The 72,089-nt window shown below is 34.9% G+C and overlaps 1 protein-coding gene across 1 annotated transcript; it reads left to right on the forward strand.

The window, feature by feature from the left end:
• The first annotated feature begins 18,696 nt into the window (after positions 1 to 18,696).
• Positions 18,697 to 44,687, forward strand: LOC117339607 (homeobox protein Nkx-6.2-like). The gene is made up of 3 exons (XM_033901296.1): positions 18,697 to 19,677; positions 24,052 to 24,224; positions 41,155 to 44,687. The coding sequence occupies exons 1-3, from the start codon at positions 19,239 to 19,241 to the stop codon at positions 41,338 to 41,340; spliced, it is 798 nt and encodes a 265-aa protein (XP_033757187.1). The 5' UTR covers positions 18,697 to 19,238; the 3' UTR covers positions 41,341 to 44,687.
• The last annotated feature ends 27,402 nt before the right edge of the window (positions 44,688 to 72,089 follow it).

A 72,089-nucleotide genomic window follows, 5' to 3' on the forward strand; every position in this document is an offset into this window, starting at 1 on the left:
TCTTAACAATCTAGCGGAAACAGTGATTTTTTGGCTCAAAGCCTCATCGATTATGGCTTTGTTAGCGTTCCGCTATTTTCTTCCGTTCCTCATTTTGATATGATCGGGGAAATGATTAGATTACGCCCATGATCGAATGATGTATTTACAGTGGGAATATTATCAACCGTGTTTGGTGACTTTTTAATTTTCTTGATGAAGAAAGTTCATCGCATCAAAGTTTGACTGGCTTTAATTCATCAGACGTGTTCTTTACCGTGGCGCTATGAGTCCATGATTAATGATTCCAAACAAACATTATGAAGGTACCCTTTCTACAAGAAAATGATCGCACTAATTCTTCCTTGGTAGAAATTCTGATTTCTTTCAGCATGATTTGACAATCGAATAAAATATGAACGGACGATTTGTTTCAGTGTTATTTCCTACACATACAACCGCAACGCAACTATTTCAAATGACTTTCGTATTGAATGCGAAATGAAATTAATCAGTGGTTTTACTGGAAGTTTCCGCTTGATCTCCGCTCCAGCCAATCGTATATGATAGAGGTTCTCCTTTAGCCATTTGACCGCTCGGTGTAATTCATAGCTTTGTGGAGCTAAATGATAACAATGTATATACAAGAAAAGAATACTCAAATTCTTTGTTGGGTCAAACGTCATCTTGCCTGGTCAATGTATCATAGTTTGTTAAAGAGGTTTTGTTTGGAGAGCAATCAAACATTTCTATGTTTAATTACTGTGTTTCCATTGCCATGTATTGTCATTGACGGAGTGCGCAAAAGACAACACTGCATTCGCATAATTTAATGCACATTGAGATTTTGAAACAGTAGAGCCAAATATGAATTACACTGCATCCATCAACTATTTCATCCTTCATGGACGTCAGTGATGCCTAGTGCCTAAAGTGCTGATTGATACCTAGGAGAGGGGGGGAGTGACCTCAAAAAAGAACAAAAGAAATATGTAAATCTGAGTACTGAGATGAACAAATTGTATCGGAGTACAACTTTAATTACTCACTTATTTCATTCATGAGATATATATATATTTAGTCATACAGTCATATCCAAATGATTAATCTATTGCAAGAATTAGGATTGAAATGTATCATGATTTAATATTAGTAAAATATTGATATCCAAATGAATAATCTTGTAATAAAATATATCCTTCCTGTAAACTTATTCAAGAAAAGTATAATAACAATCATAAAACCTTATCGTTGTTTTTTTATTAACCATACTGTATAGAATTGACCTCGTTATACTGTCACCTATTGTAGTAGATCAATAACGCAGAGCTAATTTTTTGACACTTTCCCAGTCAGAACTACTAGTTCGGGAGATTTAAATTTCGCGCTACACTGTATTTTCTTAACTCTGCAATAATCAGCTGAGCGCTTACAACATTTGTGTGCATATTTACACAATGTTTGCGAGATGTCTATATTCATGCTATATTCAATGACTGCGAAAATAGCAAAAGTAAATTCTCCGAGAAATTCCTAACTGGACAGTTTTTAAATCTAACAAATCGTGTGTTGTCTTTGAAAACTGCGCCAATACTGCCTTGGGCGCCATCGAGGCAATACATATTTGATGCAAAGATTTGACATTTTGACTGGTAATAAATTCGTATTCGTACGAAACTTGAACAAATTAAATGTAGAAATAGGTGATTATAATACTGACTTAAGAATGTATTGTACGTGTTAAACATATGCATTGGCATACAACCAAATATCATTTTACTTAAACCAGCTTAACACGTTGGCTAGTGTCATGGGTCACAGGAATAAGAGGCTTTATCAATAGAAATTAAATTAAATTCATTTTATTTCCGAATGTAGCAACATAAAAACACAAGGACGTCAACACCTGACCAAGATCAAGCCAGATATGATACCTCCACGTATTTGCCAGTGGTTTGTTAACTAATTCGACATGTCCAGGAAGCAATATTCTTCAGTGTAAGATAGCGTTTGTAATGTAGTTAACTTGACGAAGCCATCCAATTTCCGTCTCTATTTGGTGACCCTGTAATTGTCGTGAAGACTATTCAATGGAATCGGCTTCTTTACAATATATACATTATGAAAATAAAAATCGAAAACAGCAAATTTGTCTTTCAATTTTGTTTTCAATGATCAAAAAGATAAAACATAAGGCTTAATGTGTCAAGTTGAAAATATCAAACCGAACCTATGTAGGCGAAAAACGTAATTTCAACTCAAAATTGATCATCGAAGTAATATCATATGAAAATATGTTTGCAAAAAATTACATAGAGAATAAGACCACGAGTTTCGGTAGAGTAACCGTTTTCTGTTACACTGAAACACATGCCAAGCAAATCTAGGTTAAATTCAGGTTAAGTCACATCCTCCAAATGAAAACAAGGAAGTTGAAACAGAACAACCAGGCTTGTTAACGACCATCCAAAACGATTATTTTCATATCGAAATTTCCCTATGAAATCTTGAGATGGCTAGCGTAAAACTTTCACATGGACCTGCATCTCCCGAAGCCTTGTGTTTTCCATCAGATGAAGGTTTCTGTCACGGCAACCTTTACAATGAAAATAAGACATTGAGTTTCAAATTTACTTGGTATGTAAACACAGTACTTAGTGAGTGCAGGGATGTTTCCATCTAGAAATGGTAAATTTAACAATTGGGATATATTTAAATAATCAACAATATCAGACAGCTGATTTTCGAACATTATTGATATTATAAAACATTCAGGTAAACAAACAAATTGAGCCTGCAAGGATTATCAGTGCGTTAATTGTTAGGTCTTCAAATAAATGACCAAGGCGATATCTCGATAGGGAATATTGAAAGTAAATACTTTTCACAATAATGTAAAATTGACCTATCAAGCTCAGTATGGCTTGTGTATGACCATTTTTCTTTATGTAAACGTATCCGTTAGTTATTGATATAATAAATCAGACATTGTGAGGGAAACGAAAAGTGGAAACCAGTAGTAGATTTTACACAATGCGTTTACTGGTGCCTTTAAAGTGACATACGCACTGATTGAAACATGAAATAGGGCGATTGTACATTTAATTAGATATTTTGGTAGAGAAATTCTTGTTTATTTGGATAATACACAATATAAATAGGATATATGGCCGTAAATAGGTCACATGATATTACAATGTGTATCGGGCGATGAAATCCTGAGCAAATATTGGCTGCATTGAGTACTAGATATAAAGTTGTACCTCTTTAGGTGATTGTCAGATATAGCCAGCGACACTTTATTACTACTATAGTATAATACCTTAATAAACCTGAGGACATTAATATGGTCAGGCGGACAATAAAATACAATTGTTTCCTATAAAATCTCTTGATCAGATTAATTTTGGATAATAATTTCCCTTTTTATCGAAAATATCGATTAAATAATTATGTGGGATATCAATAATCGAAGCACGTGTTAGGGTTTTTAACATTAATAACAATACTAGAATAAAATGAAACTATTTAAACTTAAGAGTACATAATCATTGTTCCTAACCAAACCGAATAAAAACCTACTGCCTTAGTGAATAGACAAATACTGTTCTAACCACCAATTTATGTTTTGACAAGTTACAATTTTGATATTTCTGAATTTCGTTTCTTCTTTTTTTCTGAATTAACTAAAGACATTACTTCAGGGTCGACATGACTTTGGGGACAGGATATATCAGAACAGCTTCCACTTGTACTCCATTACACTTCCATAGACTTATGGTGACGTATCCGTATGTGTAATGTTTTATTTGTTTTTATGTCCTTGTGCGTTCATCTTAAGGTAAAAGAGTTCCTATGGACATTATGACAGAAAAAATAGAGAATACGGATGTGTAAGTGAAATTGTAATTCTATCTCAAAATCAATAAAACACTGGCAAAACATGAATAAATAAATGTTTACATGGAGACATTTGAAAACCTACGAGCAGAATAGCATCAATTGTTACGATGGGGTAGATGTCTTCTGTTTTATAGAAGAAAACATTTAAGTAAAAGAGTAGACTGCTCATGTCTCTTAAGTATCCCTGCTTACAGAGGTCACATTCAATATACGTGTAAAAAAACTAAATATTACCTAGATTACTTCAAAGAGAGAAACGCTTCCAAAGATGCTTCCAAAGAGGTTTTCAAGATACACATTTTTCACAGAGTAGCTTCAAATACTTGTATTTCCTGAATTTATCTTGTAATCATAGCCTTTTGATTAAAAGAGTAAAATGTCAACCTCTGACTCCGGCCTGAATCGATATTTGGTTTGCAGGTTGATAAGAAGTTTTAATATAAGTATGAGTTTGGCCTAGCAGGGTTGTTTTCAACTTGTTTCTGTGTTTCAAAAACCCTAAGAAATATCTAAAACGATTTACTATTCAAAGCGCCTAATATCAACTGTCATGACACTGTTCGTGCCATACAGAGGAACAAATATTTCAAAGATGACTGAAAAAGAGAGAAACGCTTCTAAAGATGGAGGAAAGATGCATGTTTGCCAAATTCATATGTGAAATGTTGTTTGAAAAGAGGATATTATCCAACTTCATTCAAAGCGAGAGATAAAGTTGGTTACAATCATGATTCATATCTTAACTTTGTCAATAACAATAGAAAACTAAGACTAAACACGATGTATCCTCCTTCTGTATAGCTACGAGTACGTAGTAGAGGAGAACTATTTGACAAGCTGTAAAATCGTGGATTTTGTTCTGCACAATAGAAGGGATCGTAGTCTGTGTTTTGTTTTCTCTCTATCCTAACTTTTGTTATTTTGTAAGGCTTATAATTGTAGTTGCTGGACCTGGCTTTGCGACTGGTGTATTTGTAATATGAATGGGTGCGTTTCGTGCTAGGAGCAGCCGACTTTTTATAGTGTATTAGCTTTATAATGACAAAATCGCATAATTTTATTTTGGTCTACATAATTGAATACATATTCATCTCTGGTAAACTTTGGGGCTTGAGTTAACCTTTTATCCACCGATTTACTTACGTAAAGGTATATTTTGCTCATGGGGAAGAAAGCAACGATAGCTTACAGCAAACACTTTAATTTATCCTATGGTAATACTATAGGCTTTACGTTGATATTAGAAATTCCAAACCCTACACCGTTGCTGCTTCTTAAACTTTTTTTTATCTAATTTCAGTTCTTAGACGTGAAATATAGTACACATTAAAAGGGTTGTTTGGTTGCGCAGTGGTAACACACTTGCCTTTCACCAAGGCGGCCGGGGTTCAATTACCGAATCGGACGTGAAAAAGTATGGAGTTACCTGTCCGGCCATGTTTTTATTTCAGGTACGCCGCGCTACTATCTTGGCTAACAAATTTACAAATTGTTTTGCAATTGTTGTAAAATAAATCCAGCTTATATTATTGAATTATTTTAACCTTATTCATTAGTCCCATATATTTTTTTTCTTGATTCGTGGCGTTTGTGTAATGCCTATTATATACACATTCGTTTAGAAGAAATTTTTCCAGGTTTCCTCTCTGGGTTCCATTCCTATGATCTCTAGCATATTGTTTCTTATAGTTTTATATTAAATTATTCACCAAATGCTGAATATATTAATAATGCATTTATGTCATATTGATATGCACTAGTGTGTCTTTTTTACAGTCCTTTGTACCAGATAATTCGTTAATAGTATATATATATATTTATATTATATACCTTTACTAAAAGGCAAACATTTCATAATACTGCATGCGAAAGGTAATTATCAATATCGCTTTCAGTTCATATGCTATTCATAAACCAAAAGAGACATTGAAAAATAAAAATAAAATATGATAGTTTTATTAATATCTTACCAAAAAGAAGCTCATGAGGGATTATGTCTGTTGAACAACCACAAACATGGCCGTGTAAGTATTGAACATTGACACTTCACAGTAAACATGTATTTAGTTGTACGTCAAGAAGTTGACGGTCTATCATTTCTACGAAAACTTCCTGGTAGACTAAGCGCTCATCGTAAGATTTTTTAATTCCAACTCCAAAATGCATTTCAGTATATAGACGACAACAGTGTTGTTAAATTGATACTAAACATCAAAAAAGTGAAAAATTGTTTATTAAATGCAACATTCTGATAAACTCATGATAAACTGTTATTATTTCCATACATTGTACTAAGGTCCCTATAAATATATCTTACCTTGACGAAATATGGTCTGCCGTCAGCTGTTAAGATCGGTTTGCTAATTTCATTCCTGTTTCTGTGGTGTAGTAGTCTACTTGTGCAAAACATCTTACTTTAAAAGTGTGTATGTATACATATGTAAACATGTAAACTTAAATCGTAATTCCAACTCGAGTGAAAACAAAATATTTATTTACATGGAGTCTCAAAAACAATGTGAATTAAATTATATCTATATTTAATGGTGTTTTCGCCATTTGTTTCTTTGTTTTTTGTTTCTTTGTTTTTTTTTTTTTTTTTTTTTTTTTGCTGTTGTTGTTTTAGTTTACCATCAACTTTTACGTTAATCACATTCTTTTTTGCCTTAATCATACTTTTAAATACAAAATTACTCAATACACCTGCATGAAAGATACACCAAGTGCATTTAACCTATCTATATGTACATATACAAGCGATGAAAGCGCTAAAGACGAGTTGTCGAGTTTTTCTTCGCATGATATACATATATAGAAATAACATACATAATATACATGCCCGGTTAGAGCACGATTCATGAAGATTTCTTCCTTCGTCGTTTGTGTTACTACATTTGTATGTAATATATATAAAATATCTATATCATATGCACTATGTGTTGGTGATACGAAGGTAAAGCTTTGAATTTCCTGTCGTAGTTGTACTGTGATGAATATCTATAAATAACATACAAATAAAAATAAGAATATTAGACATAAATATATAAATAATTTACATATATATAATGTATATATATATTTATCCCTGTATTACTGTATCTCCCTTTTTAACATTTTCTCATTTTGTACACGCATAAATTATTTGATTTAAAAGCATATTTCATTGCCCTTTTAAGGTGACTTGGCACAATTTGTACAACTTATTCAAGACCCATATCCTACAATATTACGTTGGTATATATATACAGAAATTAAAATTGCATCCATATTTCGATTATACATATTTTTACATTATGTAGACGATCTTTTCCGACGCCGACGGCAGAAGTTAGTGTAACATATTTATATACAACATATATTTACTTGGAAATAGTGCATAACACAATCTCTGTGAAACTAAAAGATATAAGATACAGTGCATTTTTACTCAATACATCCTACATTCACAGATGTTATAATTCGTATTTTGTTAATGTAAACAAACACCGACACCGTAAGAAGTTTTTAATAATGAAGCATAATGTTATGTATTCCATATCAATCTCTCCAATCATTTGTACATTCACAGCGTTTAGTGAATTACATGTGTTAAATAAGGAATGTGTTGCCCTAATTTCCTACTTGTGCCAACGATATGGAAATGATTTGATTGGTTTAATAAAAAACGGACAAGGGGAAGTATGCTCATGACGTGCTGCTAATTATGTTCGTTCATCAACTTGATGTACTTGATCACAGTATTATATGTCTAATGTGGTTTAATGGTTGATTACGTTGATTTAATTCCGTCCACATTCAGAATTTATCGAAGGCCTGATATACCGGACATCTGGGAAGATAACTCTCTTTGTATTGTATTGACTAGTAAACAATGCCACGCGCCTTGGATGTTTGTGATATGTGTAAGCGGCCCTACGGAGTGGCGAATGGCTGCGGAACTGGGCGGCGGTTCTTCATGACATCCCCGGATAAATGATTACGGTGTCATTTTTATTAACAAAGATAGCAACAATTCCAACGGACATTAAGAATAATGATCACAATGTCAACAAGATTGTTTGTCCGCCGTCGTCTGTCGACACTTCTGGTATGTCAGGCGACCGTCATCCGCCGTGTCATTCTCATTCCGGACGGGGGAGGAGGAATGGAAGGCCAGCAGTCTCTTTATAACTGCGCCCCAATTAATTATATTTTTACACACTACAATGTTTTCCTATTTATTCCATGGGACAAAGGACCCAAGAGAATCCATATCCAATCAAATTCTAAAATTAAATGTGTACCAAAGTCAAACAAAATTTCCATATTTGTACGATATAACATTGTGTCAATAAAGTTTTGGATGATTTTAAGATACACATAATACGGTTTTAAGGGACTTTTTAAAAATCAATATATGAAATGATTTACTCTATGGCCCCTACTATGGGAAACCATTGTTTCAATTGTTAAGGGAAAAAAATATCCAGGAAATGTGAAAGTCATTCATGCATTTTTTCTTAATACATTCTTACGTTTTATTTGCTAGGCAAAATCACAAATCACTAATTAGGCGTTACGTTATTTTACGATCGGGGAGATCAGATGAACGGGTATATGATATTATTTTTATTATATGCATATATCGTCATGTTTTAATGCATGTTATAATATCTGGAAAATATTAGCCATGATAATTTCCAATTATATAAAATCTTCTTCCTGAATACCTGAGATGCTGGTAATTTCTAAAATACTTTAACTCATGAAGTGTGAATGCTGGACGTAATATTGTGTATATGTTGTAAATTATAAACTTGATCCAATTAGATATTGACCTTTATTTCAGCTCTCTGTTCTTTGTATTGTGGTAGATTTAATACAAAATAATCCATAATTTATGTAACAAATGTTGGGAAAACCTGAAACGTTACAGAAAGACAAAGGTGAACCAAAAAGGATTGGAGACGTCGTGACACCACGTTAGACAACCCGAAACCCTTTTTATTCTCTTTTTATATATCTTTTTCTGATGTTATCACAGTGTAAAATGTCCATTACATGTAAACTAACTATAAGGCCAAAGAACGGACCACCAGGTAAGTAATACTTAAGCTAGTCATCAATAATGTAAAAATCATTAAATAATAATAAGTTGAACAGTTTATATAGCTATACATCAAATAGTATGTTTTGCTTGACAAAACTTCTGATTGAATTCTTGGTTTAACATATTTTCTTTAACTGTAGAAAACCAGATATAAATCATCTACATGTGTAGCTGAATTTGCGTATTACGTCACGGGAAATACCGAAATCAAAACGTAACATTGCGTATTTCGTCACTGAATGCGTGAGGTTTTTGTATAGACATAAGACGAAGTCTATGAATAGCTTCTAGTTAGCCGCTGTGACCACCAGCGTTTAATCATTACGACCAAAGAAGTGATTTTTATTGCCATTCACGATAGCTTCAATTTACCCGACATTGTACCCCAACTGGCAAAATAATGACCCGTACCACTTCTAGCTTTCCGATTAATGATGGACCATTCTATTGGGTGCAATTCCGGCCGGGGCCGCGTTACAATGGAAAACTCATAAAGAGTCCATAGAAGTAGGCTGTAATGTGAAAGTTCTCACCGTAAAAGAGGAGGCTCTTGGAGTTCGGGAAGCTATCAATTTGTCGCACGGCCGATTGAGTCTGGTCGAATTGGTAGCGTTATCGCTGCTATAACACGAGATCGTATTAGTGAGTGAACTCAGAGCGATTCCTCTGTGCAATGAATATGGCCTTTCATGATAAAACCGTCGTCGCTATTTGTAACCCTTAACGTGAAATAGTGGGGGGAAATAGAATTGTATAGACGTTGAAGATCATCAGATATCCATCTAATATCGCCAGCCAAAGGATTAGGCAGCTCGTCATTTAAATATTTCTAATAGTACGTATTTGAATATTTATTTGACAAAATAGGACAAATATATTTCAAAAGAGTTATTTGTTTTGCCTTCCAAAAGTGACAGAGAATTCTATTTTCAATGGATTATGATAAATTTAGCGGAAAATGATGTTATAGATTGTCGTGAGGCAATTGTGATCGAGATCTGATTTCCATACGATTGGTAACATAAGATTAAGGCATTATGGGAGAATGACATCCAAGTTTTTACTGTGTGATTTGCCAAAATGCAGATACATGAATAGCCAAATGATGTTATACCAAGCGGTAGCATTGGTAGAATTTTCGATAGTAGTGCAAGATATATATTTTTCAAAAAAAGTATCGGTAGAAGCGAAAATGTTAACATGTTTTTATTCGGTTTATCAATGATATATTTACGATCTTGTCCAACTATGTAAATTAGAAAATTTAATTCTGATGAGTTATTTTGATATTAAATATATTTCAAATTATAAAAAATTTGAAATGTAAATATCCGATTGAATGGTTTAGTTATATCATGGTATTTGCAACAGCTTGTGTCACTTTCACTGTAAAACAATGAAATAAATAAAACGCTTTAATGGAGGTTACTGAATCATTTTCAAAATAAAAGTACAAAATGGCAAAAACAGGATCAATTTGAAAGTACTGTATGGTCGGTAATGTTCGGAGATGATTAAATTTCGCTGTGTTCGCGGTCATTAAATGTAGCTCTAAAATAAATACCAATCGGATATCTGTATATCAGCAATAATTGATATAAATGCAGAATGTTTACATTCCCCGTGAAATTTAACAACTATGTAGTATTGATATTTCAAAACTAATACAATGCCTGATCATATCAAACGGTATGTGGGGCATTCTTCAGTTTTTCGTGTATTTTTTTCTTCTTTTTTTTTCTTATTATATCATTAACATGTCAATAACTCAGTTACATCTAGAATTAGATCACTGTTCTTTGTCTTGAAGTTCGTAAAAATTATACATTACAAATTATAGTGTCCGTACTACATTTTATTTACTTTAATTTAATTGATAACTCAAATATGTGTTGAAGCAGTATTAACAAGTTACACTGAACTCGTTCGACACATTCCGTGATACATTGATACCAGTTTAGGATTCTATTTATCGCATAATTATTTATACCAAAAAAAAGGAGAGCTCTCAAATTCATGCTAGTGTAAGACACACGATTTTCGACTAGGTACGTTTTCTTTCAATAATGCGACAAGCTATTCATGCAGTCACTCTTGTCTTACATATGACGCGGACGTATACATATTGAGCTCTGCGATAAATATATTCCCAAACAACATAAATTTGCACGTCCGATATTGATATTAATTTGGTAGTTTGGTCTTTTTTTTTAAGTTTTAAAGAGATATGATGGCTTATGACATTTAAATCGTTTTCTTCTGCAGTACTTTCCATACAGTCTCTTGATTTCTTGCCAAATACGGAGGACATTATTTTACTAAAAACCATAACAGTTTTAAGGAACAATCCATCTGCACATGGAAGCAAAATTTGGGACAATTTGTCTTATGAATCGAAAGCGTCCGCATCTATTACTTCTCCCAGGAATCTCAATGCAATACCCACTGTCATCAGTCTTTTTGTGATAGTTCATCGTATGTAAGGAAAACTACTAGTAATAAGCTGGAATTGTACCACGTAATGAAAATGGAATCTGAATTACATCCCCTTTTATCAAATCCAACATCAATTACAACCTAGACAGGTAGATGATGACAAATTTTAAAACAACTGAATACCTTTAAGTGATGAGTGACAAAATGTTGAGTAAGATTGTAAGTTGAATGTTAATATTTGATTTTGTGATACTTCGATTAAAGACACACAATTGTTTCATACTGTATTTCAATTACTTAACTTACATTTCCTTAATTTATTTTTTAATCATAGCCTTTTGGTTTCGGTCGATACGTATCTTATCGACACGAGTAAACTGTCAACCTCTGACTCCGTCCTCTGACGATATTTTATTTTTCAGGTTGATAAGACGTTTTAAAGTAAGATTGAGTTTTGCCTAGCAAAGTTTTGCCTTCTCAACATGAACTTGTTTTTCAAAAACCCTAAGAAACGTCTAAAAGATTTTCTATTTCAAGCACCAAAGTACAGCTAATTGCAAGGAACAACTGATGATGAATTCCAATAAATCAACAAGCAGTCAATGGGTAAGTTTTACTAAAGCACACATAAACAACATTTATCAGAACAGCATATATTTAATATCATTTTCATCTCCTTGAAAATTACACAATGTATCGTACATTAAATGATTACACAAAAGACAAGATATTAAAATCTTTGAATACAAATTGAGGGTAAGACATAACACAGTCAAACATTAATAATACTGCACCATACTACTATTTCGTCATTCAAGACTCATCAGTGATGCTAAGAGCCTAAATGTTGATATCTTGGAGGGGACTTAGGAAACCTTTAAAAAGGCTGAAAGAAATGTCAAAGTCTCAATTGGAAGGTTCGATTAATTTGATTATGAATAGATAATACGCATGACAAAAGATAAAGATTTTATGGTCAACACCATGATCTTATTTGGAAATATTATATTTTCTAATGCGATATGAATTCTGACGTGGTTGAAGCTTGCTAAAATGCCTAGTGGTTTTGTTGTCACCACCCTACCTCTCCAATGAGGTTATACCTTATAACCCGGATTTGGCCTAGATTTGTATGGCGGGTGTCGCCGTGACCTAGATTTGTATGGCGAGTGTCGTCGATGGGGCAGAAGACGCTTACTCTTTCGGAACATCTAGTCTTATTCTCCTTGTATTTTTTTTTCTCCATACCAATCTGTATTTTTTGTTGATATTTTGCCCTATTGAATTATAGTTTCGTTATTATATCGGTTTTCTTTGTTCTTTATTGTCCGATATGAAATTATTTAGCACAAAAAGACACGTATCGGAAAAAGTGTTATTAGAGATTGGTCTCGTTATCTTATTATCATGCAAAGTATACGTGAGGAATGATTAATGTATAAGGAGAGTACAAGGTGTTCAGGAAGGTTATGTGTTTTATCTACGACACTGTCATACAAACTTAGGTGAAATCCAGACTGTGACAAGTGGTAGAAAGGAATCAATTAGGCATACGAGCATCAACCACGTCACACGAAAATAATATTCTCCATTAAGATCGCCGCAAAATGAAATATATCTACAGAAACACTTAAGTTTCACTAATGGGTTTTTTTTCAATACCATTTTACAAGTGTACCATTCAACTGAATATATGTTAACCATTTAAATCCATTGATATTAAGTAAAATACATAACTAGGAATAAGGCTAAGATCGGACAAATATGTGAACGCTAAATAATACGATCTCATGTTTCTGCATTTAAGTGTTCATTTGCCACATAGATGAAGATTGTGATCTGCTCTTCATATGCCTACAATTTTTTCGGTAGTCATGTAAAAATGTCTTTAAACAACTCCCAATGATTAAATTCTATACTATTACCAAGTAGAATGAATATTTTGGAATTTTTACCTGCGAACGAAATATATGTTACTCATGAAGAATCATGATTTGTTTTATAAATTCTTTTTTTTATAAAGACACAACCCTTTCCCGGAAATCCATTTTGACGGCAATGTCCATCACTTGTTAATTTTCGCGCTAAGACTCTTATTTCTCAGTTTAGTTGGGAAATTATAGAATAATAGTCTAATTTCAAGACTGGTGTAAATTTACATGGACGCCTTTATTAATGACAGGTGTTTTTCAATGACGTCAAAATTCATAAACACCTGCTATGGTGTGGCATTCTAACATTGATAATGATAGTGGGAAGAAAAAAAGTGGTAATAACAAACTATGAAATTGGAGGTATTGTGAAATATTGACTTATTAACACGCCTCGTTTTATATCACTTTTTCGTTTGTTTGGGTTTTTTTTATTTTATTTTTGTTTTATTTTTTATTTTTATTTATTTTTTTTTTTTATACCGAATTTAATTATGTTGCAGATTAATCTGATGATAAATATAAATAAATTTAATAGCCTTTCTGAAACAGTATTGCAACAAACTAAGAGTTGTGTATAATACATTTGTGGCTAAATCTTAGCCTTGATCAATAATACTTTAATTGTTATAAAGGATAGTTAAAAAGACTCACAAGAGAGTAGCCTCTTCTTATTAAATACATTGTAATAAAGATACAAAATATGCAAAGTAAATAATCGAAAACTGCTGTTTTGTCCTTCTAAGACTCGTCAATGATGATATTGAGGTTAGAAGTTGTGATACCCAGAAGAGAGTGGAAGAAAAAATGTGTCTAAACAAAGGTTTAAAAAATGATACAGAGAGGGAGGTATGAGTTGTGGGCTTTTCTGTAACTTAAATTGACATTGGTACATATTCAGGACATATTTGGTCCCGTTTATAAAACGCTGACTATCACATCGATTTGATTTACAATTATGAAGGTGTGACAGCCGGTCCAATCTCAATACAGAATAAAAACACCTGTCATGTATAAACAAACTATTATTAAACAAACTTAATAAAAATCACACAACTTACAAAATTAGATAAAACGTCAATGTTTTCCTTTTTCCGGCGACCGGTAGTTTGATAAGAATGTGATAAAGAATTACATGAACTTCTAAAATTGATGAGGCGTTGTGAATATTTATCTCGTGTCCGTCAGAGCGGGTACAATAGGTCGAGAGGCACTTTACTGCTTGATGCCTCGGCACAATGTGTCGGGTTTGGTAAATGTGAAGTTAAAGCGAGCATGCTGGAAAGGGTGAGACCCACAAACACAAAATCATTACGTTACCATGGAAACTACACTAACACATATAGAAATGTTCTATTATAATGTAGAACGGTTGGCAATATGTATTCTGGAAATCATACTGCCATCAATTATAGGAATCTGACAGGTTTATAAGGAATAGCGTGAGAATCTTTAACGTCGCCTAAACTCCAGTCAATGGCAAAATGGTGATATTGGAAATTTAAGATTATTTTTATGAACAAGAAGATTAAAACATATTAGAAAGAATAAATCATATCACTGTCAAATCGTACTAAAATAGACAAACATGTGGTGCTTTAAAGGCGAAAACAGGAATATTTTATTAGGGTTTTATACACAGTTTCAGTACTATTTTCTTTTGTGTGGCCAATATTCCGTCTATAGAATGGCTGTCCAATATTCGTCGATGTTTAAAGAAGGTCATAGCCATCCTTCAAACGTGTAGTGTGTCGATAGTAAATATTATCTGTTATAAAAACTTTGATAAATAAATCTGATAACAAATACTTAAGATACAGTTAAGTTGTATTATTTTACAAAATAATAATGAAAATATTGCTTTGCAAGAAAATTATTGAAATCTGCACAGAACTTTCCGGGACACTTCTGACAATGGAGATTGAATTATAACATCATTTTAGCTACTTATTTCGTCTTAAACATATTTTTTAAACTTCCAATAATTTAAGCTAGATGAAAGCCCTCACCACAACAAATACACATCGATATTGTGACAATACATCTATATGCATGTATACACATTATTTTGTCAAAATAAGAAAATAATGAATATCAACATTAATAATTACTTTCTAATAGTTTATATCTTTCATCGTTCAGTATACAAAATTATTTTTTCGCTGCAAAACATAAACCTGAAGTTAATAGGAATTTTGATAATAAGAAATAATTTCTTCAATTGAATATCTTTTCTGATATATTCCTGCCAGACAATCATAAAGTGTACACTGTGAGATAATATCAGACATGTTAAGATGTTTATAACAAACAAGTAACAAACTAAGTATAAATTTCTTTCATTTTGAAGTTTGGCGCTGTATGATTCATCTTTTTCGTGTTCTATTCTATAATTTACACTACAAAGAATTGATAATTGTATAATTTGTTCATCATTCAAAATGTGTATTGTATAACTTGTAATAATTCAGCATATTTCGAGAAAATGTCGGTGTAGTTTGTAATTTATTTTTGTATAAATTTGTATCGATTAATATTTCAAACTTGCATAAACTTTTTAAACTTAAGTGTGTCTTACTTCTATCGTGAACACTAGCCATTGTGTTACTCGTAGCCGCTATATTTGTATTACTCATATTTCATATCGTGAATTTTGTATTTTGTATATCATTATGTATCACTCCTTATGTACAATTTGTTATTGGTATTTTGAATAATTTACATTGATGTATATTTTGTATCATGTGATTTTGTATTATGTATAATCTATATTATGTATAATTTGTTTTATGTATAATCTATCTTTTGTACAATTTCTATTATGTATAATTTGTATTTTGTATAATTTCCATTATACAGATTTTTGTTACATCATCTGGTTTGAGCTATGTTAATTTTGTGTTATATATTAGACATAGTTGTATATTTTGTATTATAATATATAGTAACTTCTATAAGCTTAACAAAGAGCAGCAGTACAACCGATATATCAATATCATAAACAAGATATATATTAACCAGAACCCTACCTCTATCATATCCAACTATGTGTACACATCCTTGAAGGGTCAAACGCACACTGCTAAACGTGTGATTGCAGTAAAAGCGTATAACATATGCCTCGATTAACTAGACAAAATGCTGCATATATATGTATATATAAATGCATGAACATTGTTTGGCTCCAGACTAATCTATCATGATATCATAGTGATCGCTTTGATCGTTACGGGGTGGAGATTATTTATGAAAAACGTTTAAGACACACATTATCTAGTGTGACTTTCTAAGTGCTGTGGTAAAAGGTTGTTTTGGAAAAAAGGACCGGTGTGCTTATTCTTTAGAGGTACAGTTCATATTTCGTTGCCAGCTCTGATTTTTTTCTATCAATTTTCTCGACAAGTATATACCTGTAAAGATAATTAATTTTCTATTAAAACTACAAATAGTGAACTATGTACTACAGTAAAAACAGAATTAGATATAATAAAGATTATATACATAACATAATTACTGATCTGATGCCATGACTTGGAAAATCAAAATATTTGCAATTGGTTATGTAAAAACATTATACAAAATATTGTAATTTACATTTTACGTTCAAATTTTGTGATGAATGGACCTTGATAAGACATCGCTCTGAAGATGATTGAACTTAATCGTTATTAATGCACGATAATATGTCCAGTTTTCTCTGCTTCGTTAATTGAATAAAAATTGAATAACAATTACGCACATAATTGAAAGAATTGGACGAAATGTTTATTGTAGCTTATTCCATTGATTTTCTAGAATATAGGCCCCAAAATGACAGGTAAGTATTCGATATACAATAACTCAAAGGCCTGTAAAAAAACACACGTAAAATATCAACACATTTCTATACAAACCGACAGCTAGATAGAGTATGGCACAGCAATGAATTCAACTGCATCTCACAGCTGATTCGTCCTTAATGGCCCGTCAGTAACACTAGGGGCATAAAGTGTTGATCCCTAGAAGAATTTCTAGGCGACTAAAATTGTTCGAAATAAATGTCAGGTCTAGATGGGAAGTTGCAATAGTCCCATAGTTCAATCAAATTCATAATTTTCAATATGGAGTTTCAAAAGAATGTCAGACACATGAGGGGGAACCTTATCCGTGTCACTATCCTAGAACAATTCATTTCGGGTAGATATGTATATGGTGTTTATAAGAAAACAAGTTTTAAAGGACGGGCGTGGTACAAATTAAAGCAGTTGACATTATCACAATTGATGGACTGCAATGACTCCAACAATAGTCGAAACAGTCCCGAAAGATCAAACAACATCTAAATGTATCTGTGCTTAACGGCCCATTGACCCAAAAATATAACATTACAGCCTACATCGTAAAGAGGAAAACTTAGATAAACCACACACATACAAACAAAGTATACTTTAATTCACAAGTATTAAAAATATCTATACGGTAAGAATGTAAGATATTAGTCAATTTTCTAGTATTTGGTTTTGTACAGACCTACTAAAAACTGTAGTTGGTAATATTTCACAAGGTTCCATTTGGATTTTCGGATTTTCACATAATTAGGACTTAGCCTCACCGATGGGGTCTTGAAGAGGCGAAACAGCTGTGTGATGTATATTAATGATTAGGTATATATCCATATAAAAATATGATCTTTTGTATTATATACATCTGGTATAAATGTTTAACATGTGATTTACTTTCAATATAAGTCAGATCTGATCATGTTTGATAAAGTGATGTATATATTTATAATATATCCTTACGTTAAGTCAAGGTAAACAGATTTATTGACGGGCTACTTGACCACTCTATTGACTTTACGGTTGTTTACAGTTTTATTGCCGTGACCTTTAGCCAGATAATATCGAACACGTGCGGAGTTTAACTCTATTACATTGTTTATATTAAGGAGATAATTACACGTTACTGCTCCCTATAGCTGTATGTAACACAGTTATCACGAGATAACACGTCCTGTCAATTCAATATCACGCGACTTAACTCTAAAGGAATTGAGGTCTCATTATTAAAAACTGAAGATACGGACGTCTACATGAAATTGATATGTACTATCAGGGCCGTTTAATTTTAATCTATCTACCATATACTTATCGCGTAGGGTTTGCTACTGTAGGGTCGGTGTTATCAAGAATGGAGGCGGAGATTGTCCAATCAGAGCGCGCTACCGATTAAGACCGTACCAGTAGGTTTGGTGCGTGGCCAATCACACGGCGAGTTTCGTCAGTATGGGAGGGGCTTTTCTGTTTGGCATTAAAACGTGATTAATCATTGTATAATAAGTGATTGATCGTTGCCTCCCGTTCATTCCTACCGCACCATACAAACTTGTGAAGATACCGGATTGGCAGTGATAAGGGGAGCTAACGTTTGATGTTTATATATCATATATATATAGTACCCAAGGAGCTGATTCTCATATAAGTCTTTCAGTGAAGGCCAACCGAGGGCTAAAGTGCAAAAATATAGATTTCAAAACGACCCATCAGACAACGACGATATCACAACACTTCTTAAATCATCCTGACTTTTTAATGTGAGTGTAAAATGTTGTCAACATGGCGAAAGAAAACGTGTGTCTGGACAATGCAATGATATTGGACACGAACGTCTTTATAAATACAAGGTGTAATTGTATTAACACTTACCTAATTTAGTTTGTTTCAAGATATTCACTTTAAATATATTACGACAAGGGATTATTTAGAGAGCAACTTTCTAAAGCTGTTAATTTGTAAGTTTCTACAAAGCAATTGACATTCGACTTCCTTACAGTTTCTGTTTGGATAAAGAAGGATCACAATATCAGACATAGGAAACTTCTACAAGTTGACAATTTGTGTTTGATTCCGACGGACAGTACCATGTTGGATTATTGTTCCAGTGACGGGTCCGGGACTTCTGGATACCATCCCAACCCTAGCCCAACCACGATGGCTAACTTGTTAAATATGGGCATGGAAAACAGTCGGGTAGGACAGCCGGCATTTGTACTAAGCAGTCCTCCTTTAGCTGCCCTTCATAATATGACAGAAATGAAAGCGCCAGCTTCCTCATCTAGCATGCTCACTCAATCCGGGTACTCACAGTCTAACCAGAAACAATTTTCTTGGAATGGTACGCCACATGGAATCTGTGACATCCTCAGTCGCCCCAGTATGGCAGCTTTAGGACTTTCCCGTCTGAACGCGGCCGGGATGTATCTCAATTCGCAAGGAAGACTGCCAAAGTTAGCGGAGCTACCCGGCCGGCCCCCGATATACTGGCCTGGTGTTATAAACGGAACGAATTGGAGACCATCAGGTAAGTTTAGTAAAAATTATATCTATAAAATATAATCTCCGAAAATATTCCAAAATTATATGTCGTAATCCGAATATTTTTTCAAATTTATTTTTCATATTTGACAACTTTTAAATCTATCAATTTATTGATGACAGAAAACTCCTTGTTAAATGAATGTTCTACTTCTATGTATCACATGTTTTATTGTTAAGCCAAACTCTTAATAGAGGTTTGTAATATATAGGTGTCAGATCTATATAAGTGTTTTGAATTCCTTTTTGTATCATTTATATGTGGTATAAACATTATTAAATAGAAATTGACAAATAAAACATAGTTTTAACTAACATAAAAATAATTTCTTAATAACCTATAACGCAAATTTCTAACCAAATAAATCACAAATCAATTACAAATATCACATAAAAATACATAAAAACGACGGCAACTATTAGTGGTATTTAGTTATCAATATTGACCTATATTCATGACAGTTCTAGGCCCCGTCATGGGTGCCTTTTTAACCCCAGGTTAAGGTTATATACATAAATGTTTTAAAATAGAAATGTTACCTACCATATATATATATGTGTCCATTCATCCGTCTTTTGGCCACTCTACCTCTTTGTGATTGTATTTCCTATATTGCCCCATGTGGGCCGGAATTCGTTAATAAAGAATTGTATTGTATATATATATATCAATTAAGGAATTATGTAGTCTGAGCTACTTTAATTTTGTAATGAACTGATTCAGAAGATATTTGTCCATCATTAAAAGTAGAAATTTGTGTTTTAAATGAAATTCAAAAGTAATTCATTTCAGAAAGAGTTTCGACAATGCAAATTCACACAAACTAGGTGAAAATCAAAACGCTTAGAAATACAATATATTTCTTAATTTAAACAAAAAATCAAAAAGAGCATTTAAAAAAGATATATATAATAGTTATATATCAATTATCAAATATTCTATAATGTGATTTCGTGTTAAGTGTCCATGTAGTATATGAGGTATATAAGTAGCCACAGAAGCTGTAAGTGGTAGGTAAGTACTTGTTAAGTGGTGAGTTTGTGTCGTATAACACAAACGGTGGAGTCGGGTCCGATTCCAGTCGGCGGGGTGGGTTGTCGGGGTAGCCAGGAGTTAATGTTCCCGGGTAAGTCGAGGCCCTAACGGTACACAATGTGTAAGTGTCGGGTGATTATAGGCCTGTCTTAGACAACAACAATTAAAGTCTGTTTCACACAAACACAAGATAAAGTACTCATCTAAGCACAGCCCCAAATCTCATCTGACATAAAGCTAAACAGCCCTACTGTCAAAGATACCAACACAGTCATTCTCATATATAGGGAGGGTTCAAATTCTTACATGACTATTTACATTTCATTAAAGTATATAAATAAAGTTAAAATAGTTCTTCCAAATAAATACCACCAAGAAACTTATTTTTTACCAAAGTAAGTGTAGAATTGTAAAATTGCCTATCAATAAAAACAAGTTCCTATTTTTTTCTTCTTTTTTTTCTTCTAAATTTTTGTATATCATAAAATTAAATCTAACATAAAATTTCTATTTTAACTTTATATGTTAGTCTACAACTTTAACACGTCTACACAAAGGTTATGCCTTATTAGCCAGTGTACAAGCTAAGGGTATAACCTACTAAGAGACCAGACACAGAGTCAGCTCCGTAAACTATATTTTTAACACTAAATAATGCTCTCGTACACCGTACATGTTTACGATGAAACTATTCCATATATCCTAACGCGCGGACCAGATGTCACAAAGAATGTCCCTTTCTATTGCTAAACAAATACAGTATTATGAAACCGCGTGTACTCTGTCTTATCTCAATTTCCCCACACTTTGAAAAAATGAAACAAACGTATTTTTGTTATAATTTTTTAATGTCTGGAATTTTGTTCTTGGCTTTATTCTGTATGAAAAACTTGACTAGAATTATGTTTAATGGTAATGCTATACTCAATAATGATATTTACAGGCGTACAGCGCCACAAATATTTCGTCACCGACAAATAACATTTATGATGATGTTACTACATGGGTAAAGCGTTCATGCATCTCTGTCTTAAACTGTTAGTTTTCCAGAGTGTTCTCTGTACTTTGTCATTTGTTGACGCGAGGTTTAAAAAACATATCTTAAATGATGATAATGCTTTTCTTAACTTCTCTCATTAATATATATAAATCTTATAAAAAATTAATTCAGATACAAGGTTTCTTTCAGATAAAACCGCAAAGAACAGTCCGAAAAAAAATATCAATGGAGTGGGTTTTGGCACTTCTCGAAAAGCACGTATAAAAATATATTTCCTACGTTTTTAATTCAGAAAAAATCTCCAAAATCCTTATAATTTCTTTTTTTTTTTTAGTTTTCTACAAATATAAGATTAGTCTTTGCATGCTTCAATCACAAGTTGTTTTTTATCGAGAACAATATTTTCCCTTAAAAAAATGTCCGTTTGATGTAGCGAGTGAAATTAAGTTTAGTGTTATTTCGACTTATCTTGACCGTTTTACGTTTTAAATATCAAGGGAAGTTTACCATTGAATCTGGTCTCATGATAATAATGAATGACTGACAGGTTTATAGACCGTGTGGTCAATGTCAGTAGCAGAAGATTACGGAGGTGTATTTGTTTTGTACCTGTAATTAATTTCCCACCTGGTTACTACAGGTAAACAGTTACCTGGGAAATTGACACGTGTTTGGTAACTACCCTAGTCATAATCGTTACCGACATAATTAAGTGGAGTGGTAATATACTACAAACGTCAATGTGATGTGATTATCAGGAAAAATACACCGTGCAGGAACCGGAAATGAGATATCTAAATGTAAAGGGGACTAATTCCGTAATTAATTTATGAACATTGATACAAATAAGAATGTTGATATTTTACATTTTATGAATATTGATATAACGACATAGAACACATAGCACGTGCACATTATTGACAGTTTGATTAGATATGGTCTATCAAACAAACTTTCTGTACCTCTTTTTTTAATCTTTCATATTTTTAAAATAAGCTGTAAAAACATCAGTGATCGGTGGTCTGTATTCTTTCTCCTTTCCTTCCTGACGGGTGTCGTTCCATCATGATGAGGAAGACCTGTGATATCGATGTGATCACTGTCAGAATTATTTCACTCCCTAATATGTAAATATGTATTCCTGTCAGTGCTGTGTCTGTGAGACTGGTCATCAATCGATGTATTTAATGGTAAACGCCGGTGCTAGGGTATTTATCTTTAATCTTGTCTCCGGCAACTATCAGCGTCTTTCACTCTCAGAGCAAACATCTCCATTTTATATGCTTCTATACCAGACAGAGGAAGGGGGGGGGGGGGGGGGGGGGGTGTAAGGGGTCTATGTATCAATTTGACAGTATACCGAATTGCTACTCCATAAAACGGGGTTGGATTAATTTGACAGTGCAACGATTTCAAATGCTATTTCTCCAAACGGGATTGTATTAATTTGACAGTGTAACGATTTCAAATGCTACTCCCCAAAACGGGATTGTATCAATTCAACTTGGTTGTGATTTTAATGCTATAATCATCCAATCGGGAATGTGTCAATTTGACAATGTACCTATTACAGATGATACTCCTCGAAACTACTTTAAAATTGGAATTCAGTACATTTTGATACCATGTTCATTGTTTTATTTCGCATATCGTTTACCTCCCTTTGTAACACCAAAGTTTACTTTGATAAAAAAAAAAAAAAAGCTGGTATTAAGAATGTGTCTATAGAAAAAATAACACCACCACCACCCATACCCCCCCCCCCCCCCCCCCCCCCCCCCCCCCCCCCCCCCACTTGATAAACTAGAGGATAAACTTGATAAACTAGAGGATCAACTTGATAAACTACAGGATAAACTTGATAAACTACAGGATAAACTTGGTAAACTACAGGATAAACTTGATTAAACGTCTGTAGAGACAGTGTGGGTTAATGGTACAATTGTATTTGTAACATACAATGTAAGAAACAGTGGGTTATTTATAGGGGCTGGGGTTGATATGTGGATATCCATGGGGGCTGGGATTGGTTTGGGATTCTGAGTATCTGTGGTAATGCTGATGATGGTGTGGTATCTGGTGGTCGTCTATGGGTCTATGGGTCTATTGGGTATATTGGGTGTATGGGTATAGACTATGGGTCTATTAATTCTGATGTTGGTGTGGTATCTGGTGGGTCGGTCTATGGGTATATTGGTCTATTGGGTCTATTGGGTCTATGGGTATAGACTATGGGTCTATCAATTCTGATGTTGTTCTTACAGACATTTTATCTGCACGTGTAATATTTAATGACCAACCAATAAAAGAACATTATATTACAGGTCACAGTTCGGTAGTGGTAGACAAGGATGGAAAGAAAAAACACACAAGACCAACGTTTTCAGGGCAACAAATATTTGCCCTGGAGAAAACCTTCGAACAGACCAAGTACCTAGCGGGCCCAGAGCGCGCGCGACTCGCATACGCCCTCGGGATGTCAGAAAGTCAAGTCAAGGTAGGTCGACCACTCGTCTGTCTTTGTCCTGTTCCGTCTGTCTGTCTGTCTGTCTGTCTGTCTGTAAACGTATCCATGTCTTTAATTTGTGTCAATAAATATGACATTACCGAAATATTCTACATACCAAGTATATCCGTATTATTGGGGTTACTCTTTATAAAACAAAACAAAAAACAAAAAAAAAACAATGTACTTGTTGACAAACAAGACCCGACTTTATAAACTTAGGTTTTAGAGAACACCAATTATATTTAAATGAAAATTATTACCAAAATGACAATCTGACAAGCCGAATAATAAAAGGTAATACTTTGTACAAAAACTCCACTACTGTTCTGTGTGGGCTGTGAAGTAAAGACGTGGGTAGTACATATAGTGGTAGAATTTATCTGAGTTTAAAACGTTCTATGTTGTAGACATATGACATGTAAGGTTGAAGTTTGACCTCACCGTTAAACAAACATTGGACGGCTGCGGACCAGTTCTAGATATGGCCTTTCGTGGCTACTTTTGATAAACTACATTCACTTAAATACTTTCTTAACACGTAAAAGTCTTAAGCCAATATCAGACGGTACATTTTCCGGCTTTAGATGGACGTCCACCCCTGAAGTTGTCACAACACCATTCCATAGGATTATTTACAAAATTATAGTATTCATCATTGGGAAAGAATCTGAATTTTAAAATCAGATGGTTGTTATTTGGATAAAAAAAAAGAGGATATTTCTACATCAAAAAGAATTGCTTTAAAGGCGTATGTATATAATGATGAAAAATACATGGAATTGATTTTCTAAGCAGGCGATTGATATTTTAGATATTAAAACGTCTCTGTGACCCTGTTAAGCACCGCCAGGATAATTACACAAAACTAAGGATGTCCGTTTGTAGAACCAGCAATAAGAATAGAACAAAGTTTAATTACTTCTAACTACAAGTATAAGCTGGTGCTACCCCCTCCCTAAACTTACAGCACTACAAAGATAACAGATTTATCAAAGACACACTTGTTGCTTGTGTCCCCTTAAACATGTCGGATGGTTTAGGGGGATCTATTACGATTAACACTGTAACGCTAGCACGCGGGGTTCCTAACTTCTATATGATATAGCACGCGCGCTAACATGTCCTCCTCGGCAGGTGCTCTCCGAATCCCCTTCAATCGATGGCCCCAGCTGGCAGGGCCACGGGGCTGGCCCCACCTACAAACTTTGGACCACATGTATAAATAGCTCCGCCATTGTGGTAATCTGTTTACAGACACTTACGTCACAGGGTGTGATAATTGAAAACGACATTCCGTTAATTAATCAAGAAGAAAATAGTCTCCCTATTATAAAGAAATGGTATGCTATGACATAATTCTCCCTAAACTGGAAATTCTGTACTGGCGACTCGTCACTCAGGTAAAAGTTACCTTTAGGAACAGTAGGCCGTATTTTTGACAGAAAACGAAATCGATAAGTACACACTGACTGCACTTGATTCTTTTAGAATCCATTGTCAGCTATCGGAATCATGGGGACTTGTTGCTTTAAATACATTCGTATAGACCGTGGGTTGGACATCACAGGGACTTGTTGCTTAAATACATTCGTATAGACCGTGGGCTGGACATCACAGGGACTTGTTGCTTAAATACATTCGTATGGGTCGTGGGCTGGACATCACAGGGGCTTGTTGCTTAAATACATTCGTATGGGTCGTGGGCTGGACATCACAGGGGCTTGTTGCTTAAATACATTCGTATGGGTCGTGGGCTGGACATCACAGGGGATTGTTGCTTAAATACATTCGTATGGGTCGTGGGCTGGACATCACAGGGGCTTGTTGCTTAAATACATTCGTATGGGTCGTGGGCTGGACATCACAGGGGCTTGTTGCTTAAATACATTCGTATGGGTCGTGGGCTGGACATCACAGGGGCTTGTTGCTTAAATACATTCGTATGGGTCGTGGGCTGGACATCACAGGAGCTTGTTGCTTAAATACATTCGTATGGGTCGTGGGCTGGACATCACAGGGGCTTGTTGCTTAAATACATTCGTATGGGTCGTGGGCTGGACATCACAGGAACTTGGTACTTTAATACACTCGTATGGACCCTAGGCTGGGAATCACAGGGACTTGTTGTCGTATGGACCCTAGGCTGGGAATCACAGGGACTTGTTGTCGTATGGACCGTAGGCTGGGAATCACAGGGACTTGTTGTCGTATGGACCGTAGGCTGGGAATTACAGGAACTTGGTACTTTAATACACTCGTATGTGCCGTTGGCTGGGAATCACAGGGACTTGTTGTCGTATGGACCCTAGGCTGGGAATCACAGGGACTTGTTGCCTTAGAATTTGTACCGAGTCCCTGTGGTCTGAGTAGGTTCTTTGTGTAACGGTCATATTGTCCAAACTCTGCTCCGTTACGAAAAGAATTAATAGTTCCATTATGTGATTGAATGAAAATTAATACAGAAAAAAATGAACAGAATAAGCATCTGATACAAAATCATTTATTTGCTTTGACAATAAAGCTATTTGTGTATTGGTTTTATTGAGAGATCAGTTTACCAAATATTTGTCCTGCTCTGCCATTTGTTCAACAGATGTCATAAATATAGGACAAACGTCCCAATATCTTAAGAAAGTCACGTGATTATCATAAATAACATTCGAGTAAAATTTCGCAAGCGATGTGTAGAATTTTCGTGGATTTCCCCATAGATATGTGTTAAGTGATCAATAAAATCTAACACTCGTTTTCGATATGGTATTGGTTTGTTAAACATGTGATATGATTTTGATATCACTGGTTAGCATTATCAAACTATCCGGAAATATCAAAACTATACATGTATCATGAAAACACACAAGCAGAATCCTCTATATACCTGTTTTGATGATAACTCGATATCAGATTTAATGACCAAACAGCCGATGAGAAATCAGTAAATGTTTTGATGTTAAATCAGTATATGGTTTAAGAGAAAACCTGATGATTTGGGTATATCTTTTGATGAGAATATCTAGTATAATGCCTGGTTGTGTTTGGGATGTCGTTGGGACCAGACGCGTGGTATAACCTTTAGTCGGATTAAGTGTCTGCTGGGCAATAAAATCCTGTATTGTGCCCTAATTAATTAAAAATCCTCTCCTCTACACGGAAGGGGAGGGACCCCTATTCCTCTCGTTACAAACCCTCCTTATCAATTGTCTCGCGACTATCAGAACGTGCGTCGCACGGAGTCTAATTATGATTAATGTGTTGGCGCGTCTTACGGCCTATTGGCCGGCTTACCTTCCTGTTCCGACGGGATATAGACATCAGTCCGACATCACTTGGAATGGCGGCGGATTTTAAGGACTCAGATTAGATCTTCTTTGCTGATTCTGATACAGATGTTTATAGTATTAATGTGTCAGTAAAAGCCAGCCCACTTGTCCGACATTGCCTCTTAACTGTCAGAACGACACCAATTGTCTGATTTTGTTCGATAGTCATTGCTTTACTAAATCTGCTGCTGTAATGATCCAAAGAGCACGTGCATTCGTAGTATCTATATGTTAACATTACAGTCACGATAAAAACTTCTCGTGAATATTTAGAATACTTGTATTTACAATCGGACTCAAAACAACTAAGATACAAAACGTAATCACAATAACAGTATAATTAGCCGAAGGACTGAAAAAAAAATAATTCGATTTCAACACGCAGAATAATGTTTCCGAATCTTTCTATTGCAAGCTACGTTATGTAACTCAACACATCCACAACATGGCCCCCTTTATTTGTGTCTAAAATGGAAATGGCTGCCGGAATGACCAAATAAAAGAGTCTATACACATTATTTTCAAGAACCCAGAAAAACCCCGTGGGGTGAAACAAAGGACAAATACGACAAAATGGGGTGAATCAAAGGACAAATACGACAAACTTGGGTGAAACAAAGAACAAATACGACAAACTGGGGTGAAATAAACGACAAATACGACAAACTGGGGTGAAATAAACGACAAATACGACAAACTGGGGTGAAATAAACGACAAATACGACAAACTGGAGTGAAACAAAGGACAAATACATACGACACAAAGCCAGTAAGTCAACCAAATCGGACAAAAACACATTTGACAAACAAGACTAACTTGTTTGATAATCAGAACACACGGAGGAAAAGTTATTCACATGTTATAACAACAAAACAGAACTATGACAGACGGAAACAGAGTAAAGGACAATGTGACAAGCATAGGAAAATACAACAGCGGATAGATAGGATATACAGTGGACAATGATCAATAACATAATTACGCATTGGACAAACAAAATCAGCATATAGTGCAACAAGGACAAACAAGGCTTAAGCACGGGGAAAACGGAACTAACACGTGATACAAACGGAACTAACACGTGATATAAACGGAACTAACACGTGATACAAACGGAACTAACACGTGGTGCAAACGGAACTAACACGTGATACAAACGGAACTAACGCGTGATGCAAACGGAACTAACGCGTGATACAAACGGAACTAACACGTGGTACAAACGGAACTAACACATGATACAAACGGAACTAACACGTGATACAAACGGAACTAACACGTGATACAAACGGAACTAACGCGTGATGCAAACGGAACTAACACGTGATACAAACGGAACTAACACGTGATACAAACGGAACTAACGCGTGATACAAACGGAACTAACACGTGGTACAAACAGAACTAACACGTGATACAAACGGAACTAACGCGTGAAGTAGAACATGAGACAAACGGAGCTTGTACATGAAACAAAGAAACTACAACATGAGACAAATGAACTCGGATATTAGACGGACAAAGGAACTAGGATATGTAGATCAAAGAGGTCATGCATTGTACAAATAAGAGTTAACCCGTACACATATAAAGACATATAGAGGGAAAACGCTAAACCAAGACTTACATGACAAACAAACTACATTAATATTACGCGGAAAATATAGCCTATACTTATAGTGCTAGTCTTTGTAATAACGGCATCGATCTCTATTATTACAAACCCATGAAGACCATGAGGATTTTTTTAATCATAAAACCGTTTGCTTCTCTATATTGCCAATGTGCAGAGGCATTTAACACGTGCGTTTTTAATTTGCACGTGTATTTCACATCAAACAGAAACAAGGTCCCTAAGAGAGTGGTGTTTACGTTTCCAAATGATGCTTAATTTCTATATAATTGGTATAATTAACCAGACATGTTCATCCGGAAGGGTCCTAAGATAACAAGAGGCCAGGCAGGCTCATCAATAATCACCGTGTAGCTATATTTGTATTTATTTAAACAATTTCTAGTTTGGTAAATAAATAAACCCGGCTTTGTATGTGTCTGGTTTTTCTGACCGTCCTAGCGTTGCTGTCTCACTGAAGCGTGCATAGATAATTCTATGTATGTCCAGTGGTACTCCTTGGCATGGATGATTTCTTCACAAATATTCGGCCTCCAATTCATCATTGTCATCTTCGTCGTCGTTATAATAATATATAGTAGATGATTCAAAGGACTCTAAGGATACGCCCAGTATTGTTTTTGCCAATGAAACAACAAACTCATTAAATAGTCATTAAATGTTAATTTAGTTTTTTATTACGTTTAAGCCAATCCTTGAAAGTAGGACCAAGATATAATGCATTGATTAGATATAACACCTCACGTAGATTCCTTGAAGTAATAATGATATGTCTTATCAGTCAAAATATATAAAATGGAAATTTGACAGACCGAAGATCGAACTTTTAAGTAAAATATACACATGGAATATGTATTACATGTACTTAACTGGCAATCACGTGTACTCAGTGTTGAACTTATTAATAATATCATATTTATTCACGGTGTATGCATATTATATCTTCTCTATTAACCAGTACGGACCAAGCAATGAAGATTATATATGTCATTTCGATTATTTTGTCATAAATATTATTTTAATATTTTTTTTATCTTTAAATTTAAAATGATAAGATACTTGAGTTAAAATCATGTATCCGGTAGTTGTAAATTCTCCGGTGATTTATGAAATTCCTTAAAACTGAACTGAACAGGAAATGATGTGAAGTTGTAAGGTGTTAACACCATTCTAAACTGTGTTGATGGATGTTTGTGTTTGTCAAGCTTAGTCCACACTTGTGGCCGGAATCCCTTTCGGTGTATTACGTGGAATGTCCATCATAGGGTCAGTATTGGCCGAAATCCCTTTAATCTCCGTTACAAGGCAAGAGTTACACATGGTCACCGTTTGTAGAAAAAGATTCCCATTCACACAAATCCTTGTGATGTGTAACTTGAATGAAATACCCATATGGAAATAAAATTTCCTTGACAATACTGTTCATTTCCTAACATCTGACCGTTGTCCACTTGACGATTATCAAACCAGTGTTTGGGTAAGTCCGTGATTACGAGAGCACGGTCGGCAGCCTTTGATGACTTGCCCCGCCCGAATGTCCGGTATGGCGATATCGGTAACACCTTTGTCCGAATCCTTTAGCCTTATCTAGCGTTTCATTGACCACGACTGGACAAGCCCCATCAATCCCCAATATCCAATTAAATGAAGTAACTTGCTAATGCGTTAACGGACAATCACAGTGTGTTTTATCTCCCATTCATTATCAGTATAATAATAGCTGTCTATACAGGCCTTTCCCTCATATACCCGAAGACCAGACCAGACACGACTTCTGAACCAACTTAATATCCGAACGACCAATGTCTTCAGGAAAATTTTCCTTTGGCAAGAGTTTAATCAGACTTCATGTGATTTTAATGCATCCTATATAAATTTAGTCTTTTTTAATCTGATATGTTATGTTATAAGTTGTTTTAAAATAAAATACACTTTTATAGTGTTTCACAGAGTTTCTGTAATAACAAACGATGTTTGTTGGTGACCTTTAAAGATGAATCCTTTAAAGATGAATTCATTTAATGTTTAAAATTGTTTCTATTTTATTTAAAATTGAAATTTGACAAATCTTCTGCGTGTTTACTACTTAATTTCTACTTAACGTTTAAAGTAAAATATCAGTCGATATTGTTTATGCTGTATTATTTGATACCAATGGCAAGTTTGTAACGTTATTCTTTTCTTCCAACATATTTCCTTAAAAGACTACTTGAATTGAATAAACACTTTAAAGTTTGTTTGTTTTTTTTTTAATTTATTTTTAACTATGTTTTATTTGTCAATTTCCATTTAACAATATATATACAACATATAAATGATACAAAAAGGAATAAGAAACAAGTGTCAAGACACTTATATAAATATGACACCTATATAATATAGGGTGACGTTACATAACAGCATAAACATGATAAAACACAACATCATTTGATCAATATCTTGCCAACAAAATGAACGCCAAACCACCACTACACAAATAATTAACTCTAGTTAAGAAAAACTAATAAAACTTTCTATATTCAGTGTTTTTTGGTATTTGGATATTTGAGACCTCCACTCGTATTTTTCGTGTGGGACTTTCTGAGTACCAACGATCTTTGTAACGAAATTTGTATTCTGATCTCGTCTAAAAAAAACTCGACAAAATTACTGATATTCCATTTATCAGCATTGCAGGTAATCGTTTTTCATTGCAGACTCCCATGCCTAATTTCATTTAAACATTTCGTTCATTTCTTTGGCAAACGAACTGGACACAAGTTTTTTTTATATAACATCAAAAAGTCCCTTTTCACTATATATATTAATTAACAGCAAGGAAACCACATTGTTGATCAACAAGAATTTTATTTTACATAAAACATTGTTTGCGCAATTAATTAAATAAATTCTAAATACGTGCATCATTTATGTGTAAACAAAGTCAGCAACACGTGCAAGCCTGTTTAAAATTTTAAAAAGAGGGACAAAACAATTCTTTTAAGTAAAAATGAATTTGAAACCGTTTGGAATCTTAATAATAATATTGAATCTCAATTGAGAACAACTTGCGGTTAGCTTGGCCAGTCGTTCTAACATACACGACCACCTGTTAGACGTTTCGACCAATACCCTCTGAATTTTATCTACCCGGCGTATACAGCTAACGAAATAAATCATTCAGTTCACCATCCAATTTTCATAAAGTGATAATAAAATCAAATCTTATAGATATTTTGAAGATTTATGTTTATCCTCAGATAATGTATCATATACTTTAATATATAATGTTTGGAATCTTATCGGCGATGTAAATAAGTACATAGCTTATTTTAAAGTCGTTCGAGCGTTAGACCGCCCGTTATAAACAACATACTCCACCAATAAGTCTTAAACTGATCTTTATAGAGATTTTTGGATTCTAATAATAATATACCAAGATTTTGATAAAATTCAATATAAATTTAAATTAAATTGTCGACAATTACACAATCGATTCAGAAATGTCACATACAAACACCGTCTTTAACAAAACAATATTTTCGAAGTTCTGTACTGTAAACAATTTGGATAATTTAATGAATTAGCTGCGTTACAATTTCATCCAGAAAAAATGCAAATACAAAATATATTTTTAGTGCATTCAGAAATATTAAAAGGAAACAAGTTGTTCCAATCGATTAACTTTTTTTTAGTTCGATATGCTTCATTGTCATCAAATATGTTATTGTACACAACACGGTTATTTGACAATTTGCATTTATTTTTTTGCGTTTATTTTTTTATTCGATTGTTTTAATTTTGCGTCAACGTGTTCTTACATATATCGCGTGAAGATATTCCATATACATTTTATTTTTAACTGCAAGCAATTTAAAAACGGTTAGGTAACTCATTTGGGTGTTTGTGCGACAGTTTTCCTCCTAAACAAATATACATTTAACGAGTTGATAACACCAATAAATGACACCCACAGTATAAAGATTATCTAATTAACACCAAAAAATGACAAAAATAGTTGCAGCGTCAGGAAAATGGTCGCTTATCAGACCGGAAGTAATATATACAATATAGAGACTGAATAGGATAGACTTTCTCCGGGATGCGATTAATTATTTTTCCACTTTAAATTTAAAGATAAAAAGAGAGAAGTTCAAACTTAGGAGAGAGGTGTTAGTATATAGTAGGTACATTTTTGTATTGTATTAAAATATACAATTGTCTGTCCTTGTTGTCAATCGATCATAATCGGTGTTTGTCACAGATGTATAGTAGTATCAATGATCACTGACATTCTGGGTATACAGTGAAAGTTATCCGTGTGCCTGATTCCGGAATGTTGCTGTGCACAACTAGAGTCGGTGTAAAAAGGTGATTAAAAAAGGTTCACGAAGCCTCAACCAAGCGCCAGACAAAATTAAGTTGTCTGAAGCGCCATTAAAAAAAGTGAAGGCACACAATTTAAACCCATTTCTTGAAATAAAAAGGAAAGCATATTTTGTATATTGTCCTATTTTTGTGACACATGTTTATTCTTGAAATGCTCTTTTTTAATTAACCACTTATTGGAGTTATTGGGCGAAACAATTAGACTCCTGGAGCCCGCTACATCAGGACTCAAGACGACGAGGGATTAAAATGTAAACATGACATAATTGAATCGTTTCTCAACAAATCAGTAAAATATCGTCTAACAACAAAAATCACCGCTCTTGTTGGTTATGAAACTATTTCGTTGTGTTCTTTCTAAGAGACATATATAATCATTTGTAACAAAACTGGCTTCATGTAGAAACGTAAATCACAAACTTATCAACAAGATAAGCCAAAAACATTACGATTTTATTCAAAACCGCTGTAAGAGTAACAACAACAAGAACAAAAAGGGAAAAAATACAATTGTCTAACCATTGTTTGCTCACAAATGCCTAACCATGCATTGTTTGCTCACAAAAAGGACAACGTGATATTGTTCGGAATGCATAACAATGCCTTTAAAAGAACAATCCTTATCGGAAGACCTCTGTCTCTGGTCACTAGATAAGGTCCTGTAGAATACTGGACGACCCATGTTGTTGAGAAATCATTAAAGTACATTTTTTGCTTGTCGAACCTCTCTGACTTTTAATCAAATGAATAAAATGCTACCAATTTCCGATGAAAATCTCCTTTATGTAGCATTATCCGGCATGATTGTTTATTCATCACCAGTAAACATCATAGTTAAGACGTTACGGCGTCAAAGGGTGTTAGCAAAGTCCCCAGGGCCCCCTCCCAGACAATGGGCCTGCCTCTTCATGAGGCTGCTTGTGTCCCTGCCAAGACAAAGGTATGTGTTTCTGTAACCTCTCCCCTTTCACAGACAAGCAACTTTCGACTCCAACATTGCTATTTAAACTGGTTTCCAACTTAATTAAGACATGTTTATTCAAATCAAACTGTTTATAAAATCTGTACAGAATTTAATGTTTTCACACTTAAAGAAAACAGCCTGGTTTTTATAATGATCCCTCAAAGGAACTTTGACAATACAGTTTAATACTCCAACATAGCACAGATCTTGTGCATTACAAAACATTAATATACTCATTGTAACATCTGTAAGTTTCATGGCTGCCTCTGACAAACATTTACGCATTTCTGTCCCTCAGGTACAAATTTTATGTGATACCAGTTTCCGCGGATTAGACTTCATTCGCACATCAAGCTCAGGCGATTAGATTTTATTCGCTCATCAAAGACCATTTGTAGGAGCTACTCACAGATGGTGTGATTCGGTCACACCTTCCGCCATTCACTGAACACATCGTCACTCTGTAATAAACCAGCATCTAGTCAGGGATTTTTTTCTGGGAAATACGGCCTGCTACCACTGTCAGTAATCACCTTCACCACAGAGGGAAAAAACCGCGAATTACCGACATAAACGGTACTGATTACGAAGTATTTTATGCGTAATTTGTTCTCGCTGTTGGGTACCATTTTGAAATTGGGCGGATGCATTTATACGGTCTGTTAAATTATGCATACAAAGGAAAATCGTAACATTTGATATAATTGATATTTTTTTCAATCTCTTCAAGGTTGTATCTTATTTTCTTACTCGGGCATGAACGACAATGCCAGGGTGATATAATTTTAAATGGGTGATATTATACATGTAGTCACGACATTAGGGCAAAAGGAAATCAATTAAATGTTGAAATCCTATTTTGATGTATTTAGGCTTTAGCAAGCACAAAAAAGTGAAATTACGTCAATTCCTTGTGCTGACTCGCACTGCGCGAGGTATACGTCATTAATTCATTGTTAAATCATTACGAATGCGTAGTTAACATAATTGGTTTATTGCCACATTAAAAAACTAATATCTCCTTTCAAATGGGTCTCCGTATAAATCCATCTTTAGTTTAAATTTTACCCTCATTTCATCAGATATTAATTAGTTTACACGTTGGTAGGCCTTTTATATTTTAGACATTTCTAATTATAGCCTGGATTTCTTCTTGTACTGGTTGGTCCAAAGGAACATGAAGGTATTGCTTCAACCAGAAAAATAGTGTCAGGGGAAATTCCCATTTTATAAAAACCAGAAGTAAAAAGATCAAAGAGGGCTCACAAATTGTTACCACTAATTGTCACAAGTTAATCAACATCTTAATTAAGCAAACAGCGTCATAACGCTAAAATCAGTTTCATCGTTTTATTAACTTATGGGAATCCTAAACTTTAAATTTCCCGTATGAAAGCATAACATACATTTTCATAACTAATAGTGTCCTTTATAACAATGACTTGATAGTGGGAAGGTATCGTAAATCCTTCTAAGTGCTGCTAAGTATGTTGCCCTTGCCTTGTCTTGGCAATCACAACATTCTATCATGACCCTTCCGACAAAGATGATAAATGTCTCTCTAATAAGCTGATCGAGTAGATTTATTTCAAATCATTAGCTCAATGTCATACTTTGTGTGTTTATATATCCTCAAATATTCGTCTGGCTGAGCCACTTCTGTGCACTAATACCGTTTAATGAATAACATGACACGCATCCATACATTTACGTTTTCATGGAACCGTCCGACGCGTTGATAAACTTCCCAAATGCATTTACCACTTAATAAATGGACAGTGAATCACGGTCATTTCAATAATATGACGTAAAAGAAATGAAGGAGGCCAAGATGTTACAATAGGCCGTAGAAGCCTGATTTGTAGTATTGTATACAAGATATTCAGCCTCGAGTATGAGCAATCGTTTAGCGTTTCTGTTGGCTCATTTGTCTCCATTGATTGGTACCATGCTCTGGACGTGGGCCTGCTAGCGGGGCGCTGCTATGCTCTCTCGCTGGAAATGCTGCTTAAACATTTTTTTCGTAACAACTATGTATTTCTATGAGCGTTAATGAAATTTGATACGATTTGTGAATTAATTTCTCTTTTCTTGTTCGTGTTCATTTGATTGATTTCACTTGCTATATGCCCTAATTAATGCACGCTTAATTAGGTAAACAGTACAGCGAATTATGTGGCTGATGATAAAACGGTCCATTCAGTATTGGTCCACACGAACGTGGCGTCCAAGTTCTGTTTGAGCAAATGTACATTATACATGCTCCCCTCAACACCAGTAAATATAATAGATAGGTTTTAATCATTCGGAAAATCATGGCAAAGCGACAAACCATTTTGATATCTTCATTATTTTCTCCATCAAATGAATCAACTAGACTAACGCCATTGGAAAGAAATGAGTTAAAAAAGAAATGTTACTTTGATTACCTGTTGACCAAAAATGCTGTTATTTTTGTATATAAAGTGTATCTACTTTACTGTGCTTTCAATGGAGGACTGGTCACACCGATGTTAATCAATGAGATCAATTTGGAACCTGGCGCAATTCATTGTTTACCATTAATGTCTTAACAAACATGGGAATATAAGAGTATCCTTACAGACGTGTGACAATCACAAAGTATCCGATAAATGATTTAATTACATTTTTTGCCAGTCATATATAAGAAATTATCAAGTTGATGAAAAGAAGATCCAAATGAACCGAATGTAGAATAAGTCGTAAATTTTCTGCACTTCTTCAAAACACGTTGCTATTTTTTTTTTTACAAATTAATCATTTGAAAACAGTCATGCAAGCAGAACTTATAAGGTAGGAGAACATTCAAAATGGCGCCGTGTTGTCAAGCGTGACGTCATTTAATATCCCCTATATATTTGTAAAATATGGTATTATATCACATGGACATATCGGAGATTTTTCCACAATCTATTTTGAAAATTTCTACACAGAAAAATAGCGTAACTTATCAACACGAAGCCTCTGAAAGTTAAATATATATAGATAGCTGTACCTGGTAGAGTTGTAAGCCTGTTGTGTTTATTTTTACTTTAAGTAGATTTTGTTTTAACCTTTCGAACTTATTACCGGCCAAAAGCTTGCTTTTAATGATTTGTTTATCTTCATCACTGTATCCCGACATGTAGTTTGACGGCACTGTCGGCCAGACGCTTAAGCGGTGTCAGGGTTTTCCAAATGTTTGTACGTTACGCAGCACCAATGGTACAGACGGTCGATGATGTAGACCACGGTGACATTAGTTTCTTGTCAATAACTTTTTACTATTGCTGACCAAACACATTTATGTCAACACATTTTTACATGACGTTATTTTGCGGTTGATGTATACACAGTTTTCGTAGCAAACACTTATTTTATATAAGTAAAAACTACCTAACCTGGACCTGCTATCGTTTCAGATTCCTGATAAAGCCGCCGACATATCTAGACATAGCGAGCTTTGTTGTATCAAAACATATATAAACTCCATTCGTTGGGATCGTAAAATTACTTGTCCGTGAATTTAGTTTTCTCACAGTTTTACTGAAGGCCTGTAACAGCCTTACAACAGATCATAAAAACATTAGTCAGTTAGCTCAGCCCGTCGTCTGTAAGTGTCGCCGGAGACTGGGCGGGGAAAATGCTTCTCATACTGGTGTTTGGGACAACTGACTCTCTAAACAATATACACATACTCATTATATCCCCTCCGAGAACAGGTAAACAATGCCAATCTTTCCCCCTTCAGATTGTGCCACCGAACTGTTTTGTGAGTGTTTTTATTTTACAATTAACTCCGACTGCTAAGTTCAGCGGCTGATTCCAATACGTCTTGGATACAGGAAGCCACAACGCATTCCTAAAATTATTAACAACCTTGATTTGGTTAAATCTACATGTATATACTCACCGTGTACAACCTTGGGCAACATACTTCATATAATAATGAGAGATTTCAACATTGCAAAATGCAAATTTAAAGAGGATGTTTTACATGTAAGTTGGCAACAGATGTCGGTCTCATCGGTAACATCTATATCAACCCTTATATACCATAAGATGTTTAAATGCATAACGTTTTTGATGTTTATTTATCTTTATTAGTTTTATCTGCATATCATGTATGCAGAACAAACCATTGTTTTATGATAATGAATGTCCAATTAAAATCGATCGTGATTTATCATAGAAAGTGGAACATCTTTTGCATACTATTTTCCTTATTGGGCTTCAAAAATAAATATGCATCATATATAAACGATATTTCATTCGTTACTTTATTTTAAAGTGTTGTAGGTAGTATAATAAATTACTTGTATAATATTTAAGGGTTTTACCTTGAATGTATCTTTTTATGTAATGGCGATATAACTAAAAAGGAAAACTGGAGTGTACTCTAAAATGAAGCGGTTGATGAGACTGCACTATGTGTATGTGTGTGTGCGCGCGCGCGCGTGTGTTATAAACCCTAACATAACAAATATATTCAAGTTAATCCTTATAATTTGATTTGCCATGCACATTTCGTTTTATTGACGAACTATTTTCTCTTAAAAAGTTACTACGCCACTATATCAGTCAACCAGTTAGTGACAACATGAATTTTAAGCCAATGGAAGTGCTTGTTGCAAATAAGATTAAATTATAAATGTATATCATAAATCACAATCAACATCTCTTGTAAACAATTGTACTTGTTATTATATCTATTGAAAAAAATATTGGTAGTTTCACTGAAGATGGAGTTTAAAACTTGAAATTCCTTTTTACTTTGAATAAAAAGAAACTATTACAAATAAAGGGAAGTAATTCAGGGGAGACAACAACAGGATTAACCTGACAAGTTATTTAGTTCGGGATATAATGGGAGAATGTCAACATCCTGTGCGGACATAAAATTGGGATTTAATGGATGTGTTCGTTCGTGACACGGACTGACTTAATACTCGCTATTATCTTGACGCTTCCGACTTTACCTTCATAGCTTTGTCACATTCTAAAAGTCCAATTTAACAGTATCTTAAAATATCCTATTTTTCTTCGATTTCGAATAAAACACATTTAATCTTTCTTTAAATATTTCAGTGACTCTTTTATACGATTATTGTCAATAGATCCGTTTGCTAACTCCCATATAGACAAACAGACAATGGGATTTATGTGCTAGCACCTGGGTCCTAACTTAAAATTCAAATTCTATACCTCGTAAAATGTGGATGTCTATTTTTCAAAAGGTCGTTTTCCGACCTCTTCAGTATATTTCATCGCTAATAGAAGCATCTCTTCGGTTTAATGGATTATATTTGTCAATGGAGAACGGCCCTTGGAAAACAGAGTAAAGCCATTCTCGCGGAGTGCTAAACGTCTGTACCCGGTAACCCGCTAGTGCCGGAGTTTACCCCTACCTTATATCCTGTATATAAACATTTTTATTTCGACTTCATTTTTATGTCATACATGACATCCGGTGAATGTCGTTTTCGTAAACGGATTGATAAGACATAATATGCAGAATATCATTCTATTGCTTTCTTGACGTCATCATTTGTGCACAACAAATCACTGACGACACGATTTGAAACTGTAGGCGGCCATTGCAGAAAAGTACTTAAGACGTATTGTTGCATTTCAAGCTTTTTTTTCTTTTAGTATACGTTTTAACCACTATAAATAGTGGCATGGGCTCATGATATACATACGTATTTTGTGTTCGTTTTAAAATATCCACTATCAAAAAACATGAAACTGATTATAGTATGGGAGTCATGCTCCTCTCTGCTATACTGTAAAGTTGGTTATTGCTCATTTTGATGTTTCCGACGTTTTGTCTCCGAAATCATTGACGAGCCATTGAAGGACAAAAACAGCTGTATGGTGTCCCTACAGCATCACTGGTGAAACAGCTTTTTAATCTTTTTGGTGCAGTTCTTTGACTACTGGCTTTTGACCCCACAAACACGCGATCTTCAACGAGTTTTCAAATGAGATTTTATGTTAGAGTCATAGAACTTTTTATTTTTACGAGTCTTTGCGAGCAAGATGCAACTTCAAGACATTCACGAGTTTCATGTTTAATGAAACCCAATTAAAGTTTTGGTCATATAAATATTAAATTACATTTTGAAAGGTTTTAATGTCAAAATGTCAAAATAGCCATTTAGTTGCACCATTCATGACGTCACGTCATTGTCCATATTATGACGTCATAATCAATCTCTGACTGACGCAGTCAATGAAAACTCTCTAGAGTATATTACACTAGTCACATAATTATGCTAAAAAATATCACACGGACGAATTCACTGAATAATAGGACGATTATGTGATTAACTATTATATCAAACAATGAATAAACTCTTTGTAAAGAACGTTTAAATAATTCGGGGTTGTTATCGAATACAAAAGTTAAAAACAAAACAAAAACAAAACAAAAACAAAAAACAAATTTGAAGGTAATAATGAATATTAAGTTAATTGTACAACTGTTTCGTCCTCGCCATTCTCGTCAATGAACCAAATGACCGATATTGTATTGAAACTCAGAGGAGAAATCAAGAAAATGGTCACCAATGATAGTTTTAAAAAGGAATGTAAGCGTATTGAATAATTAACTTTCATTTTTGTTACAGGTGTGGTTTCAAAACAGACGTACAAAATGGCGAAAAAAACATGCTGCAGAAATGGCAACTGCAAAGAAGAAGCAAGAACAGGCAGAGGAAATGGACGAGAACTCCGAGGACATGGAAGATGATGGATCAGATGACGGGAAAATGCAAGACAGACTGGACGATTTTCTGGACCATCAAGGTTTATAGGTGTTAAGTGAATATAGTAACCCTAAGCAATGGTCCTATATACGTCACCCATATTGTGAAGTACACATCATAATGACGTAACTACAGGAAGTCGTCATCTAGTGTACTGAGTAGGATGACGTTGATACATACGTCATTAGTTACATGTACAATGATGACGTAGTGAGGCTCACGTGCTCGATCTTTATCGTGTCAAATGAGTGGTCGGAATTCCGGAGAAGTTATGAATTAGTTTGAAACTGAGGTCGATGAGTGCATTTCAACTATACTTTTGGTGCAGTTGATGTCGAATGAAGCCATTAAGCCGAGCTTAGTGTGAACTGACAGAATATTGCACATTGAAGGCCTTGAGAGCTAAACCGATCTTGGTTCTTATGGGCTTGAAGATGACATAAGAGGATTCCCGCGCTGCCACGTGACGTCACAAATAATTACCACATGTCGGCTGCTTCACATGAAGAGCACACCGACAACAGTCGTTTATTCCATACATTATTTGTGTATCAAGTCATGAAATGCCAAAATAACCATAGATTTTTGTTCTATATACTTTTTGTCATGTTGATGCAAATTTGACATTTTTACAATTGAAAACATTAGAGGACAAATACATGTAATCATGTTTACTTTTAGCCAGGGAAAATGACTTGCCCGATAGCCATTGCAGACCCGACTAAGGTTTTCTCTCGTATCTCACCAAATATTGACAAAGGAAAGCCTATATTCATTAGGAGACCATTTATCAAGATTCAGCTATCGCCAGCTTATTCTTCGTTTAACGTATTTGACAGTTGCTTCGGAATGTGCAATACCACGTCCCAGTGCTAGACTTGTACAACGCTCTCCACCTTCGAAATTTAAAATTTATAGTTTTAACACAGCCTTTCGACCTGTCGAATGTCTGCACTCCTTGGTAGGGGGTGTATTTTATCATAAAAATCATACAAGAGAACGATGACTTTCTCCAACGTTTGTTTTAGGTGGAGGTTTGCTACTGTTAAATGCCAGGGCTACAGGCGTGTGTGGTATAGCGATATAAGACTTTGTTATCCGTTCTTATATAAGAATTAACATTTGTACCAGCGTTCACTGACAGATATACCTGGACGATAGTGCTACTGACGGGGGGTAAAGTCAGATAGCATATATTACGCTCGCGGGACACCTGTTTTACTACAGCCTGACCGGGGACACGGAAGATAATGCTCCCGGCAACAATCCCTAAATCATACAATATAACTTATAAAAGTGAATTTGGGCTTGACATATATTATAATGTCAGAATAAATCCTATGATTGATGTTGTGCATGGAACTTATGCATGTTGCACTAGTGCATTAGCATATCCCGCACACCCAGTCATTGATGCTGGCTGTTATAACTTAAATCGAAGAATCAAACATTCAGTTATTAAAAATTGATTCCACGGCCAAACGTAGACGGAAATAAACAGTTATTTTAGAGTATGTTGAATGTTTAAAAGCAATTTGTTACAATTAAGTAGTGCAATATTTGATCATATCATAAGTAAGCTATCCTAAAGAACATGGTCGCAAAGAGTTGCCCTATAATTTATGAGACCATTTTGGTAACGAATTCCATATTGTTTGCATTATGAAAAAAATTAAAACAGGCAGTGACAAAATTTAAAAAAGTTATTTCATCCGAAAGTCGAAAAATATTCTTTGATAATTTTAATCAATATCTATGACGGTGTTAATGGGTTTTTTAGTCTAACGTCATGCCATGTACAAACTGTAAACAATGTATTAAATATATGTCCAGTTATACGGAATTAACGAACTGCAATAATATAGTCAAGGTTACTAAACTCTACACAGAGGTCTGTCGAGTTAGCGTCTGGCCTAATTCAATAACTTACTAATCGGTTAGAGATAAGCATTCATTGAAAGGATATTGTTTCTTTAAAACCCAATAGTGTTAGTGATATAATATAAAATCGATGAAGTTTTATTTATTTAGAGATTTTGGGCCTTCCAACGAAAACAGCATGCACCTGTCAACTTCAGAGAAAAGAAAATAAAAGCCAGACTATTCTATCACAGTGACTGAATATGTTTAACATGATTGAGAATAATCGTTTGTAAATTATAACATTTTTTTGTTTGTGAAATAAAAAAAATAATTGCTTATTTCTTTAAAAATTATCATAAATACTAATAACTTTGGAATTATGGAATGTTTATGTTTTAGAAATATTTATTTCATTGATCACTGAATATTAAAACCAGTAGTGGGTTCTGAAATTACAATCGACTAAACATGTACAGGAATTGATTCATATTAAAGATATACGTGATAATTCGATATACAATCCACATGTAAGATATTTTTATCAGACAAATGAACACTTCATTTATGACAAAACTACCAATAGGAATTTTATTTCTATAAATATCGTACGAGAAACCCATGTACATACTATTATTAAATTTAGGAATGATGTTTGTAAAAAGGAAGATTAATCACTGCCGTTTACTACAAAACACATTGATATTCCATCGGTCTGTTGTTTAGACTGATGCGCGGGAACGTGATGTATCATTGTATAAACACAAAGGACAGGATGCGATTTGTTGAGACAATTCTAGGATAGCAATCTCATACATATTTTTGTTTTATTTTTATTTGTTTTTCGACTCTGAGAAATCTATCTTCTCTATGCGACTTATCGCTATATGATATTGTGAAAATATCTCATATGGATTATTCATAATGAATGATTTTCTCGCAGATTAAAAAATATTTCATGCAATATATATATATACAATGACTGGTCTTTTTCTAGATCGTGGTATTGTTGTTATTTTTATTTCAAATCAGATCCTTTGTTTTCTAAGAAATGATTCAGTTGACACCTTTTCGATTTTTAATTTATAGCTACTATTAATTGATATATTTTTAGCGCTGAAAGCATTGCGGTATAATATTTTCTTAACAAATAAAGGTGCGTCAATTTATCTTTGCGCTAATCAGTTAAAATTTGGTATCCCGCTAAAATTTAAGTTCGCTAAAATTAACACATTTATAGAACTTCATAACTATTTTCTGGATTTTTTTTATTATTATTTAATTTTGAGATATAACTGGTTAAATAGTAACATATGATTTCAAGGAAAACTTGTAGTTTAAGGGAATATATACATCGATTTATCATAAAACTATGTAATTACCATGATAATTAGATTATTTGTTATGATATGTATTGAAGACGAATTTATACACGTGTATTACGCGAACTAGCTTTGTGATACATTACACAAATTGATTATGATGTATGTGCTAACGTTTGTTCACAAAGATTTAATAAAGAAAAGTCAGAAAAATTAATGTGTGCGTGTCTTATTTACAATGTCAAATTTAATTCAGATAGCAAAATAGCCTCTTTGGGTTACAAATCTAAATCACTGCATAATCAACAGGCAGAATCTTATATTGAAATGTTTTATTTTAATTTTAATCCTGATATTTCTATTACCTTACAAACACTTAAATAACAAATTATTATTCAAAGTATCAGATTTTATTTTCAGATTGTTTTTTATTTATACAATCAATTAATTAAAATTACAAAAATGAAATTTTGCAGTAGTTAGAATGTATCATAAAATTAAATAATAACCTTGGTATAAACATAAAACATATAGAGAATAATATTACAGTCGAATCTTCTTATCTCGAAGACGCTGGTCACATGGAAACAATTCGAGATATCCTGAGTATTCGAGGTCCGGAGTATATTTTATATAAAATTTTAACTGTCAGAACTGTATTCATACTTGGGGGTAGGCACGATCTTCGAGTTATTAGTGTTCGAGATCACGCATATTGACTAATTAATTAGAATTCAAACGGAAACCATATACATTATGGAGGGTTGAAATATATCACTACAACAACAAAAATCTTGTTAGTGTGATTTGAGATACTGTCTGATGCTGAAACAGTTGAACAATTCATTACTTTATTGGTTTGACTATTTACATTAATTTCGATGAATAAATAAAATAAAAAGTGTTCCCTTACTTGGAATTTCCATTTATTACTTTATATTCAATACCTATTCTGAAAGCATGAAAACCATGAAAAAACTATAATGTATGAAACTGGTATTGATGTCATGTAAGGTTTTATATCTTAAAGTATTTAAAACGGTACAGATTCTGCATATATACATGTCTGGAGAATTATTCTGAAACACCAGAGCCAAGCAAAAAACGAACACAGAACGATTATAGTGTAATGTTAATATAGCTATACATTATCATAGTTTTTAAGCGCAATACTCACGATCCACAACTGTTTTATAATAATAACTGCAACGTGTAATGAAATATACGGAGTATCCAGTGATGATCGTGTTCAAAATCGTATAAATACTTATGTGAGTTATATAACTTTGTGGATAATATTTTATGTATATATATATATATTATTATTTCGTTCTTTCTTTCTTCTTTCTTTCTTTCTATATCGGTTACTAATTCACTACAAGCACATGCAACATTACATCATTGAATTGAAGGTACAATGTATTGTGTAGCTTAATCAGTATCAACAATTTGTATCTTTAACAACTTTATCTTTTCTTCGTTACTTCTTTATAGCTATAAAATACACACCATATTCAAGATATATAAATATGAATAATACAATAATCACAACACAATATTACTGACAATTTCTTTATTTCTTTCTTTTCTTTCTTTCTTTCTATCTTTCAATCTTTATGAAATACATCACAATCAAGTTGTAGTATATTAGTATGTACCGTTTACTTATTAAATCTACAGTGATCTCAATATGATATCAATGACATACTTTCAGCATTCTGCAACAATTCAGATTTGATGACATGTTTCGAGTAACAGACCAACAATGTTTAAAGATGCTACATTATCGACAGTGTATACACCACTTGTCATAAAAAAGTATAAAATATCACGTCACTAGTATATAATAATATCTAACTTTCATCAACAAGAGAAAAATGTACAGTGTGAAATCAGCCTAAACCCTATCGCCAGTAAGACCGTATGTCAGGTACCATATCATACCATACCTTAGTATAATATAATTTTTTCGGGATGCAATTAATAATATATTCAATTTAAATTAAAATAACCACAAAAGTTCAAACGTTTAGAGTAATAGCTTATATTTTGTAATTGTTGGCAGTATACAAAAATATACTATAGTCTTTTCTGGCTTTTCAACCGACTATTAATACACTTTGTCGGAGATAAAGCATTTTTAAGATGTCTATTAACACATTATTTGCTTTTCGATGTATAAACTATCCAAATGTACTAGCACTGGCGTTAAACCAAGTCGTAATATAACTTTACACAGCCATGTACAAATAGATAAGGTAGTTGATTTTGGTTGTTTGGCTTATTAAACCGACTTGGAATGTTTAAAAACTTCTCAGAATAGCACTGTGTCTTTCCTGCTTCAATTTGAACAGGTCTTGTTTAATTTACTCACTACTAAGTAGGTCTGTGAGAGTCGATCAATTTTATCTACATAGTAAGTCACCGCGTTTACAAAACCATTGGAATAACGGAAGGCGATCTGAGGTTGTGATGTTAAACGGATAAAATACATTAGCGTAATAACATCATGTTTTGTTATTTCAGTATTAATGGAGGTGTGTTAGATATATTTCCCTCGCTTGCAGAGGAAACTTTTGAAATTTAATATCGTCAATAAAAACTGTTTGTTAATTTAGTACTACAGTTTACTCCACATGATATCTCTCGCCATATATTGCATCAAATCAGTGAAAATTACAACAAATAAATTGAACATTATATAAATAATCAATATGTGTTCAAATTTCTGTCAACTGCTATGGAGTGTATGTAAAAGGTTAACATTTAAATGAAAATGAAATATATTCTAATATCATAAAAGAACTGTCTAAGATGCTTCAAACAAGTCTGGTATATAAAATTAGACAATACACATGGATATATACAGTAGATGTTTTTCTCGATCCGCTGTGATGAAGCCTCACTGCACGATAGAGTAAACAGACGCACAGTCTGTATGCTTTAGCAGAGACACGAATATCAATAATGTAATGATGTTATATCTTGTTTCAGCAGTAACAAATGACTTAACAATTCTAGGTAAAGATTTGTGTGTCCAGGTATTTAGTCAGTGTCAGAGTTGCCAATACTGTCAATAGAGCGGTATTGTACCGGCCATTTAACCTCGGACAGATACAAATCCGCATTTTACTTGAGTACGTTCCGCGATAAAGGAAATCAGAATTCCTATGAAAGCTTGGATATTTCATTCAGGGTCGCCAAAGATTTCACGTTTAAAGAGCCTTGGTTATAAATGAAGGTATGCTGGCACAAAAATAGAGTGTCGCTCCTACTCAAAAGAATTATACGGTATTAAACCTTCCAATGAAACACATCTGTACTTCCTGCAACAGAAGTTGGCATACAATAACCCTATTTGATCAAAGTGCAGGCCTTTTTCAATTGAGGACCGGAGGGGAACAAAGACTGTTCGCTATTGTCATCAGAGGACAGGGGGCGAGCCCATTCGTCCCCTGAATGTCATTTACCGTCCGCGCTTGCCATTTATCGTTAAGATACACTGTCGCCTCCTATTGGTGAGGCAGTGCTTGGACGAAGCCGTCTTGGATCCTGTGAAAAACACGCTAAACGCGGACCAGTAGACCCATAACACGTGTTGTTGACACTATCGATCACTGGAAAATAGATGATTTATTGCCTCAATTGGATATTATTAATTGATGTGTCTATTGATACAAACAGTGAAGGGCATAATGCAGCCTTTTGGTGGAGAAGAAAGCAATGTGAATCGCCCTGTTCCATCTGATAGGGTAATTTGCGTGATGTCCCCGTGTAGTGGCGAGCGATTCCAAGCGACTGTCTAATGATAAAGGTTTATCTTCCAATACCGCTAAATCCTCAGTAACTAGCCTGCTCCGCTTCAATGCTACAACGACCAGTGTGGTCGTATATCTCTGTTTGAGCCTTTATCCTATCTCATCCATTCATGAAAGGGCTTTACATCCTTAACTTAAAAGTTAAAATGAATCATTATACAACAGTTACACTATTCATTTACCCCAACGATTTACTGCATTATTAAAAGTTTAACTATTTGATAAAACATAAATATGAGTAAATGGAACTTTAAAATGATTTTCTTAATCATTATGAAATAAACGTATTTATCTTATGACGCTTGAAGAAAAATCATGCATTTTTTTAAAAATCAGATCGAAGAAATGACGAGATAATACATACTTGTTTCTACACATTGCAACAAATCCTAAATTAATCTGTAGTAATTATGGCAATTATGAAATAGATTTTAAAAATAATTTATATGTTTAATTGAAGAAAATCATAATACTCAACTACAATATGAAAGAATAAGAAAATAAATAAAGATATGAAGAATCGATAGATGTTAATATGTCTTTAATTTCTGTAAACAAAATTCAAATAAGCAGAAAACCTATCTGAAATAGCTGACTCGCTATAAAACGACGACGATGAGCCTCCATCACGTCTAATGACAAAGTTTTTATTCACGTAATCTAACTAATTATTTTCAATAGACGAAGACAACCGCTTTTAATATTCTTTCGTATAAACAAATTAACCATTTCAGTATTCTATCTCATCGTTTGTCGTATTGAATTGTACCGACATTGCTGATTGGTTGTCCGTGATGTGCACGTGCGAGATGATAGATCATCAATAAGAATTCTATTGGGAGGGGTCATTAGACGGAACATACCCTCCCTAATAAGGTCACATAGAGGCCCAATTAATTGCTGTTTACCAGTGCTGCAAATCAATCATTGCATTGATAGCTCTTAATATGTCTTTTAATTTCTTCGGCGTTCCTGTGGGAAATCCAATCCCTATTGCAGGCAATAGATGTCAATGAACAATCGGTGAGGAGCCTTGGATTGGAGATACAAACTGCTTCTATAATGGAGACCGAAATATCGATAGTACGAGCTTAGAATTATTTTGTCGGGCAAAAGAAAATGTGAAAAAATGTATGTATAGACCAAAATATACTACATAGATAAAATAAACAACTGTGATTAAGTAAACGCGTAATTAGATACAGTGAAAATACACTTAGTTAATGAATAACAATTACTGTTCATGTGTGAGCTGCATATTCAGCAAAAACATAGCATGGGCGGGAAATATGAAATATACTCAATGTACAGGTATGAGTAAAATAAAATTGTTATTCATCGAGAAACCATTGCTGTTCTATCTCAAAACGAAAACATCAAAACCATTGTGGTGTCAATATTCGTAACACCATTGTGTTTTTGTTTTTGTTTTTACTATTATTATTATTATTATCATCATCATTGTTTTTGACTTAACAGTGTTCTGGTTTAATCGAAAGCATTACATAGTTATTTGTCTATGTAGAAAACGTTATCTTCATTAGCCTTTCAAAACCTTAAATATACTTTACACATAATGATTGACCGGTCTTCATGACTTCAAATGAATATTCTCCGTATCATGCTTTGTGAGTATAGAAAATAAACAAACAATATGTGCATATTTCCCCAAAAAATTAAGTATTGACGAATTCGTTTGTTTTTTGGGGGGTTTTTTGTCCAATATTTTTGCTATTCTAACTTTTTTTAAATTACGGAATTTTAATGTCATTAAATTGATTAAGCAAATGCATTAAACATCTGTATTCTATATATCCAATTCGTTTGTTTTTGAGCTTACATATACAATTTAATTGTTATTTCTTGTCATCGTTATTTCCTGTATGGTTTGTTTTTTATTTTTGTTCGTTTTTTGTTTTTTGTTGTTGATCTTTTTTTTCTGAAGAAGAGTTGGGTTGTCTTACTGACATGTACTCACTTGTTATTTATTCTATCAAGAGCTATGCCATCACTAGATGATTCTCTCAATAACAAAACACTAATGTTCTGTTGTGTGGATTTGTTTACATAAAATAGAAGTCGTAATTCCCTTATCCGGATTTTCATAAATTCCTCAATCTTGTTTACAATAACATTTATAGATCAAACTTTCCATACAATACAATTAGATGCACATTCATACGTATTAAAGTCTGATCATCAACACTAAATATCTTCTTCTATCCTTATTTATAGACTTAGAACGGCACCAGGACAGGGATACGTGTGAAATGTCTTACGAGGCATCCATGTTTTAAAGGCCAAACCATCAAACAATTATTAATAGTGTGTTAATATCTGATACCGCTGCATTTTATTGGCCCAAATTTCAATATCATAGATGGATTTAAAAGGAACTGGTTGATACAGACGGAATAAAATGATAATATCGTAATCATATCCAAAGATATAAAACAGAATATAGTCAAAAACAAATTTTATATAGGTTTGTTTTATCACAGTTATTGTAAGAAATAACCATAGGTGTAGGTTTCTGTCTACTATATCGAGTCTTTTCCTATGAATGTCTCAGAATGTTTGAATATTTTCAATATATGAGTTTTACGTTAATATCGCACAAAGCAGCTTTTGGTGTCCAATTATTCAGGAAATCACTTATAAAAAAGCATTGCGTTCTGTTTGAAAATTGCACATACATGTACATGTATATAAGAAAAATATGCACCGTATAGCGAAAAATCATACTTGGAGCTCGATGTAAAAACGAGGAGACTTCTATATTAGACAGAAGGATGCTATCAAAACTACAAAATCTAAATCTAGAACCAAGGGTTCCGCTGGAGTGAGCGTTTCAAAATATTTCCTGTCAATAAAAACAAAAAATAAATCATCTAGGAAAATTGTCAACAGATTAAATTACCAATTGTCAAAATGAGCATTCAATAACATGATATAACGAATCACCAAAAACAGTTCATACAAATCTTTGGAATCAAACACTGCTCCATGCACTTACATCCTTTAGGGCATCCCAAGTCAAATACAGTAGATTTTTCAAAGAGCTCAAGGGTGTTAGAACCTAAAATAAATTGAGTCATATACAGTATAATCAAAATGATTCATTTGCGTCATACATATGTCTCCCGTCCTTCTAGGACTGGTCAGTGATGCTGTGTCCCTTAACTGTTGATTATAGAAGGCGACAAAGCACTCGAATATCGGGAAATCTTTGAGTTTTCCTCAGTCGATTTTGAGCGTCTTTTCTTATGATCATGTAAAACTTCGTGGACATTTTGTGTAAAATCTGGTACATACATACATACATACAGACAGATAGATCATATGACATAGCACATCCAGTGATATATTCTATAAATCACTACTACTGTGCAATATTTAACAAAAGTAACTTGATCAATTGTTAGAATCACGGCTTATCGTGGGCCTTGCTGTTGACATGTAATTTGTTAAGCTGGCTGTAATTTTGGTAAAACATGCGAAAAAATGAATAATTCAGGAGAACATAATGAGCTCATGTAGATCATGCATATTGCAATATAATCGAAACATTTGTTTGACCGAATTTGGCTCTATTGATAGCATAAACACTTCTTCTGTTTTGACCTTGAAATACAAACGACGCTTGTGAATTGTATCACACAAATATGGCATATAGGAAGGTATTTCAATTAATACAGATGTTCATATCAGATACAATTAAGACATCTGATTAGAGTATGAAGAATGTTTCGAGACAAATTGTTAAATTGTTTGGGGGGTTTTTTTGGGGGGGGGGGGGGGGGGGGTTTTTTTTTTTTAAGGAAATGTGCATGTTTTACCTCCAATTCAGCGGTTGAACTATTGTATTCAGTCTTCGTGTCATGTTCAGATGGCATGTTTTTTTTTATATGGTACCTATTGTATAGCTTCGTATTACTTACTCTAACTTTACCCTTGGTTGCAGATAAATGGTTTGGAGTTCAGACAATCACTAGCATGAATACTAGTTCAACGTAGGATATTATTTTCATAATGAAGCAACAGTGTACTGTTTTCAGCGTACGGATAACGCAAAATGCACTTAAATACAGACTCATCGAAATGACAACCGAACAATAGCAATTGGCAACATTCAAACAACAATAGACGTCAAAATGTTTCAGATGAACTGCCACGCATTAATAGAAATGATGGGTAAGAATTTAATTGAATTAAAGCGTTAGTTTATTCAAGTCACGTCATGTCGGATATAACATGTGTGAATCGGGAAACCCAAACATCAAATGACATAAAATCATCAAAGAGGACAGGAAAATAAAGACGCCTTTCATTCACAATACGAACACAGTTCATCTTAATGTGAGACAGTGATTGACACAACTCCATAAACGGAAGTTCATTACAGAACGAGATTTAAGACGAGATTTCATTGCTCGACAATATGACGCCTCGTCCTAAAAACAACCAACACAATCGCGTTATTAGGACATGTGTTACACACTCAACAGTAAAACACAATGCTCAGTTTTCCTTGATCTTTCCTGTCAAATTGATTTTCCTTAACCCAGGCGATTTTGGATCTTCCGAAATGTGTATTTCAAAAGTACTTTAGAGTATGAAACCCAAACAATAGGTTTATACACTTTTTTATTATATTTCAAATTTCATTGTTATTTGATCATAGCAAGTCATTACCATTTTAATTTTTTTCCAGTTGTCAGTTATCATGGTCATACTAGTAGGTAGGCATAGTTTATGAATACTGTATGTAGGATGGCACCGGCAATAATAATGGTTTAATGAGTGTAATTGATTAATTAATTAATATTGATTTGATGAATCTAAATTTGATCAGGTGGGTTAATCACCCGTTGAGATCAAAAAAAGAAAAGTTAATTTTAGCCATAAATAAAACATACCTGGGAATTTACAGCATATGTTGCTATTATATTTAACCAGATTGTACAACAACAACGGAAAAATTATGTACCACGGTGAAAATATAGCGAGGCTTACATGGAGAAAACTAAATGACCCGAAGACATCGGACAATATCACCATGCGCGTGCTCACTTAAAGTTATATACTTATATAATTACATGTATATCATTAACAACAATACTAGTAAACAAAGACATCAGAGAATATTGACATGCACGTGCTCACTTAAAGCTATATACTTATATAACTATAACATTAACACCAATAAGCAAAGACATCAGAGAATATTGACATGCACTTGCTCACTTAAGTTTATATATGAATGTAATTATATCTTAACACTAATAAAAGTTTTAACTGCTTCAATATTGTTTTTCTTTTTCAATACTTGTTAATTACCATTTCAATGCAATAGCATATCTTGATAAATTGTTTATTATTATGAAATGCAAAACAGGAAAATCAAGATAATAAATAAATCCAACATTCAGCCATAATACTTACCAGGATCTCTACAAAATGATGCCGTAGGCAGTACGATGATTGCCTGCTTGTTATCCGCTCCGGGAAGCAAACTGCAATCTTGTACTGATATCCCTAGCCGGCCGATTACCCGTTAGTGTAATAAGCTGAATCTACTCCCTAGATAAGTGATAACTCGTTTTTTAGGAGATCATCATTTTGGTGATCAACATACATTGATGGTTAACAAGTGTATTGCTGTAAATATGGTTTGTCAATTTTAGATTGATATAAATGTGGAATATTAATGTATCAACAGCACTCTGCATGTGAACAACTAAACTAAAATAAAACATATAAAGATAGAAATTAAGTAAATAAATTGATAACTAAATAAATAAATAAATAAGACATCTTCACATTTAAAACGTCTGGTAGTCCGAGGGGTCCGAAGGGTCCGAGGGGTCCGAAGGGTATACCCAGGAAATCAGGGTAGTCAGCGAAATGACGAGATCCGTGGTTCTAAGTAGAGATGCCTTGTCCCGTGTTAATAAATAGAAGAAAAACATCAAAGATGATTAATTAATGGCGGTTTTCATGAATAAGTTTGTCTGATTGCTGGTATGAGAGATGATTTAGTAGAATTACTGCTGGTTATTCTCTGTAGGGATTAGGATAAAAAAAAATGTCGTGCCTGGATGATAATTTCAACTGGTAAAATCATTTTGAAAATCATATTGCACTTAATTGTATTTTCGTGTAAAATGATTTGCTGGTGTTAACAATAATGAATATGCTGGCTTAAAGGCGAGGTGTGTGGTCAGCGTGAATTACACTCCAGATGGCGCTGGCGACATTATCGATAAATGGTCACGACAGTTGTGTTCTATTGGACATGTCAGAAGATTGGCACCGATGTCAAATCCTACTCTACTGTAGCCCTCTAAACTGTTATCCTTTAAACCAACATGATAACCTCACTGATATTGTGGTAAATGTCAGGTTCTTATAGTTTGTTGTAGTACATGGAGATCCCATGTCAATTTATGTTGTATGTGAATTAACAGGAGACAATACACGCAAACTATTATATCTCCTTTAAATATCTATCTAGGAAAAATACATTGTATGCTGAATTATGAATATTAATCTTTAACATACAGCTTTATCTAGAACTCTAGTTATCCAATGATGTCGGTGGAAAATCAGGAAAAACAAAATATGTTTACACATAGAAAGTGGAGATGTAATATTCCGCTAATTTAATTAATTCGTAATTACCGGTATTCAGCCTTAAATTAAGAGCTATGCTGAATATATGATAGGCATTGTATAAGTTACAGTTACAAAATCGTTACCATTAATAACGACGCCATATTTGTGTGTAAATCATTTCTGGTCCACATATTTTCCTGAGTATATCAGGATATCATGATGTATATAGGTGTCACATGTTGATTCATTAATATCCTGGCTTTAGTTCTAATAGATATTTCTTTTCGTTTTTGGGTTTTATTTGCATTTTACTCTTGGTTTTATTATCTGCGTGACAGATATGTCGACTACAGACGGGAAACTAGCAACCCAAAATTTCGAGAGATGCTGATTAATGGGAAGATTTTATGAAAGACAAGATTATCTCATTCTTAAATATTTTGTTAACTTGTATAATAGAAAGTCGAACGTGTTCAATGTTTGTTGATATGCTTTATGGTTTATTTGAACCAGAAGACGCTTTCCCTTCCGGAATGCATGGTCATATATTATCCTTGTCAAAGATATCCATGCAAATATGTATTTCCTCATATTTCACCCTTGCTGTATTGATTTTCAGATAGAATTAAGACCCGGTTCCATGCATCGTGACCAATCACAATGTGTAATGTCTGAAAAAATTAAATATATATCATCTATGTAAACTATTTAGTACTATAAAATTGCAAGGAAATATAAAAGTATATTGGAAAGTATTTCATGTACCGTCATTTCATAAATGTTACGATTGTATTCATGTTTAAATATTTAAATCAATGTTAACTGTAGAATCAGACGAAATAAACGTAATAAAGTATCATGATATTAAACTAGAAATATCAAAAAAAAATCGACAGTTTAACAAATGGCAGTAAAATAAAATATCCGGTACACCGGAATTGGGTTTAAATATTAATCTTAACGTCACCTGGTTGACAATGCCCCGGTATACAGGCTTTGCAGTGTGATAGGATAATCTTTTCCATTGAGATACTGGGTATGGAGACCATGGTATATTATCACCCCTACATCACGCCGGCCCCTATATTTATCCCATTACAGGGGTAACCATTTCACCAACTTAACTGATTATTGGGCTAAGGTAGAACATTGTGACATGTTGACTTAACACATTTTTAAACATACACTGGTAACGTTACTGCTTGATAAAACAAAATGTCGGTGTACATATGTGTGCGGGTTTTTTTTTATCAATAAAATGACGAATGACGTTGGTAAGTCTGTGTAGATCAGTTTGTATTAGTCGAGTGCATATCTTAAAATCCTCGATAAATAAGTTGTTATAGGTAAAATCTGGGGGACCAGTTTCCATGCTTTTCTGATAATGTATTCATTTAATATATCATGTCGTGACGTCGGACGCTCCCTTGTCATGTAAGACCTGTGTTCGCGTAAAAAAAAGCATTGATTAAGTTGTGTTATCTTGTACTTTACATTAAAACCATAAAGAGCGCTGTTTTGTACTGAACCGAGAACAGCAATAGTTCAGATAGCAACGGCGGGTACAAATTACCTGTTGTTATAAGTAGCTTATTACTATCATCATCATCTATAATATTCCAAGTAGCAAATGTTGAATTGAACGTTCAACAGTTTTGATCAGGTTTTTTTTTATCATTCTCTTTACATACACAGAGAATCAACATTACAATACATCCATACAATAATGGTGTTCACAGTTGGTCAAATAGAGACATTTATAAATTTATTTTTGGAGGACAAACAGTGGAAAATATAAATAGGATAGATTTATGCCAATTTCATTATATTTATAATCAAACAGAAATAAAACCTAAAATGATGGGTGGCTGGGTGAAACAGTGGTAACACAATTGTGTTTCACTTATAAGCGATATCCAGATCGGACATGAGAAGGTATGGGGTCACCTGCCCGATCACGTGGGTTTTCTCTGGATACTCTGGTTTCCTCCACAGCTAGACCCGCTGTTCGCTTCCATCCGGGTTAGCAAAATTGATTAATATAACTATTTTCGCAATTGTAGTAAAATAAAGTTTCTGTTTGAAAAAAAAAATGAAAAGAAATGTGACACCACTGTCCAAGACTCGACAGGTGTTACATGTGTCGTAGTCCATCTGACGGCTCTATAAACTTATTGCTTACCTTATCTAAAAAAAAAAAAAAAATTGACTTTTTTTTATAAATTAGAAAAAGCGCAAATCGCATGAAACTCATTTGAAATGTCACAAGCTATAAGTAAATCCTACAGGTGGAATGTTTTTATAAGGACATGAGCATGTGCTGTTTAATTAAAACGGAACCCTATGGGTCACATTCAACTCAGATGGAGCAATAATGTCCATTATTATTCAATGTAAAAATAGCATACCACGTGATATTTTGGTTACGTAATGGTCGGGTGGCGTAGTGGGTCGCAGTCATTGTTCCACAGGCCGTCTGGGGTTTAATACCCCGGCCGGATATGGAAAGTTATTGGATCACCAGATTTGGTAATCCGCTGAGCGTTTCCATCCGGGCAACTAGAGTATACGATATGTATATGCTTTATAATAATCGGCATATTAGTTTTTTGATGGAAAGCTTTACATATAATATATTAATAGTGATAGAACGTCACTCTGATTAACAACAAGATCTGTGTATGATCAGTTTGATCATCCTACAGGGCGATTAACCAAGTCAATTCCTCTCTCAATTTCTAAAATAATTGTCACTCCCTGGGCGAGATTTGAGAGCGAGATTTGACTTTGTGCAGCCGTTGAATCAAAGGACGCCTTCCTCTGGGATCAAGTGGTCTTCGAAATTTTAAATTGTTCATCTCTTTTTCGTTTCATGGACTCCGTGTAACATTTGTAATTTTGTTAACTTATCTGTTAATGTTTTTTGAAACAGTGCCGTGTATCAACTACGAACACTACTTAATTAATTGTATATATTATATTGTAAATATGTTTTCTCTATGCATCATGTCAATATGGGAAAAGAGAATAAAATGAATTTAAATTTGAATTTGTGGTTACACAACAACATTTTCTCTGGGTTACATGGTGGATGTCCTAACTTGGACAGTAGACATGTAGGGACGAAGACTTCTTATGATGTATATCTCGGTCCCTGGTCCATTTTGTTTCCCGTATGGACGCTGAATTCCTGATATATTGGTCTGTAGAATTTTGCTTCTTTATCAGGGCCAAAAAGATCACAAGATCGCAGCATCATTATAGACACTCGCGCATACGCACGTAAGGGGATGTATATTACAAATATATAGTGACTGATTAGATAATTGTGGAAATTCTCATTGTGTTTTAATTTTATTATCCATTTTTTTCAGTACTTGGAATCATTGCCTCCACCCGCTCCATTAAGACTCAAAACAAATCAAACATTTTTTACCTCCATTTCTGTCCTCATTTTTATGATTAATTTTTCACAAATTCAGAGCAATTTGTCCCGTTTAATGAAATAATATAATGTTTGTACATTTTCAATTCAGGGGAGACAACATCACAGAAATAGAAGCCGGCCACCAGGTGTATTAAAGTGCCAATAAAGAGGTCCATAGCGTGTGTATCTACGCCACTGACCAGATGTTTATGAGCCATTACATCGTAAGGTCCGGACTTCACAGATAAACGGCAAACTGATTACCCTAGGACAGGATTGATTGATGGGCCGCATACCTGGTGGGCTCCCATCGGTTTCCTGGTAAAGCCAACTCACCGATAAGTGTTCACAATTCTTTTCATTTACTCAATAATATATATCGAGGAGCGAATAACGTTAAAATTGACTCCGGCAGATTTCTCACAGTAAATTCGACGTTCTCATAAAAACATCAAGTTGTGATTTCCCAGTATGATAATGACGTCTTATTCTGATAGAAATCCTCACTAAATATTCAGGGATGGAGCTACGCTAATCCATTACGTGGAAGGGACATTCAAACGATATGGGAACATAAAGGGCTCCCCCACACGTGTGGCGGGCTCGGGGATAAATCAAAGGCCCCCGTGTGCTGTGCATTTACGTTTAGGGATCTTTTATATGAAAATGGAAATGGTTATGTATAGTGTACAAGTCAGCCATGAACAGCACATAGATTATATCATATCGGTGAATTACTCTTAACAAAAGATTTTTACAAAATGACTTTTGGAAACATTTGTAAACATGGTTAAACGTATCCTCAAAGATATCATTCACCAGAAATAATGCCTGGTAGGATTTGGACATTGATAATAGATGGATTTCAATAAAAGACAGGCCATGCACTGTGTTTCTGCTAAACTACACACGTAATTCGTCTTTTTATAAGATTGTACTTAATCTTTGTCATAACGAATCCGCTGCGGTATGAACATAAGTGGCAAATCAAACGCTTCATGTCAAACATTTTTGACTGGAAAGGGAAAAAAACTTAACGTATAAGACATTGAATAATGACTTTATCATCCACCAGAATTGGATGGCATACATTCCATAACAGTGTGTGTCAGTTTATACTGACATTGTGTGTGCAGAACAGTCGATGTTTTGTCAGAAGCGAGAATGGTTTAATTTTGGCCAATATGTGATTGATATAGTATTCATTGTGTAGTTATCGTGCGGAAACTGGGTCTGACCCCGCCTCAGGGGCGACGCATAGCGGCCATGCATTGGAATGTCAATATTTGTCAAGCTTAAATGAAGGAATATCACTCATCAAATTTGATTAAGAATTTGGTCAAAATACAACAATTAATCTAAACAGCTATGTATGTTAGTTTTAATTTAACAAAATACACTTTCTATTTATGTGTATATCGTTTCTTCCTTGACAACCGACAATATTTTATAAAGCTGAGCGTGGGTTAAAATATGGCATTTATGGTTCTTTGGGGGAAAATATTAGAATACAGTTGATAATATTCGCAGTGAATTTGATTTCGTTGTAATCGCAGTCCTGAAGTATAACACGTTAATAAATAGTCCGCGAGTATGTGTACCATGAATTCCAATCTCTGTAAACGTCACGTGTTTGATACACGTGATCTTGTTCCGACATGGAAAAGTGTGAAATATTCGGGAAAACTAACAACTAAACACTACCTCATCAAATAATCATTGTCTTTCCCTTGTATGATAGTGCCTATAGCAATATTTCAAGTCAATATTTACAGGGGACATGATGGTATGAACCACGTATGGCGACGGTTGACAACATGGTGGCTGCCACATGTGGTGGTCGTGGTGTGGTAGAAGTCACGAATAGTGTCACATGTAGATGTATGGAACTTATTTCCGAACCACGTGGCTTGACTTCAGTTATTGTGTAAAACAATGACGTCGATTGTTTGGTTCTGTTGTCTCCTTGGAGCATGTTACTGTCGTCTTATATTTTGGTTCTGTTTCTCTTTTTCTTTTTTGGCTGTTCCTTTTGTTTCTACGTCTCTTTGCTCATGTGGTATCTCCTTCGCTCATGTTGTATCTCCTTCGCTCATGTAGTATTTCCTTCGCCCATGTGGTATCTCCTTCGCTCATGTGGTATCTCCTTCGCTCACGTGGTATCTCCTTCGTCAATGTAGCATTTCCTTCGCTCATGTGATATCTCCTTCGCTCATGTGGTATCTCCTTTGCTCATGTAGTATTTCCTTCGCTCATGTGGTATCTCCTTCGCTCATGTGGTATCTCATTTGCTCATGTAGTATTTCCTTCGCTCATGTGGTATCTCCTTCGCTCATGTGGTATTTCCTTCACTCATGTGGTTTCTCCTTCGCTCATGTGGTATCTCCTTCGCTCATGTGGTATCTCCTTCGCTCACGTGGTATCTCCTTCGCCCATGTAGTATTTCCTTCGCTCATGTGGTATCTCCTTCGTTCATGTGGTATTTCCATCGCTCATGTGATATCTCCTTCGCTCATGTGGTATTTCCATCGCTCATGTGGTATCTCTTTCGCTCATGTGGTATTTCCTTCGCTCATGTGATATCTCCTTCGCTCATGTGGTTGTTCCTTCGCCCATGTAGTATTTCCTTCGCTCATGTGGTATCTCCTTCGTTCATGTGGTATCTCCTTCGCTCATGTAGTATTTCCTTCCCTCATGTGGTATTTCCTTCGCTCATGTGACATTTCCTTCGCTCATGTGGTATTTCCTTCGCTCATGTGGTATTTCCATCGCTCATGTGGTATCTCTTTCGCTCATGTGGTAGTTCCTTCGCTCATGTGGTATCTCTTTCGCTCATGTGGTAGTTCCTTCGCTCATGTGATATCTCCTTCGCCCATGTAGTATTTCCTTCGCTCATGTGGTATTTCCATCGCTCATGTGATATTTCCTTCGCTCATGTGGTATTTCCATCGCTCATGTGATATTTCCTTCGCTCATGTGACATTTCCTTCGCTCATGTGGTATTTCCTTCGCTCATGTGACATTTCCTTCGCTCATGTGGATTTTCCTTCGCTCATGTGGTATCTCTTTCGCTCATGTGACATTTCTTCGCTCATGTGGTTTTTCCTTCGCTCATGTGACATTTCCTTCGCTCATGTGGTATTTCCTTCGCTCATGTGACATTTCCTTCGCTCATGTGGTTTTTCCTTCGCTCATGTGACATTTCCTTCGTTCATGTGGTATCTCTTCGCTCATATGGTGTTTCCTTCGCTCATGTGGTATCTCTTCGCTCATGTGGTATCTCCTTCGCTCATGTAGTATTTCCTTCGCTCATGTGGTTTTTCCTTCGCTCATGTGACATTTCCTTCGCTCATGTGGTTTTTCCTTCGCTCATGTGACATTCCCTTCGCTCATGTGGTGTTTCCTTCGCTCATGTGGTATATCTTCGCTCATGAAGTATTTCCTTCGCTCATGTGACATTTCCTTCGCTCATGTGGTATCTCCTTCGCTCATGTGGTATTAACTTCGCTCATGTGGTATCTCCTTCGCTCATGTGACATTTCCTTCGCTCCTGTGACATTTCCTTCGGTCATGTGACATTTCCTTCGCTCACGTGGTATTTCCTTCGCTCATGTGACATTTCCTTCGCTCATGTTTTTTTCCTTCGCTCATGTGACATTTCCTTCGCTCATGTGGATTTTCCTTCGCTCATGTGGTATCTCTTTCGCTCATGTGACATTTCCTTCGCTCATGTGGTTTTTCCTTCGCTCATGTGACATTTCCTTCGCTCATGTGGTATTTCCTTCGCTCATGTGACATTTCCTTCGCTCATGTGGTATTTCCTTCGCTCATGTGACATTTCTTTCGCTCATGTGGTTTTTCCTTCGCTCATGTTGTATCTCCTTCGCTCATGTAGTATTTCCTTCGCCCATGTGGTATCTCCTTCGCTCATGTGGTATCTCCTTCGCTCACGTGGTATCTCCTTCGTCAATGTAGCATTTCCTTCGCTCATGTGATATCTCCTTCGCTCATGTGGTATCTCCTTTGCTCATGTAGTATTTCCTTCGCTCATGTGGTATCTCCTTCGCTCATGTGGTATCTCATTTGCTCATGTAGTATTTCCTTCGCTCATGTGGTATCTCCTTCGCTCATGTGGTATCTCCTTCGCTCATGTGGTATCTCCTTTGCTCATGTAGCATTTCCTTCGCTCATGTGGTATCTCATTTGCTCATGTAGCATTTCCTTCGCTCATGTGATATCTCCTTCGCTCATGTGGTATCTCCTTTGCTCATGTAGTATTTCCTTCGCTCATGTGGTATCTCATTTGCTCATGTAGTATTTCCTTTGCTCATGTAGTATTTCCTTCGCTCATGTGGTATCTCCTTCGCTCATGTGGTATCTCCTTCGCTCATGTGACATTTCCTTCGCTCCTGTGACATTTCCTTCGCTCATGTGGTATTTCCTTCGCTCATGTGACATTTCCTTCGCTCATGTTGTTTTTCCTTCACTCATGTGACATTTCCTTCGCTCATGTGGATTTTCCTTCGCTCATGTGGTATTTCCTTCACCCATGTGGTATTTCCTTCACCCATGTGGTATTTCCTTCGCTCATGTGGTATCTCCTTCACTCGTGTAGTATTTCCTTCGCTCATGTAGTATTTCCTTCGCCCATGTGGTATTTCCTTCACCCATGTGGTATTTCCTTCGCTCATGTGGTATCTCCTTCACTCATGTGGTATTTCCTTCGCTCATGTGGTATCTCTTTCGCTCATGTGGTATTTCCTTCGCCCATGTGGTATTTCCTTCACTCATGTGGTATTAACTTCGCTCATGTTGTATCTCCTTCGCCCATGTGGTATCTCCTTCGCCCATGTGGTATTTCCTTCGCCCATGTGGTATTTCCTGCGCTCATGTGGTATCTCCTTCGCTCATGTGGTATCTCCTTCGCTCATGTGGTATTAACTTCGCTCATGTTGTATCTCCTTCGCTCATGTGGTATCTCCTTCGCTCATGTGGTATCTCCTTCGCTCATGTGGTATCTCCTTCTCTCATGTGGTATTTCCTTCGCTCGTGTAGTATTTCCTTCGCTCGTGTGGTATCTCCTTCGCTCATGTGGTATTTCCTTCGCCCATGTGGTATCTCCTGCGCTCATGTGGTATCTCCTTCGCTCATGTGGTATCTCCTTCTCTCATGTGGTATTTCCTTCGCTCGTGTAGTATTTCCTTCCCTCATGTGGTATTTCCTTCGCTCACGTGGTATCTCCTTCGCTCATGTAGTATTTCCTTCGCTCATGTGGTATCTCCTTCGCCCATGTGGTATTTCCTTCGCCCATGTGGTATCTCCTTCGCCCATGTGGTATCTCTTCGCTCATGTGACTCTTTTGTTACTGTTCTTTTTGTTCTCTCCGGTTTCTATTTTTATTTTTGTTATGGTATTTTCTGAAATTCTGTTTTCTGGTTTTTATCACGCTTATTTAGAAATTATTTGACTTTTACTGTTATATTAATACAGGTATGTATTTTTTGGAATTGAACAAAATATACTTAAAATATGTTTCGCACACGAAGATGAATTTTCTCCGATTCTGGTCACTTGTCACTTTTTAACGACAATATTTTCACATTGACCAACTGTTAGATACACCGACGTGTACTGTTAGATACACCGACGTGTACTGTTAGATACACCTACGTGTACTGTTCGATACACCGACGTGTACTGTTTGATACACCGACGTGTATACCATTTTGGAGTTTTGACTGACAACTTTATCAACTGATAAAAAATGGAAATAGAAAACGCTAGTATCTATTGTGTCATATAGATTGATGATATGGTGTTGCACTTACTGTACAAGGCAGTGTATGATACTGTATACGTACTTATCTTGGCGCACTTAAATTTTCGCACATCTTGACTTTTAAACAGATTAACACAAATGTGAATTAGGGAACCCACTATTGTTGACGAAGATATTAATATACAATAAATCTATACTTATCTACAATTAGCGAAATCCTAATTTAGCGGAACGCTTGCAGCGCAAAAAAAAAGTTAAAATAAGATTACCACTAAAATATGAATGTTTACGGTATGTTCGGCATCTCATTGTTTCGGATTACTGCGCAAAGATTTTGATTACAAACAAAACTTAACTTTAGGGATCGCAGCTCACCGACCTCGGGTTCAAAACAAACATAATTTATAGTCTTCTTCCACATAGAATGGGCATAATTTATGAATGTATGTCAAATTTGTGCCCTGTATTAAAAAAAAATCATCACATTATTACAGCAAAATCTGGCGGTGTTAGGTGAAGGTTCGTTGTAGGTAGCCACATAATTATGAACCTCCTCTAAATTCCGCATTTAATTTAAAAAAATTCACACAGGCTCCAAATGCGATGTCTTTAACTGGCTGGTGTTAGTGTTCTTAAACACAGCAATAACTTACATGTTTCAATTTAAACGTTAGTAAAACATCTTGATGTTTAAAAACAACAGAGAATACCGACATTGAAACTCAAAAACGACAAAACGAAGGTAAAAAACGAACCAAAAATATAGTTCGGAACCATGAAAAGTATCAGGCGAATAGGGCCAAGTGTTCCGGAAGAGAAAGCGTGTTCTGATTTTTAACGAGGACACTCACCGTGCCAATCTAAATCAAACCCGAATTAAGTCACAATCTCAAAATGAGAACTTCGGTGATGACAACGGAGCTACTGGGCATATTAGCAAGCATAGAACATGTCTGGCTTTAGATAAATAATCATTGATTCAATGTCATTAGTTTTCGTGGGGTTTTAGTCGTTATAAGCACACCGTACCTACTGCTAACTTACCGGTGTTTCCAAATTACACATACATTTGTGTTCAACTTGATAAAAAATCTAACACTTAAAACGGTTAGCCAAGAGTTCTCGCTCACACCAAGATTCGGTTCTCGCGGTCAAACGTGATAAGGCACTTCGTTGGCCATTTGTTTTTGTTTTCTGTGTAGTTGTTTCAGAAGACAGCTAATTGGAGGTGTTCTATCGTACGTATCAAATGCCATCGATTCATTTTTGAAAGAGGTGGATATAAAGATATAGATTGCATTGATATGTGCATAAGTCTCTCGCTTGATTGGTAAACGTTGTCGATGGCAATGAAGCATATATAATGAAGGAAAGCACACGTGGTCGCTTTATCGTTTAAATATTATATCATGCTGGGTGATGGGCATAGTAATGAACGGTACGGAACAAGACAGGTCTTTTCATGAAGTATTCTTTCGTAACGTGTTTAAAACTTGAAAAAGATTTTTTTACAATTACTAGCATGTTCATATTATGCAAAACATTTTGACATTTGCAGTCCATTGCTTGAACATTCTGTTATATATTTCGATGGGAAATGGTTTTGTCAGAGAATTTTAATATATCTAATATTTGTCCATTTTATGGTAATACCTGACTTAATTTGCCAATTTATAACTCTTTGACAAATTACCTCACGGTAGCACCTGTTTCCCATTAAAACCCGATAATACCTTCTGTTAGTTTTGGTGTTCACGACCGAACAACCTGGACAATAACTAAATCTTCTGTATTGGACTTGATGGTTGAATATTGTAGTGCGCAAAGCGAATGTATTCATTGGTATTTATTGGCTCATGCCTTTTGTAAAGGGATTCTTGATAGATCAAAGGAGAATTATTTAATTCTTTAAACTTTCCCTCACATCAAGGATCATTAAGGTAGCGAGCGCACAATGGACTAAACACGGTCCGATGCCGGATGTCATTATCCGGATTAAGTACACAAATAAATACTTGCCTCTAGATTCAATTTATATTGAAAATTACTTTCATGATGCTGAGAGAAAATCAACTCAGAAGTTCATAATATTTTATCGCCATTAGGTAAGCTGATGAGGTAACAAGCGGAAGCCACAATGACGATACGTTAAACGCAGCGTGATCCCACGTGACAAAAAGACTGCTCTATGGTCAATCATTTATTCTATTTTACGCATAATCGGTTTCCTTAAACGCCCATTGGAACACTTTTGTCAGTTTCGTAAGAAACCATCTAGGGTAGCTGAATCTTCGACAGAATATATTGACAATTATTGGAACATTTTGAGTCTATACCATTACACAGTTGGAGTCCTAATTCAACTTTAACGGTATAATTATGTGTTTACCAGTTCATTGTATGTATTCTATCAATGTTGGATGTGAATCGACGACTGGCGTTTGTGTATACATACATATATCATCAAGAAAATGGCGTGTGTTTAACTTATGTGTTTTCACATTTTGAATTGGTTTTTTAAAATGAAATAATTAATTTCTCGTTTATATAGCCTTTTCGCGGTTTATTAATAACTTATAAAGAATGGTTTACTCGAATATTATGTAACAGGGATTTCATTCTACAGTTCACAAGTTTGGTCCTAGTCATCACTGACTAGTCCTAGAAGGACGAAACAGCTGTAGGATGTCCCTATAAACAGCTGTACGGTGTCCCTACAAACAGCTGTACGGTGTCCCTGTAAACAGCTGTACGGTGTCCCTATAAACAGCTGTACGATGCCCCTATAAACAGTTGTAGGATGTCCCTATAAACAGCTGTATGATGTCCCTACAAACAGCTGTACGGTGTCCCTGTAAACAGATGTACGGTGTCCCTTTAAACAGCTGTACTGTGTCCCTTTAAACAGCTGTACGGTGTCCCTATAAACAGATGTACGGTGTCCCTATAAACAGATGTACGGTGTCCCTATAAACAGCTGTACGGTGTCACTATAAACAGCTGTACGATGTCCCTATAAACAGCTGTACGATGTCCCTATAAACAGCTGTACGGTGTCACTATAAACAGCTGTACGGTGTCCCTAAGCATCAGTGACGAGTCCTAGAGGGACGAAGAGTTTTATTATGTCCCTAGCAACAGCTGTATGATGCCCCTAACATCACCGACGAGTCCTAGAAGGACGAACAGTTGTATGATGCCCCTAACATCACTGACGGGTCCTACAAGGACGAACAGTTGTATGATGTCACTAGCATCACTGACGGATGATGTCCCTAGCATCACTGACGGGTCCTACAAGGACGAACAGTTGTATGATGTCCCTAGCATCAGTGACGGGTCCTACAAGGACGAACAGTTGTATGATGTCCCTAGCATCACTGACGGGACCTACAAGGACGAACAGTTGTATGATGTCCCTAGCATCACTGACGGGTCCTACAAGAACGAACAGTTGTATGATGTCCCTAGCATCACTGACGGGTCCTACAAGGACGAACAGTTGTATGATGTCCCTAACATCACTGACGGGTCCTACAAGGACGAACAGTTGTATGATGTCACTAGCATCAGTGACGGGTCCTACAAGGACGAACAGTTGTATGATGTCCCTAACATCACTGACGGGTCCTACAAGGACGAACAGTTGTATGATGTCACTAGCATCACTGACGGGTCCTACAAGGACGAACAGTTGTATGGTGTAGTTGTACATTCATTATTCGGCATAAACTGTGTCTAATACTTTATTTCTATTTGAGGTCGCGAATGACTTGAGTTTTAGTTAGGATGTAAACGTTACATTAATTAATATTTCACACGTGTACCAACATTAGTTTTTACAATATATAAGTATCTACAATGTATATCTATCGAGTCCATCAACCAGTTATGGAATCCAATAAACGAGCATTCGTAAACCTAACACGCGTAAATAAGGCCTAAAACTGTAGATGGTCTGCACTCCTTGATTGAACCAACAGATAATATAAACATCAAACTGTGAATATCTATAACACCTCCGTGTACAAAAACTACCAAGAGTACCAATTCAACTGTAAATTAAGTTACGTTGTTTCTAAGGGATAAACAAACACCGAAGTCTGTAAAACTCTATATCAACAAGGCAATACAAACATGGCCCACACCGACATAGTCCAAAATCAACGAGGCGGCACACTGCACGCTTTTCAGTCGTTTTCTGCTATGAAAACATAACAGTTTGACATAATAATTCATCTTGAATGCATAAATCATTTCAACACACGAAGCACACGCGGACTTAACATGATTAACCCATCATACGATCCTTGTTAAAACAGTGGCGGGATCAGAGGGCGACATGCCACCATCATTGGGAAGGATGGTGAGTATTCAGGAGAGAGAGTTTGTTTTCCCTGCCAGCTAAACTCTTTCTGTATGTCGGAAAACACGCACCAACGATTGTTTTAACAGCCTTACAAAAACAAATAGACTCTGCGTATACAGCTTTGAATTGACTTCATCCATTTCTGTCGTATTTGTTGGCCATCTTTTTCATCTAACTAACACCAAATTGTCGTACTTAAAATGGTAATCTATTTGGTAAATATTTATGATATGAATAACATTTGTTAATTTAGAGTTTAGTGGAGGTCTAAAATGATTTTCCTCAAGCGAATGTTAATGTCATATTGTTTCGATTAATTCTCCAGTTACTTAAACGTTCCACTCTTTTCTGTTCATAATTCATAATTTGAGATTCTGAATCATAATATATAAAACAATATGTATAACAATAACAATAATTTACATTTACAGTACATTTTTTTAAAACTGTATTTGTGCATTTTACACTAACGTTCCTCATTTTACATTACATGTATATGTACATTTGTATATCAAAATAATTTAACTTGGTCATGAAATTATCTACATTCATAAATATACAGCATATTGTAATATTTTTACACATGCTTTCTATATAGAAACATTCAATCGCAAAACAACGAATTTTAACTACCATGCTAATATGATTGACATTTTTACCTCTGTAATAATGGGTGTACTCTTACAACACAGAGTTTAGAGAAGTGTTGGTTGATAAACAAACGAGGATTGTACATATAGATTCTACAACATCTGTTAAGACTACCTAGTAAACAACATTACGTCAATACATGATAACAACCTTTAAAGCTTATATTATATTGTAAAATAACACAATTCGTTAACTTAAATCTTTAACGTCCTGCCAACAGCTGTGGTCATTTAGGGGACGGCCTCCCCTGTGTACGAGATGTAAAGTAGTGTATGTGTGAGTATTTTGGGAGACTGCTCTATGTGAGCTCGTGTCTATCTCCTTGTGATAGTGCAAAACTGATGTCGAGTTCATAGTGCTTCCTCACTGAAACATGCTGCCAAAGACACCCTGCAGGATACCCCACCCGGTCACATTAAACTGATAACGGGAGAACCAGGAAGGTTTTGGGTTCTGTCCCCCGGACGAGACATACCAGAACCTATAAAAATGTTAGTCGTTGCTCCTGCTTAACTCTCAGTTTTTTGGAAGTGGGGCGACTTGTTCGCTCGTTGTCAGTATCATGAGACCGGCGGGGTGTCCTGCTGGATGTCTTCGGCAGTATTCTTCAGTGAGGGGACAGGGGACATATAATCCAAAGCCTTCCTCACTGGGCAAACGCTCAACTAGAGGCCAAAAGTTAGGCTTCCTCAGGAGAGATATTAGGAAGAAGGAAGAACAGATAAGATCAAAAATTTAGTCTCCTCTTACGATCATTGCAATGGGTGCACACTTCTTATACCCTATAAAAAAGGACAGGGACAATTGGTTCGCCCATTATCAATATAAGGCGACAAAATTATACTACAGTATCAATATACAAGACAAAATCCTACACCGTAAATATACAAAACAAAATATACTACACCGTCAATATACAGGACAAAATATACTACACCGTCAATATACAGGACAAAATATATTACACCGTCAATATACAGGACAAAATATACTACACCGTCAATATACAGGACAAAATATACTACACCGTCAATATACAAGACAAAATATACTACACCGTCAATATACAAGACAAAATATACTACACCGTCAATATACAAGACAAAATATACTACACCGTCAATATACAAGACAAAATATACTACAGTATCAATATACAGGACAAAATATACTACACCGTCAATATACAGGACAAAATATACTACAGCGTCAATATAAGGCGACAAAATATACTACACCGTCAATATACAAGACAAAATATACTACACCGTCAATATACAAGACAAAATATACTACACCGTCAATATACAAGACAAAATATACTACACCGTCAAGATACAAGACAAAATATACTATAGCGTCAATATACAGGACAAAATATACTACAGTATCAATATACAGGACAAAATATACTACACCGTCAATATACAGGACAAAATATACTACAGTATCAATATACAGGACAAAATATACTACACCGTCAATATACAAGACAAAATATACTACACCGTCAAGATACAAGACAAAATATACTATAGCGTCAATATACAGGACAAAATATACTACAGTATCAATATACAGGACAAAATATACTACAGTATCAATATACAAGACAAAATATACTACACCGTCAATATACAGGACAAAATATACTACACCGTCAATATACAGGACAAAATATACTACACTGTCAATATATCAGACAAAATATACTACAGTATCAATATACAGGACAAAATGATACTACACTGTCAATATACAGGACAAAATATACTACAGTATCAATATACAAGACAAAATATACTACACCGTCAATATACAGGACAAAATATACTACAGTATCAATATACAGGACAAAATATACTACAGCGTCAATATACAAGACAAAATATACTACACCGTCAATATACCAGACAAAATATGCTACACCGTCAATATACAGGACAAAATATTACAGCGTCATCTTGTGATGAACCAACAATGTCATTTTTCCAATGATATTCATCAAAAGACATGATATATGATATATAGAGAAAGAACTGATCCCTCTGATCCACATAGATATATCATGGGCTTACTGGAACACCAGTATCTGATACAGACATGGCGAACATTTACATCCCATCATCATATCCTCCTCCAATGTAGACGTGATCAATCAGCTATAATTTTGGTATGTGGATGACACAGTCGGCACTCACGTTGCCTACGACATGAAATTCCATTGAGATAGCACTATAAAACCAGTCTTAACTTGATCTACCAAACAGCAGTTGCGTCATTATATGCCTCGTCAGTGATGTTAGGGACATCATACAGCTGTTTCGTCATTCTATGACTCGTTAGTGATGTCCCGGGACATCACACAGCTGTTTTGCCATTCTAGGACTCGTCAGGGATGTTAGGGACACCAAACAGCTGTTTCGTCATTCTAAGAACTTGTCAGTGATGTTAGGGACATCATACAGCTGTGTCTTCCCTCTATGACTCGTCAGTGATGTTAGGGACATCATACAACTGTTTCTTCTATGACTCGTCAGTGATGTTAGGGACATCATACAACTGTTTCGTCACTCTATTGCTCGTCAGTGATGTTAGGGGCATCATACAGCTGTGTCTTCCTTCTATGACTCGTCAGTGATGTTAGGGACATCATACAGCTGTGTCTTCCCTCTATGACTCGTCAGTGATGTTAGGGACATCATACAGCTGTGTCTTCCTTCTATGACTCGTCAGTGATGTTATGGACATCATACAACTATTTCTTCTATGACTCGTCAGTGATGTTAGGGACATCATTCAACTGTTTCTTCCTTCTAGGATTCGTCAGTGATGTTAGGGACATCATACAACTGTTTCTTTCTTCTATAACTCGTCAGTGATGTTAGGGACATCATACAACCGTGTCTTCCTTCTAGGACTCGTCAGTGATGTTAGGGACATCATACAGCTG

The sequence above is a fragment of the Pecten maximus genome, chromosome 12, assembly GCF_902652985.1.
Source record: "Pecten maximus chromosome 12, xPecMax1.1, whole genome shotgun sequence".
Lineage (NCBI taxonomy): Eukaryota > Metazoa > Mollusca > Bivalvia > Pectinida > Pectinidae > Pecten > Pecten maximus.

Coding starts and splice junctions, on each gene's coding strand:
- LOC117339607 (XM_033901296.1), top strand. CDS start 19,239: ATGTTGGATTATTGTTCCAGTGACGGGTCCGGGACTTCTGGATACCAT. Junction 19,678..24,051: donor AACGAATTGGAGACCATCAG/GTAAGTTTAGTA, acceptor ATTATATTACAG/GTCACAGTTCGGTAGTGGTA. Junction 24,225..41,154: donor TGTCAGAAAGTCAAGTCAAG/GTAGGTCGACCA, acceptor TTTTTGTTACAG/GTGTGGTTTCAAAACAGACG.